The 66,643-nt window shown below is 44.7% G+C and overlaps 6 protein-coding genes across 8 annotated transcripts in view; all 6 read left to right on the plus strand.

Moving 5' to 3' along the window:
* Positions 1 to 1,557, plus strand: part of LOC126638523 (serine protease inhibitor Kazal-type 5-like) — a 16,047-nt gene extending 14,490 nt beyond the window's left edge. Inside the window, exons 11-12 of the mRNA XM_050312479.1 lie at positions 840 to 892; positions 1,319 to 1,557. Coding sequence (XP_050168436.1) covers positions 840 to 845 — 6 coding nt within the window. The 3' untranslated portion in view covers positions 846 to 892; positions 1,319 to 1,557. The remainder of the gene's footprint in view (positions 1 to 839; positions 893 to 1,318) is intronic.
* Positions 1,558 to 7,408: 5,851 nt separating this feature from the next.
* On the plus strand, positions 7,409 to 18,507 carry LOC126638306 (ovoinhibitor-like). 2 transcript variants are annotated; one of them, XM_050312069.1, is made up of 16 exons: positions 7,409 to 7,553; positions 8,327 to 8,346; positions 9,179 to 9,315; positions 9,485 to 9,545; positions 10,055 to 10,188; positions 10,630 to 10,687; positions 11,720 to 11,856; positions 12,286 to 12,346; positions 13,139 to 13,275; positions 13,764 to 13,824; positions 15,222 to 15,355; positions 15,431 to 15,491; positions 16,783 to 16,919; positions 17,263 to 17,323; positions 17,690 to 17,805; positions 18,319 to 18,507. In XM_050312069.1, exons 1-16 carry the CDS (start codon positions 7,499 to 7,501, stop codon positions 18,362 to 18,364), a joined length of 1,416 nt encoding a protein of 471 aa, XP_050168026.1. In that variant the 5' UTR covers positions 7,409 to 7,498; the 3' UTR covers positions 18,365 to 18,507. The 2 variants fall into 2 exon arrangements, with proteins under 2 accessions (XP_050168026.1, XP_050168027.1); XM_050312070.1 differs by lacking the exons at positions 15,431 to 15,491; positions 16,783 to 16,919.
* Positions 18,508 to 22,472: 3,965 nt separating this feature from the next.
* Positions 22,473 to 35,922, plus strand: LOC126638225 (ovomucoid-like). 2 transcript variants are annotated; one of them, XM_050311934.1, is made up of 11 exons: positions 22,473 to 22,517; positions 23,225 to 23,377; positions 26,096 to 26,204; positions 30,608 to 30,730; positions 31,717 to 31,736; positions 32,534 to 32,670; positions 33,167 to 33,224; positions 33,507 to 33,643; positions 34,205 to 34,265; positions 35,278 to 35,387; positions 35,832 to 35,922. In XM_050311934.1, the coding sequence occupies exons 4-11, from the start codon at positions 30,676 to 30,678 to the stop codon at positions 35,875 to 35,877; spliced, it is 624 nt and encodes a 207-aa protein (XP_050167891.1). In that variant the 5' UTR covers positions 22,473 to 22,517; positions 23,225 to 23,377; positions 26,096 to 26,204; positions 30,608 to 30,675; the 3' UTR covers positions 35,878 to 35,922. The 2 variants fall into 2 exon arrangements, with proteins under 2 accessions (XP_050167891.1, XP_050167892.1); XM_050311935.1 differs by lacking the exons at positions 22,473 to 22,517; positions 23,225 to 23,377 and adding an exon at positions 25,872 to 25,967.
* A 1,788-nt stretch (positions 35,923 to 37,710) lies between these two features.
* Positions 37,711 to 39,765, plus strand: LOC126638374 (serine protease inhibitor Kazal-type 6-like). Its single transcript, XM_050312207.1, has 4 exons — positions 37,711 to 37,782; positions 38,629 to 38,645; positions 39,064 to 39,188; positions 39,618 to 39,765. The coding sequence occupies exons 1-4, from the start codon at positions 37,728 to 37,730 to the stop codon at positions 39,661 to 39,663; spliced, it is 243 nt and encodes an 80-aa protein (XP_050168164.1). The 5' UTR covers positions 37,711 to 37,727; the 3' UTR covers positions 39,664 to 39,765.
* Positions 39,766 to 45,414: 5,649 nt separating this feature from the next.
* On the plus strand, positions 45,415 to 49,688 carry LOC126638286 (ovomucoid-like). The gene is given in 8 exon segments (XM_050312041.1): positions 45,415 to 45,589; positions 46,093 to 46,115; positions 46,675 to 46,808; positions 47,065 to 47,110; positions 48,023 to 48,150; positions 48,287 to 48,335; positions 49,037 to 49,158; positions 49,643 to 49,688. Coding segments are annotated over 8 exon segments (723 nt in total).
* A 3,302-nt stretch (positions 49,689 to 52,990) lies between these two features.
* On the plus strand, positions 52,991 to 57,108 carry LOC126638287 (serine protease inhibitor Kazal-type 6-like). Its single transcript, XM_050312042.1, has 4 exons — positions 52,991 to 53,048; positions 55,182 to 55,213; positions 56,167 to 56,279; positions 57,031 to 57,108. Exons 1-4 carry the CDS (start codon positions 52,991 to 52,993, stop codon positions 57,074 to 57,076), a joined length of 249 nt encoding a protein of 82 aa, XP_050167999.1. The 3' UTR covers positions 57,077 to 57,108.
* Positions 57,109 to 66,643: the final 9,535 nt, after the last annotated feature.

Below are 66,643 nucleotides of genomic sequence, written 5' to 3' on the forward strand. Positions count from 1 at the left end.
GTTTCTGACAGCTCTGGTAACCCGATGGCCATCAGGGAAGGATGCTTGTAGGAAGGGGTGGGAACAATGTGGTTTGACAGAGACCCGATACTAAAGGGTGTTTCTGTGCATGGCTGAGGTGGAAAACCTCTCTGCAGAGTCAGCCTGTCCCCACTGGCCAGCATTGGGTCTTGCCACCTTGCCTGGGAGGTCTGTGCTGTAACTGAATTCCTTTGATCCTGTTCTGCTTTACTGATGAGAAATGTAGGTCGGCATCCTGGGTTTAGATATCTTTTTTTTTTTGTAAGTTAACTGGCTGGTATGTCCTGCAGTGCTGTGTCACAGGGATGGATTGATTGTGGGTCTTTCCAGCACATTTGACTTTTAATGCTGCATATCTCGCACTTCCTCTACTTGTTCAAAGAATTTTCCACAGATCACCCAGGCAGTAGTCACCAGTCTGCCCACATCAGGCAATAAGTCATGGGAAAAAGTCCAGTTTCTCCTTTTTTTTTGTTTTTTTCTTAACAAATAGAAAACTCCTAGATGGGCAAGTCCCAGTTTCCTTACAGTGCTCTGTTTTGCCATGCAGCTTTTCGAGGTGGCAAAAGTAAGAAAAGAAGAAAAGCAGGACCTCTCCTAAGTAGAAAATAGGTGTGGAAAGCACCTAGCTTCACGCTGAAATGAATCTTGTTTTCCTCAGCTGGCAGTGGCCCAATCTGCCTGTCCTTGTGCCAGGCTCTGCTGCAGTTGTCTTATGTGGCACTGAGCTGGCCTTGAGGGGCTGTCACAACGATAGCAGTGTCACACAGCAGTGATCAAGGTTGGGGATGGACTTATTTTTTGCTCTCCCTTTCCAGGAGTAATGGAGTTCAGACTGCCAGCAAACACCAGGAATCAGCTGTGACCAAAGGTATGGAGAGAGGGGCAGTGACTTACTCCTGCTTGGCCAGCCTGTCCTTTGGGGGCTCTGTTTCACAAGGATTGGAGTGTCCTACCTTGCTGGACAAGTGGCAGGGCTGGGACAGAGGGCCCTGCAGGATTCCTCCTCTCACTGCAGATATGGGATGGTGGGGCTGAATCTGGAGGAATTTGCAGTAGTGGGCTCTGCCTACTCCTTTTTCCCTGGCTCCGTTTTTCCAGCCAGGCTGTCCCTGCAGAACAGGGAGGATGCTGGCAGAGCAGCGTGCTGCTGTCCCCCATCACAGGAGAGGCAGGCTGGCCCAGAGCCCCTGCAGAGCATGGGGGCATCACAGCTTCAATGTTTCTTCATGATTCTTTCATGTCCCTCTGCCTTCTGGGTCTATAGTAATGAACTGTCTCCCCTGTGTCTCTATAGGACAAGTAAAGGAAGAGTCGATGTTGAGCATCAGGGGAGCTGCCAAGTCCCCAGGACTGCCAGAGTTGCCTTCAACCCCTTCTGCAGCAAATGGGGCCCATCCTTGCTCAGGTGGAGGGCAAAAGGCTGTGGGGACTCAGTGGTGTCTTCCCAGGTCTGCCCCGTGCGTGCCGTTGCAGTCTCTGCCGCCTCGCTGTGTCTTAACGTGCTTCTACAATAAAGATAACTCATCAGCTTCATGTCACTTTTCTTCACTAAGCCTCACGGGAGGGACACACGAGTCCCCACTCCAGCTTTATACCATGTGCTCCTTAGGCAATAAGCGCCCTGAGGTGCACGAGCTGCTGTAAATACCTGGTGAAGATGTTGGACCCGAGGAGGAAGAGCATGGTCTGGGGTTTTGTGAGGAGGGACCAGGGGTCAGGTTCCCTCTGACTCATTATGGGGTCTTGGGTCAATCACTTCACTGCCCTATCAGCCCTTTTCTCCTGCCTGTAAAACAAACATTAAAAGATACTTACCTACCTCAGAGGGTTGTTTGAGATTTAATTGGTTTACATTTGGAAATTTACAAGAAAAAATTGGTTTTAAAGCACCCTGGGCTGGCAGTTTAGATGTCGCAGTAAATGTCCTTTCCAGGCTTCTCATCTGAGGCACTGGGAAATCCAGACCACTTTGTTTTGAGCCATAGTGGGAAGTAGATACATCTCAAGTGGTCATGTCAGATGGTGTGCTGAGCCCTGACCCGCTGGAGCTGGGGGCACATCCAGGAAGAATCTGGAGGTGTGAATTTGGCCAGCAGTATTTCTTGGTGTGAGAGGGCAGAAGTGCTGATTGCACCCTCAAGGCACCACAGAAAGCTCAGACATCGTGGTAGCCCATGGACTGTCGCTGTCTGGGTCACCTTCTGCCTTGACCTGAACTTCCCTGTGGGCTCAAGGGCTCAGCCAGTGCCCATCTTTGGGTCCATCTCCTGCAGGGAGAGGAGGGTCCTTCCTTCAGGGCCCTGGTGCTGGGGCAGATGCACAAGTGAGAATTTCCATGGTATGAAATGGCTTAAGGTTTTTTTAGGAAAGGTTTTGTTGGTTTGAGGTGTAACTGAGTTACAGACGGTTCTGATTAATTTATATTCTGAAACTGTGCTCAGATAAAACCAGACCTTTGAGCTAAGGGTTTCCCTGGCTTTTTGGGGTCAGTGAATCTGGGAATAGGGTGGTATTCAAAGCAGGAGACGTTGATGGTGGGTTAACAGAACTCTGCTGGCGGTTTGCACGTAGTTCCTGTACTTTCTTTTATAGCTGTTACTTAAAGCAAATATGTTCTTTATTTGTATAAACTTTATTTCAGGACATTTCCAGAAGACCTTGAATGAACATGCACAGTGTTTGAGTCCATTTAGACCTGATCTGTAAACACTTTCTCTTGCAGATAAGGCTGGAATGACTTTCTTTCACCGTCACTTGATTTTTCTTTCAATTTTGATAGGATTTTACCTAATACAAATTAATTTCACTCCCACCAAAGACATAGAATTTTTTCAATTAAGTGATCAAATCTTTTTTTCTGCTGCACTTAGTGAGAATTGATTTTAAACTCTCAAAATACTTACATATTTCATCTCATTTTATTATAGCAGATAATAATAAAACCTTACTTTATTATCAACATACTCTGACATAAGTGGTTGTTAGTATTTTTTATGCTGATTTTTAATGTGAACAAGTGCTATGATTTAGAAACAAATTATGACTACCTCTTTCTACATGGAAAACCCCCTCACTAAGTAGAGTCATGTAGGGTGAGAGACACCTCTTTGGGTCTGGTTAGCTGTTTTGGGGGATGCAGAGTTTTGTCTTTGAGCTGTGATGAAACAAGTACATTCTTGAATGTTATTTATGCAGCCTGAGAATGATGAATGTCACACAGTAAAAATGTGCTCTGATGATGCCTGCTCACTGATTCCAGCTAAAATCGTGTGCAGGGACATCTACATGATTTCATAAAAGCAGTGCACAATTTGTGGCTTAAAATAAATTCTTACAAATGAAAATCAGTGCTCTTGAAAGCTACTATGATTTACAGTGATTTCAAGTATTTAAGTTTTCAAATAATGACCCCTAAAACCTGCATTAAATGTGCTTGAAAAGCATTGAGCTGATGAAGCCAGTGCCCCAGTAGCCTCTTCTGTCAGTATTTGAGCACCTTCTAAATTTTTCCTGCTGCCAGGAGAAATTATCATCCACAAAAATCGCAGCTGGTGATAAGGGAGCATTAATCAGATTCCAAGCCTGTCTGCTGAGAAGATGCAGGACAGGGGACTGCTAAAACTATCCATGTTGCTGTGAGCAGCAAGACTGGCTCCATCCTGCTCCTGGCAGCCTTCCTGCTTGCTCTGTTCTTGCTTTCCACCCCTTTTTGCAGGTTGCTCCAAGGGCTGCTAGTGAGGAACAGTCCTGAGTGGCACCATGTGTGGTGGAGCTCCTGTGGGATCTGTCTGATGGAAGCCCTGTGTTGTTACTCCTGGGGAGAAGAAAGAACAGGCTCATGAGGTGCTGGGAATTGGCTACCCTTTCTCTTATGTTTGCTCTCACTTACCCTTTGTGTTGCCCTTTAAACGGTAGCAAGGCCAAACCAGCCCTCTATGAAACTGGAAAGGTACCAGTGCTCTGGGACTCTTCAGTTCGCTGTAAATTACACTTTATTAAGGGTGTCGCTTGCCAATAACCACAGACCCCATGTGGTTCACAGCAGTTTCTGAGGTTTTGCAGAACTGGCATTATGAACTGACAGTTTGGTCTCCAGCCTCTCACTGTGGTTGGGTTTTGGGCTAAAATACTCTCTGCAAGGACCTTAAGTCTCTTACTATTTTTTTTTTTTTTCTTCATAGAAGGTGTCAGGACCTTATGCAATTCTTCAGGGTGTACAAGTACTGCTCTTGTATACTGTGAGGACTGTTGACTCTGGCAGATGCTTCAGCAGACCTTGAACTCACCGTGGTGTTTTTCAGTCCTCTGCAGTCTGTCCATTTGAAGCCTGGAAGCTCTGCCCACCAACTCCGTGCTGCTCTTGCAGCCACAGGGACAGAGAGGCCTGGCATGGCCCCATGGTGTGCTCTGGCAGGGCACCTTCTGCAGCCTGCCACAGCAGTTTAGGGGCATTTGTTCCTTCAAGAACCAAGTGACATGAAGAGACTGATGCTGTTTTTGCAGGCAAGCTCCTCTGGCAGAGCTTTCTTTTCTGGCTGTCCCTACATCCCTGTGATGCTCAATCCCACTACACAACAGCTGTATATGGGTACCTGGGGATTTCAGTGTTATTTGTCTTGATTATCACAATTTCTGCTCCATGACCCATCTGCTTTCACACTGGGGACTGGTGAATGGGCCTCCCTCTTTCCCCTCTTTGGGACTCCTGCTTGGCATCTGTTAGACCATCTGTCTTTTCCTGCAAGAGTCTCCCTACTCCAGGGAACTCTCATCCATGCCATTTCCTTGGGATCTCCCTGCTCCATTCTGCTGCAAGACCCCTCCTGCTGCCCAGCTCTCCCCGTGGAACTGCAAGACAAGCACTTTCAACACTCATTTGCACGAAGGTGTGAGTAACTGCACTCAAGTTGTTCACTGAAAACAAGAAGTAAATGCAACTGTTTGCAACTTACAAATTCAGATCCTTGATGTAGAAGGTCCCAAAACAAACAGTTTAGTGCTTGGTGTAGTAATGAGTGCCCATGTGGTTTGAGGATGGGAAGCATGAACAATACGCATTTATCTCTGACAAACAGGTGAGTTGGCTTTGTTGCCTTCTTGCCTCCTTTCTCAGCCTCTGTCAGTGAAATTCTGCAGAAATGGTGACAGATGATTCACAGCTGGGACTAGAGGTAACCTGAAAGGCAGCAGAAGAAAGGAGAGGAGTGCTCATGTGCAGGGCTGCTTGCCCAGGTGGGATTTGCAGCAAGGGAAAATAAGCAAGTAGATGCCAACACAGCATCACTGCAAGTGGGTTTTGCACAAGCAGAAGGGTGTAAACACAACCAAAGGTCTTCCTGTCCAATATGGGTGGGATGTGCTGCTGCAGCTTCTGCTCTGGTCTTGAAAGGCTCTGTGCTGATGGACCAATGCTTTGCTGAATCACTCTCTCTGAAGCAGGGGCTCTCTTGTAGGGTCACAGCAAGGACCTTCCTTGTGCACAGGGCAGGAGCCCAAAGCTGAGCACTGTGTGCCTTGGCTGGCACGTGGGACTGCAGACACGTGCTGTAGCTCTGGTGATGTTTTCTAAATCCTAGTTCCTTCTTTAGATCCTTGACAGTTTGTTTGCTCTTCTGTCCCTTTACTCTGTCTCATATTGCAAACTGCTCCCCAAAACTAATCTTAGTTGGAAGAGAATTACTTCACTCTTGACAGAACATGCTGAGTCAATCTGCTTTAACTGCAGATTTGGTTTGCAAATAATATCTCCTTTCCTATAAGGTTCAGGTGTCATTCCTGTGGACGTTGGCAGGAATTTGCTTGACCATGACAGCTTTTACAGAGCCTGGCAATTAAGTTGTCAAGATACATTTTCCACTGCCAGGAAGCATTAATGGATGCTGGTCTTGGCTGGAATAAGCCCAGAGAGATGGATAGTGTAATCAGGATGAAAAGAGGTCCTTGTAGCTGAGACTTGGATTGGTCCAAAGGTCTGGAGTCCTTGACACTTGATGGAACTGAGATAAGGGAAAGGGCAGGAAACATTGGGTGGAAGATGAGAGGGAAGGAATGAAATCAAGGTATATGAATAGGCAGATGAACTCATGTCCCTAAAGACTAATGTGGCAGGAAAGGCTGGCATTCGGAGGGACTTCAGCTTTGCAGATGCACACTGCAAACTACTAATAGGAGCAGAGTTCCTGGATATGAAATTAATTATTTTTCCATTAGGCAATCCCCAAAACTGTATTATTGTGGATTTGCTTTTCAAGTGAGAAAGATGTTGGAAATGTCCTTCTCTTAGAAAACAAAATTGTGATGATTCAACACGAGCTTGCTCTGTTTAAATTATGTCAAGAAATAGATCTGCAAGTAAGGATTTTGATTACCAAGTGATTTTGATTACCAATTTGAAAGATTAAAAGTTAGTGAGAAATTTGGAGAATTTGGGATCCCAATTGAGAGGACTACAATTGAGACCAGTCCAAAGAACTGCCAAAAATCTCCTTATACGAAGGACAAAAGGAGTGTTCAGGACCAATCTGAGTTCCATTACCTTAGTAGTGGGCAAACCTTAAGGAGATGTTTGAGGAAAACTAAAGATATAAAGCATAAAGAGATAACATACACAGTGAATTTTCAGGAAGGAAACCATGCGTGGGCTAATACCAATCTTTGCAGAGTTGGCTGACTTCCTAGGTAAAGGAAATACAGTACATCTAGTCTATGCAGACATTAAAGGCATTTGGCCTGCTGCCCTGTGGGATGCTGTCACTTAGACTTTGTGAGGTGGGTCAGGGACTGGCCAAGGGGGAGCTGCTAGCAGATGAGCAGACAGTAACATGGGGAGTTGTCAGTGAACAGCCAAAAAGATGGGGTTTAGGACCAAACTTCATATTTTTGCTCTTTGCTGTTGTACAGAAAAAGTTGGCAAGCAGAGCAGAGCACTGCTGGGTTTTTTAAACAGGAGAAGAGCAGGATTCCTCCCGCAGAGCACAGGGTGACCTTCTGGGCTGAAATTGCCTGGGCTCAAACTGGGATGAAATACAGCAGTGAAGAGTACAAAATCATGCTCTGAGGTTAAATAATGAGGGTTTTGGCTATCAGCTGACAGCTCAGTTGAAACTATGGAGGAGGAGAAAGTTCTAATTGCATTTAACCAGACACAGGGTAGATGTGAGCCTGCAACACGCTGCAGCCATGTGAGGGGCAGCCCAGGGCTGGGCAGATCTGTCCAGGAGAGGGGTCTTGGCACAGTTCCTGCTCGTGAAATCCTCTTCCTGGCATACATGCTTATATCAATCATTAGCTAGACATCTAGAGCTGGGTAAATATGTTTTTGGCTTTGAATGGTGATGACAGGCTTGGAGCATTACCTAATAAGGTGGGACCACTTGAGAGCACGGTGTGCTATATATTCCTGCTCCTACCTTGCAATCTTCCTCGCCCGCACAGAGAGCACGCAGGCTGCACTGGAGCGGTATCCTTGGCTGCCATGAAGATAACAGGCATTTTCCTGAGGGCAGCTTTAGCCCTTTGCTGCTGCTTTGGTGAGTATTCCCTGGGATACTGCAAAGATTGATCTAGCTGAATTGGAGCTGAATTTTCATTTCAGTAAAAGTCTTTGGATCTTGCAACATAGATGAGAACCTTATTCCATGAAGAAATATCCTTCCTGAGAGACTGTAGCAAAAAAGTTGGGTTTCAAGGTTGAGGTTTCTGCAAACATCATGAAGGCAGCTGTTTCCATCTTCTTTGAAAGAGCAGTTACTGAAGGAGCAGCCCTAGTGCAGGGCAGGAACTTGCACATGGGAGTCCTGTGTATAAGGGCTGTTAGAAATGGCATCATTGCCCATGTGAGCAACATTAATGCAAACTTAAAACTCTAGGATTGCTCTGTAAGTTTATCGTGCTGCTCCTGGTAACTGAGAAAGATGTGTTTGGAGATACACAGTGCCAGTGGTCAATAGTCGTCTTAAACACACATGTCCAAAATTTCAAAAGTCAAATACTAAGTCTCTTAGGTTAAAATCCAAGAGTACTGAATTGAAAGTACCTTCCCTGTAACATCTGAGGGATGCATTAATATATATGCTCTCATGTATTTTATCTCCCCTCATAAGTGCAATGAAACTGTATTTAATAACTTTTAATACATCCTATGGCCATTTACTGGCACAATGTACAACTCCATATTTTCCTAAACTAATTAAATTAGTCAACAACATCACTGAATTTAAAAGTTTCATCAAAAGCTTTACATATGTTATTCTTTATATACTAGTAATTCGATTTTTTTTTTGTCTCCATTTTTTTCTTTCAGGTGCTGCCTTTGGAGTTCAGGTAAGCTACAGATCTATTTAGTCTGTTCTATTCAGGTTTCTGGTAAAGCAGAAACAATATGTAATTACCCAGTGAGCACATGGATTAAATCTAATGAAATCTTAGCTGTTCAAATAACATTTTCCAGTGCATGGCTGAACGATATTGCCAATTTCACAAGAAAGTAAAAGATCCCTATTTCTCACAGTATTTTCAGTTCATTAAATAAAAGGAAAAAGCAAGAAGTAATTGTACAATCCTATTATATTAACTCTTAGGCATAATTTAGTTACTCCAAGCCAAAGGCACTAGTTTGCCTCCCCATAAGGAATACTGTCATATGATATGCTTGAACGTATCAAAGACTGTGACTCTGATAATTGTTTCCATACGGTAAGACCCAAAGAACTGTGTTCCTTGCATAAATTTATATACCTATATCACAGAGAGGAAAACAGCAGGGTCTGAGCCATGGATTTATCTGCAGGTTCTTCCCACGCAGCTACGAGACTCCTGCAACTCCCAGAGTGCAGCACGATCTGAGACGATCCGCTGTTGAGCTGAGGGGCTCTGGTGCAGGGCTGGGCTCCCAATTACCAGCTGCCTTCATTAGACAGTGTCTCACCCACAGCAACCCTTACCCTGTGCTGTGCCCCCCCTGGACCCCATCAGGAAAGCATCAGAAACTTCTGTAGGGAAGATTCCCTTCTCCTGACTGCCTGAGCAGACTCCCAATAATGCCTCTAATTTGCCTGTCGGCAGGAGCTGCAGGCACTGTGGCAGTGGGAGGCTGCTGAGGGTTTCATTCCATGAGGGAGCCAAAACTGGGACTAATTCTGTGCTGCTTTCACAGCTTGACTGCAGCCAGTATTCCAGTGGCATTACCAAGGATGGAAGGTCCTGGCTAGCTTGCCCAAGGAACTTGAAACCAGTCTGTGGCACTGATGGCAACACGTACAGCAATGACTGTGGGATCTGCCTGCACAACGAGTGAGTATTGCTGCAACCTCACAGAAACCTCAGGGCAGGGGGTTCCAGGTAAAGGTGGCAGCTTTATTCCCCAAAGATGAGCTGGGATGAGTAGCAGCTGGGAATCAACACCACCAACCTCGAGGTGATGTTGCTCTGAGATCCTTGACACAGGTCTGCTTCCTTCTAGGGAACACAGTGACAGTGTGGAGAAGGCCCACGATGGAGAATGCGAGCCAAAATCTGTCGTGGTAAGATGAAATATGTGATGGGGACAGTTTAAACACCACACAAAAGGAGAATAGAACGTGCACAGCTGGTCTGCACAGCCCAAAAGGGATTAAAATCTGATGATAACCAAAGTAGAGAGGGGTTTTATGGGCTATCTGATACCACATCTTTGTTATTTTCTACTTCAGACTTCTAGTCTCTGTAATTGGGAATAAAATGAAAATAATATGTCGGCTGAGGGTTGAATTTCACCACTTGGATAGCTCCAGCAGGATGTTATGAAGAATCTTGCAAAACCCGAATGACAGTCCTTCTTGCTATGCCATTTCTTTTCAGTGGGAGAGAATTCTCACAGAGAATTCTACTTTTGATAGTGAAATTAGTTTGTTGTTGTATTTGTCCCCAAAGACTGAGAGAGAGAGGAGAGAGAGTAAACAGACTATGTAGGAGTGTTGTATCTTTATATCAAAAATGTGTGTTTTCTGTTTTCTTTTTTTTTTTTTTTTCTCTATCCCTGCTATTTTTACAGATTGATTGCAGTAACTACCGAAGAGCTGTAATAGATGATCACGTTGTGGTAGCATGCCCAAGGATATTGAAACCAGTCTGCGGCTCAGACAGTTTCACTTATGACAACGAATGTGGGATCTGTGCCTATAACACGTAAGTCTTGTGCATGGGATGTCCTTCTGGATAATTAGTGACTTAACGCTCTCAGAAGCACTTCTGTAAAATATTAGTCTTAAGGCAGATGTCTCTGTAGGTCTCCTTGGAACTGGCTGTTTTTAATTCTTCAGCCAGCTTGAGTTTTCTTCCCTGTTTTTTGACTGTGGTCGTGAGGGGAATCACAAAAATACCCAGAGCAGAGCCATGAACAGATCAAAGTGTTACTTATAATACTAGATCACTCCTAACACTTCATTCCCGTGGGGTATGGGAACACTGTGCATTTGCTGTGGCCATCTGCAGGTTGCATTCAGACAAGTTAAGCAGTTGTAGTGTCCCACAAGGCGGGTGGGACTCGGCTTTGTTGTTCCAGTGCCTGGAGTGACATGGGGGAAGTTATTCTCAATACTTCCTAACCAAAGCTTTTCTTTCTTTCAGGGAACATAACACCAATGTTACCAAAATACACGATGGAGAGTGCAAGGAGTCTGTCGCTGTAAGTGCAATAGAAGTCAAAAATCCATTTTTTAGGGCTGCAAATAGAATCCTGAGGACCCCACAGATTTCCCTAGGAAACTACAAGAGATCCATAGCACAAGGCTTAGAGGGGTTCCAGTTCATGCTTTGCTTTTGTGGAGGTGAGGGTGGATTTGGCATCCTCCCTGCTCCAAGGAGAAGGTCACCCCATGCTTGCCACACCAAACTGAGGAAGGAGGAAGGAGAGGGATATGGAATGAGGAGCTGCAGTGATTCAGTGCTTCAGAACTCACTTCCCTACATGCTAAGCTGGCTTGTGTGCCCAGAAGAAGGGGTGGGGGGCAAGATTTCACTTGCCAACATTCTGTGCAGGTTGGCAGTTTTCTCTCTGGAGATCACAAGCATTTCCACCCTCAGCAACAGAGATTCAAAATTCCCATGCTGGTGGTTTTCACAGACTGGTAGTGAGACTCACAAGAGCACTAGGCATACATATTTATAGAGCATGGTGTATTGTATCTTTGTGTGAGGCCAACAGTCTGGTGCTTCAGGAGGAGAGGTTCTGTATTTCAGTGCCAAAATTCTGCGATGTCTGAATCCTGTTCTCCAGCTGATAGATAACCATTTTTTCCTATCCTTTCAAACCCTGTGCTGAACTACAGGGAATCTGAAGTAAGAAGTGATCACAGAACTGGAAAAGTGTGGAGAAAACCAACACAAACCAAAACAGCATTAGTCAGATTTACAGCTGGGGAAAAACGTTTCTTACCAAATTCAAGAACAATTTTTTAATGAGCATAGGCCCAAAATTCTGTACCTGTTCATCTGCCTGAAGAATCCCTTCTCCAAGGTAGTCCTTTTTCTTGACTGCTGGAGAACTAGGATAGCATTAAGAAAGTTCATTTCTGATTGCAACTTTAACTTCAATGTATCAGGTCTCTGTCCTGTTGCAGAAACCCCTGAGGCTCGGGTACAGAGTGAACAGGTTTTGCATCAGCTTTTCTTGCACACCAAGGGCTCCACCAGGGCTATTTGTCCTTATTTTTGACAGGTTGACTGCAGCAGGTACCCAACACAAGTCACTAAAGATGGCAAAGTATTAGTGTCCTGTCCAAGGAACCTGAATCCAGTTTGCGGCACAGATGGCAACACATACGATAACGAATGTGGGATCTGTGCCCACAATGGGTAAGTGCCATACTTAGAGTGCTCCTTCTGAGTAGCCAGCAATGCTGTGCAGTCCTGAGAACCACCCTGCTGCATTTCTGCTTATGCCTGTTTCTTTGAGTCTCTTAGAAACTGGGTTGGTTTGGGATTTACCTTGAGTTTCTTTCTGACACCTTCTTTGTGCTTGTGAGAGGAAACCTTGAAGAGTCATAAGGCAGCTCCTTGGATTAGTCTGTGGGCTGGGCAGTGACTGGGCAGAGGAAGGAACAATTCAGAATATTACTTTAAATTGCATGTTATAGGAAAATGGGGTGAGCTTGTTAATGAGTAAAGTAGCTATTCTGATACACTTTTATAGAGTCTGAAGCCATAGTTTGCTTCACTTTGCACATGACTGTGACCAAGAGGTTAAGCATTTATTTCCTCAATTTTATTGTTTCTCTCTTCCAGAGAACAAAGGACCCATGTTGGCAAAAAGCACAGCGGACAGTGCAGACAGGAGACTTCTGAGGTAAGTGTTCAATATAAGCCTCATTTCTCTTAGCTGTATCAACTGAAAGGTTCCCTGAGGTGACACCTACTCTGAAAGTGAGCTGGCCTGAAGCCTGGCTTTCTACACTTGTCTATTAAGTCTTGTCAAGCTCTTTGTGTCAAGGATGCCTGCAAATCCCATCTGAGGCAGGTGTCCTCTGGGCCTTCCTTGCCCTCACAGCCCTGGCAGATGGGCTGCACAGGAGCTCTGCACAGAGTTTTCATAATGAATTCACGCCTACATCAGCCTTTGGGGTGGGGATATCTTCTGGAATATGGAGCACACCTGAGGTTTTGGTCTGAGTGTATCAGCTGAGAAGTCCCAGAGCTGGTGTCTAGGACATGCCAACACACAAATGAGGGAATTGGTCATTTTGGGCTTTGTGTTTGAAGGGCACCCTCAAAGGAAGATCCAAGTCCAAATTCCTTCACTGTTTTGGTGTTTTGTTTATATCTATACTGCACAATGAAAGAAGACTATAGTTTTCCCTTTTTCTAATTGCTTTTCTGACATATCTTGCATTTGGGATTGACCAAACTACTCGCCCCAGTGATTTGTTATCTCACAAACTATGTATCACCATGCAGTTCCTTCTGTGCATGAGAGGATTCATGCAGAACTGACTCAACCTGGTTTTGCAAGAACTGAGTCGTAGCGCTATTGTCGCCTCAGTATCCTGGTGTAAAAGACATGGAAAGAGGTTATGATGGAATCTTTTTTGGTCAGAAAACAAGGTCTTTTTGTCACTTTTGTCATTGCTGCCTTTTGCAGATCGATTGCAGTCAATACCCATCCAGAAAGGTTAAGGGAGGTAAAGACCTGGTGCGCTGCCCCAGGATCCTGCGCCCGGTCTGCGGCACAGACGGATTTACTTATGACAATGAGTGCAGCATCTGTGCCCATAACGTGTAAGTACTGCACATAGGACTCTCTTTTTGAGTTACTAGCCATGGTTGGTGCTCCAGATGGCTTTTCTTTTGGGGCCAATATATCTATATATCTCTTTCTGTTTCTCTTTCAACCTCCTGAAGCCTCTGTCACCTTCATTTTGTTCCCTGATGCTCTCGTTTTGCTCCTCGGGGGAGCTGTGGGAGAGTCAGTTCTTGACTTGAGCACACTATGAGGGCTGTGATATCTGGGCAGGGAAAAGAGTGATGGGACTGTGGTGTTTGGGCAGAGGGAAGAGCAGATGGGGCTGCTGTGTAGCGCATAGTGAGGAGACCTGATGGGTCTGCACCCGTTACGCTTGATAATGACTGGGAGAAGCTGGTTCATTAGGAAATCAGATGGCTCCTTCATCATATATAGAGGCTGTGGGTTTGGTTTGCTTTCTGTGGTATCTGGGTGTCACAGGGCTCAGCTGGTGTGTGTGCTAACCCCAACCTCTCCTTTTCAGACAATACGAGACTCACGTTAAGAAAAGCCATGAGGGAAGATGCAAGGAGGAAAGCACTCCTGTAAGTGTACCTTTAACTATACAGTAAGCACCATCTGCTCTCTCTCCAGTCTCCAGGAAGACCCTGGCTGGGCTCAGTACACCCTCTGTGCTCCTGGATCATGGACCTTGGTGCACAGGGCTCATTCTGATGCTGTGGTTCTCCCTAGTTTCTCACAGTTGCTGATGTGAATGTGCTGTACATGAGGGCAAGAGAGGACAGGGACAGGTTGGGACTTCAGAAACAAAATGTCCCAGTACTGCAGATCTCTGAACAGAAATCATCAGAGGCAGCCCAAGAACCATGCAGCTCATTTTAGCACAATGGGAGAGAAAGCAGAAGGCTGTGTTAGTTGTCAGTGTATTTATTCAGTGATCAGATTTCCATTGCACTAGACAGGCAGGTTAAAAAATCCTCGTGCTCTGGTCAACCAGGACAAATCTGCTTTCAGGTATGTGTACAGAAATAGCTTTATTATCCTGCACAGTAACAATATGTGCTGATAATATCTCTACACATTTATTCTGCTTATGCAGAGCAGCTCTGAAGCACCAAAAATAATTTCATGCATCCTGAGGGACTGCAATATATTTTCTATACAAAAGACAAGTTGTTAAAATGCTGTCTTTGCTTTAATTTGTTCTTGGACCATGTGGGAAATATGTATAATAAGAGACACTGCATTGGGAAAACTGTGCAAAATGACAGTGAAGTGATGCTTAGCCAGTGTAGACTGATTTCCAATTGGTGTTCATCTACTTATCCTCAAATATTTAGATCAGTAGATTTTATATATTGTAAATATTTTTGTGACAGGAGCTGGTGAAACAGGTCTTGCTGCTGTTTTGGAAAATCTGAAACAAAATCTCAGATATAGTAAACTATGTCAAGCTGGACTTAATATTGAACACTTTCACTCAGATTCCTCGAGTTGTGCTAGGGGACGTTTAGATTAAACATTAGGAAAAAATTCTTCCTTGAAAGTCTGGTCAGTAACTGGAATAGGCTGACCAGAGAATTGTTGGAATCACTGTCCCTGGAAGTGTTCAAAAGCCATGTGGCACTGGGGGATATGGTTGGGTGGTGAACGTGCCAGTGCTGAGTTAACAGTTGGATTTCAGGGGTCTTTTTCAACATTTATGATTCTGTGAAATGCTGGATTTAAAACTTGTATGTACACTACTCTAGGAAAATAATCTTTTTGGCCAGCTGTTCCTTTCTTCCCTCTGCTAACACAAAATACCAAACCCATTTACAATGACTTAACTATTTTCTAATGCAAGACTAAACTTAAAAAACCTTTGATTTTCCCCTGACATAAGCCTTTAAAATCTGGAGGATCAGCGTGGCCAGACTGCAGGTGAGACACTCTTCCATCTCGCAGCAGCTGACCCAGCATTGCTGTTTTGCCTCCCCAGGTTGACTGCAGCACCTACCTGAGCAACACCAAATCGGGCGAAGCCATCATGGCCTGTCCCTTCATCTTGCATGAGCTCTGTGGGACAGACGGTGCCACCTACCCCAACGACTGTGCTCTCTGTGCCCACAACATGTAAGCCCTGGAGGTCACCCCCTGAGAGCCCCACAGTTATTTGCTGAGCATTTTTAACTCTGCTTTCTCTTCCAGCGCCTTTGGAACTGAGGTTGCCAAGAAGCACGATGGAAGGTGTGTAGAGGAAGCTACCCAGGTAAGTGAAACCTGAAGAAAAATAAGAGTTTGGGCAGGTGCCAACTGCATAACTTGAACAAAGGCTGGTTGGTTTGGGTGGCGTAACCTCCACAGGGGTCATGGCTTGTGCTGACCTTCCTTCTGTGGGTGAATATCACCCTCCTGGCAGCAGGAACGTTGTGCACTTCCTGCACACAGTCAGGAAAAGAAAGAGGAGAGGACAGGTGAGGAATGAGTTATGAGACAGGTAACATAAATGATTTAAGGCTTTACACAAAGAAATCCTTTTCCCACAGCAGCCTATCATAGCTACTGTAGCAACTTAGCAGCCCATTTTGGCAATTTGGAAAGGGTACTCAGGGAACCCAGTACCTCCTGGATGCTTGTGTTTTACAAAAGGACATTCTACAAAGATTAGAGAATTGCCTGTGTTTTGAATGCTAATACCTAAGATATCAGGGGATACCTGATATCCTTGATTTTTGGGGCTTTTTTTTTGTAAATGCAATGTAATCTAATGTATACCAACAATGAATCTTGTAAAAATACCAGATTAACTGTGTTTGGCCAGCTCTAAACTGTTTACTCTCATTGGGGAATGGAAGAACAAAGCCACCTCATTAGCATTTGTTTGAAAGAGTCAACATCCCGAGTCAGATATTTCATTTCTATACAAACAAACTATGAAATGTCATTCCTTTGTTTCCCGAGTACACTGTGCTCAGACCGGGTGAGATACATAAATCAGGAAAGAAGAGCTCACACTGGGAGAAACTGGGAGTGCTAAAATGCAAGGTCAGCTCTTCAGCTGGTGTAAATCAGCTTCAATGGCTGTCAGTCCTGCTGGCAGGTTTCAACACTCGGAACCATCCCATTGCAACAAAAGTCCTGTCAGCACATCCCCCCTCCATTATTGTGGGCCATGAAAAACACCTTGGTCACAGTCAGTCCCCTTGCAGGAAGTGCATAAATTGTGTCATTTTGATTTGCAGATTATTTTTGAGCTATGCTTTGTAATATCCTGCTTGGTTCAGCAAGGTATAGGGGCATTGTGATAAATGCAAAGCTGAATGAATAATGTCTACCTTCCAGCCTTGATTCAGTCCTCTCCAGCATAAGGCTGTGAAAGGAAATTACTAGTTTTCCATGAAGAATAAGTTAATATATAACCATAATTTGTCCTCTGGTAGATCCTTTTAGGATCTGGGGTAGTGAGATTTAGGCAGAGGCAAAAGCAGGGGAAGTTGTGTCTGGGCTCCCTTGCAGAGAGCAGAGCCTGTGTCAGAGCTTTTGGTGTCCTTGTTCCCCAGCTCAACTGCAGCCAGTACCGGATGTCCACGCAGAAGGATGGCACTCAGCTGATGGCCTGCACGATGATCTACGATCCTGTCTGCGGTACTGACGGTGTCACTTACGCCAGCGAGTGTACTCTGTGTGCCCACAACATGTAAGTACCTCCCTTGGGGGTGGATGGATCCGTGAGTGCCAAGTAAAATTCAAGGACTCCCTCTGAAACTCTGTGCTGGAGGGGTCCTGTCTGTCTGCCCACATTTTCGTGCTTCCTTTGGTGGTGCTCGATACAGGTGTTCAACCCCAGAGCCCCACAAAGGTGGGTGCATCAACCATGGGCACATGTCTGACCCACAAGGGCACATTCTTGTTAGTGCTGTGCAGGCAGTGCTAAGGTGGTTGATCTGAAAATCCTGTGACTCCATGGGTGTGAGGTTTGTTCTTGCTCTGTTGTTGTGCTGGGGAAGGTCGTGGTTAACGATGGTCTCTCCTTCCTCCAGGGAGCATCGGACCAACCTTGGCAAAAGAAAGAACGGACGCTGTGAAGAGGACATTACAAGGGTGAGTGAGAAAGGATGGGAACAAAGAGTGAAGTCCAGTGTCTGCTACACCCATGGGGGACTGTTTTCACTCTGTTTTACAAACTGGGGGCGTGGTGGCATACAGGCCTGAGGAGATCACACCTCAGGAATTTCACACCAATCATAAAACAGCCAACATCTGTCCCACTGCTGTGTAACGATGCAGGAAAAGGCACAGCAGTGAGCAGAAACAGTAGAAAATCACATCTGCCACCAGGAGGAAACTTTGAGTTGGTTATGATAATGTTACAGCCACTTTCATTTCTCAGTGGGGTGTCATTCCTTATGCTGGGGGGACACAGTTTGCTCTCAGGCAGAGAGACTCATGTCCATCTTCTGTGTACAGGACCTCTGCAAGGACTTCAAAGAAGTGTCTCATATATGCACCATGGAATATGTGCCTCACTGTGGCTCTGATGGCAAAACATACAGCAACAGATGTGCTTTCTGCAATGCCTACCTGTAAGTATGAGTAAAAATTTTTCTTTCATGATCAGTTCCTGTATCTACTATGAATTCAGGGCTGTTCTCATGATTCCTTTTTTTGACTAACTGCTTATGGGCATGTACTGGACATTTCTGGTGCACTGTGAGTTGTGCAAGGAGATGGGCTTTTTGCGTTTTAGGGGAAAATTTAGGGGGAAATCACAGAAAAAAAAATCTGTAATCTGTACCTGGCCTTCTGTTTGTTAACTTTAAAAGTATTTTGTTCATTTCCACCTGCACTCAAGGTGTCCCACAAGCTCATGAGGGCATGTGGAAAGCACTTTACCAAACCAACTGGATAGTATCAAATGTGTGAAACCATTCATCTTTCCTTTAAAGATGATAATGAAAGGGAGTATTTGGATTTTTGAGACAGTTCTTTATCTCCAGTCAACACTAAATGGACACTTGGGTCAGTGAAATGAGGAATGTGACTTCAGCACTTAATATGCTCTGTGTCTAATTCTCCTCTCTCCTTTTCCTCACCAGGGAAAGCAGGACGACTCTCAATCTCATGAGTTTGGCTGAATGCTAAGTCTGTGCTGGAGTTCAGCCCAGGAAGACAAAACTCCCTTAAATGTGACTTGCCATGGGCTGATCGTCCCTAGTAACATTCCTTCAGTTTGCCTTGTTTCCTTAGCTCCTGAAATACTTGTTCAATAAACTGACTTGGCAAAATTTCTCTGTCTTAATGGCATATCGCATCTGTTTTGCCCCATCTCCTCCCTGACATGGTACTCTGTGTATTTTTCTGTTTGTGTTCTCCTCTACCAAACAGTGTGGATAAAATTTTCCTGCCACGTGTCAGTGCCATCCCTGCTCTGATGAGGGCTTGACCTCCCTCTGGAGCTCCCAGTCACTTCTTTACTCCTCAGAGTCTCCTTGTCAGTGTTAATCTTATCTAACTATGTCTCTGTATGACCTGATCACGAGCTCTGTCTTTATAGTCAGTGCAAGGAGACATTTACCTTGAGAGTATGGTCGACCTCCTCCATAGGGAAATGTCTAGGATGTGGGTGGTGATTTTCTCTCAAGAAGAGCACTTTTTTTGCTTGGGCTAGAAAAGGAAATTGGTTGCCTAGCCAAGAGGTGCCCCTGTCCCAGTTCCTACTGCCTGTGCAGCCTGTCCCATGGAAGAGACAGCAGCTGCTGTCAGGAAAGGTGATTCCAGTCTGTCTCCACTGAGTTTGTCCCCAGTGTCAAGTGCTGTTGTAGGATATAATCTACAGGAGGGGTATATTGAGCTCCAATCAGGGTCACAAACAGCAGAAGTGTCCATTCATGAAATATCTTAATTTATTAATGCAACAGAATATCTCCAGGACTGGTGGGCAGTGATGACCCCTGAGATGGGGGACAGCCCTGGTACATCACTGAGCTGCTTTCTAAAGGCTTTTGGGAAGGAAAAGGATTCAGAGGTTCATTTGTGACCAGTTTTAACTGAATATATAGGAAGTCATAGGAAAACAATTCTGTCTCAGAGTTGTTTTGACTACTTTTTTGAGACTAAAGACCTCATGACTTGGTGATACAATTGTTGTCATTTTGGTGGTCTGTATGGATGGCAGGGAGGTAGGGGAACCTTGGGGCTGTCCTTTGTCTGTTGGCAATACAGGTACAGCCACTACCACTACCTCCACATGAGGTCACCAAAGCTATTGCAAGCCCAATATTTTAGGGTTCAGGGTTTCTTCTGGACTACAGCTAGTGCCTCCCCAGTTCAAGGTCCCATTGTAGTTTACCAGAGAATAGCACAATTATTTGGATCAGTTTGGAAAGTCACTCTTTGAATTGTCGGGCCAGAAGAATAGGCTGAAGGCAAATGTTCCTGACTTGGAGATACTGGGGCTATTGTACCAGAGAACGAGACCATAGTACCTCTGTGCCATTAGTGTCCATTTTCAAGATGATTTGTAGCTAACAATAGCTTATTGTACTTTTCTTTGGTCTGTGTCCTAAAGTAAATGATCCTTTGGTTTATATAACCTTTTTGCCATTTTCTGTTCAGGTGCTCTTGCAGAACATGCTGCTTTAGTCTTGTTTAAATGTTACTTGGTTATCCTCAGGGATAAGACCTGCTTTTTTTTTCTTTTTTTTTTTTTTGTGGACTTTGGCAGCCCTTCACTTGGACTGAGCTCTGACTGTTGGCTTTTTCAAGCCTTCTCAAGCCTTTGCAGTAAAGCTGTCAAGAGCCAACTGAATGGCACTGGCTTGGCACAGCCGTGCCAAAGCCTCCTCTGTGGAGCTCATTGTCTGATGACACCAAAAGCAAACTAGAATTCAAGGAGGCAAGAAGTTGAGCATAAGTCAGAGCAATCCAGTGAAGCAGCCAAAGGGGTTATTAGACAGAGGTTTCCATGCAGTATTCACCAGTAGGTTTCATGTAGAAGTACATAATGGGATAAATCACAAGAAACTGGGCCAGGCAATAGGAAAAGCCTGACATCGGAGTTTAAATATGCTCCAGGCTCAGGGGGTGTTTTATGAAGCAATATAACTATAAAAATAGGGCATCCTTCTCAGGGACAGTGTTGTTTTCTGTGCCTTGGATTTGGTTTTCAGCTGTTCCAGGGTTACTCACTGAGTGTTATTTAGATGATTTCTTTCTGCTTTGTGTTGGAAATGGCCTCAAGTTGCATCAGGAGAGCTCTAGATCTGATATTAGGAAAAATTTATTCATGGAAAGGGTTGTCAAGCATTGGAAGAGGCTTCTCAGGGAAGTGGTTGAGTCATTATCCCTGGAGGGATTTAAAAGACGTGAAGATGTGACACTTGAGGACATGGTTTAGTGGTGGCCGTGGCAGTGCTGGGGTCATGTTTGAACTTGATGATCCTGAAAATATTTTCCAATGCAAACATTTCTATGACAAGGAAGCAATGATCAGGCAAAGACAAACGCATTCAAGAGGAAACACTGAATTATTGTGATTTAGGAGAGAGGTAGAACAATACCAAGTTTCAAGTGTCACTGACAGACTCGAAAGGTGTTTCAGGGTACAGTTCACTGAACTGGGTGCTTGCTTGGCCATAGATAGAGGAATGTTGGATAGATGGTTAGATGGAGATTACGTGGTGGGGAACAGCAAGAAATCACAGAATCACAGAACGGGAAGGATCACTGGAGGTCATCTAGTCCAACCTCTCTGCTCAAGCAGGGTCCCCAATCATCTCATGAACTCATTGCTTACCAGACTGCAAATATACTCAGTACCCATCTCCAGGGTGTAGGCAACAGACACTCTGGTGCTGCTCATCCTGCTGCTCCATCACTGCTCAGGAGCACAATGCTGCAGAGCCCTGAGGCTGACTTTCTTACTCACCTTGAGCAAAAGCCCGAGCAGCTTCAAAATGCTCAGGTTTCTTTCAAAAACCACTCAACGGTTATGCTAGGAAAGCTTGGGTTTTAGCCTGGGGAGAGACACTGAAAGAATCGGAAACAAGCATGGTTTTAGTCCTGCTTCAGTGGACTCTCATTTTTGCACTTTTGCCATGAATGGAAGCAGCTTTATATCCTCAGTCAAGGATGCAGCAAAGAAAAAAATGACTTTCCAGTCATTTTTGCATACAGCTGCAACATCAGGCATTTAAAATTTAGTGCTGAAATGCAGCTGGTCCCACTCCACAGGCTGCAGCCCTTGGCTCTGGAGCTGGGGACAGAGTGGCTGAGCTGTGCCAAGGGTTGACAAACTTTGACGTGTTTCACACTGGTGACGGTCCAGCCTCAGGATCTGTGACTTGTAAATGTACCAGTACATATCACAGAGGCAGTATTTTAAAAATATAAATGTCCTCTCCCTTTCCTTGTTTGTCTGACTTATCTTTATAGTGTTATCAATGTTTTCTGAGTCTACAGTAATTTTTCTTACAAAACAAAGAGAGAGAAGAATGAGGTGAATCATTTAAATTTTGATTGATAAGTGGAATGTAGAAAACAATACTTAGTCTTTTCATACTGAACAGAGGTATTTTTTTTCACTTCTTATCAGCACTTACCCATCTGTGACTTGAAAAACAAACCCTGTAACTTTTCCTTGAGTGTGTCTGCACACAAACTTCATTCAAAAACTTTATCAAAATATCTATGCCTTTCAAAATGATGTCTGCTGATAATTTCCCTTGGTTTATCTTTTTTTTTTCATGTGCTGCATTTGCTAGAGGCATGTGGATGGGCCTAGACACTCTGTCATTCTCTTGAGGGATGTGAGAGTGACAAGGCTCATCCCACTGATTTTTAAATATTCATTTTAGAAGAATATTTAAATGATTTTTAAAGCACTTTTATAACCATATGTTCCTCAAAAAAAAAAAAAAAAGAAAATCCAGAAATAATTATTCAAACTCATTGTATCAGTTGCACAGGTCTATTTAACTGGCTGTTAGCAAAGAAAATAATTTAGGAACTGAAAAAATTTCCTCGGACCTCTACGTTTAAAGGGCTATAAGTCTGGTATGAAGCCATTTCATCCATCAGTATGTTCACACTCAGCAATGTTCATTCTCTTGTTGTAATTTAATGTTTGATACAGTTTTATTTGATTCTTTGCCATGCCCTGGGCTCTGGTTGCGTGCTCTCCGCGGATCAGCGAGCAGATAGGAACAAAGCAGAAAGCAGCAGTGGAAGGAGCCTGTCTCCAGCTGGCAGACATCCACACAGCCCAGGAGGGGTTTCCAGATTTTCACCAGCTGAGGTGAGGCCCCGTAAATTTAAACATACTGTGAATCTGCAAAGAAAAAGCGTTTATGCAGTGTATTCCTTCCTGCCCATTTTTCATTCATAGAAGTAGAACACTGATTTTGTACAAGACCCCTGAAGAATAAGGAATGTTTGGATGCACTGCTTTAAGCCCATTTTCACTGTTCCCTTTAAAGTTGAGCTGCAGCCCATGCTCCAAGGCCACTGCTGAGCATGGCCAGTCATGGCCCCCTGACCAAGCACTGGAGCAGATCTGTGGCACAGATGGTTCCACTTACACCAGTGAATGTGGGATCCGTGCCTATAATGTGTCAGTCTGATAGAAAGAACATGCTTTCCAAGTGACAGTCCCCTAGCCCCCAGCCTCTCCCTGTCCTTTTCCAATTTATCCTCCTTTTCTCTCCACTAGCTGTTTGTGCTTGGGGGGTAAATCATGAAGATTTAGCAGAGAAAAGAAAATAGCTGAAGAAAGTATCCAGAGTAGAAATTCAAATGATGTAGCATATTCAGATGGCAGAGGTTTGTTGACTGATAGGTTTATAACAGTCAGAGACAGCAAAACCACTTCACTGTTGGTGGTTAACTCAGATGAACTCTCCTTCACTTGAATCATTTGGGAGTTTTATTTACATTCCCAGCACCCGTTCCCTTTTGGGAAAATGGTCATACTGAGTCTCTAATGGCAGACTTTCCCTTCCTCAGAGAGCTTGGGACACTCAGGGGCTCAGGAACAGCAGCCATCCCAGTGACTAAGAAGGAAAGCAAACCAAGAAGCAGCCTGAACTCCCATTGCTCCCTGTGGCAGCATCCCAAACAGTGTCAGCCGGATGCTGAGCAGGCAGCGCACGATTGGATGTAAGTGATGCATATACCTTCTGTTGACATTTTATTTGGCAGTGATTTAACGCCAGCTTTCTAATATTGCTGTTCTCCACAGGCTGCTTTCAAATGTAGGAAGAGAAGGATGGCAAAGAGATGCAAAATATGAGACAAGTAGCAAAAATATTTCTTTGCTATGGAAGCATTCACAAACAACCTTCGCTGTCAGCAGCAGGAGAGTGTAGCATAACCATTTCAAGACCAGAAAAGGAGACACACAAAACCTTTGCAGATTTCAGTATTCAGCTCTCCTGAGATATGGATTTTTTTGTCAGGTTGCAAATGGGGCAGTGCCCAAGCCAGGGGATGTAGGAGCCATATGATCATGCATAACATAGCAATTGTTATATATAATATTTTGCTAGTGCAATAGTTAGGAGATGGTAGAATACCTGCTGTCTACCTCTGTCTACCGGCTGTCTACTGTGAAAGAGTAAAATCCTGTAATTTGGCAGCATGTTCCTTTCTGTCAGCACCAACTGTGCTTCACCCATGTCCAGCTGCAAAGAATCAGCCAGTGGTCTCATTAGAGCTCAGCTCCGTAGAATAAATGAAATTGTTACCATTTCTTTTGATGTTAATAATGAAGATGAGTTCAGTGGTTATGCTAATAGTCATTCAGCTACAGAAATTCTTTCCATGCAGTTCATCTTATCCCAGCCAAGTGTTCAAGTTACAGCACCATGATGTATCCTGCCTCTCACACTCCTCCCTGCCCTTCTCACTAGGGCGAGCAGTGCATTTTAATTCTTAGCCTCTTGCACCCTATCCCTTGTTGCTGCTTTATTTACAAGATCATTCTTACAAAGCCAAACCACCATTCATCCAAAATCCCGGAGGTTACTGGGTTTCTTCCCATAAATGAAAACAACCACCTTCACTTGTCTCTTCCAAACACTGTTTCTCATACACATTTTTCCTGGTTTGTTTGTTGATAAGGCAAGACCTGGGAGTATGTTTTTGTTTCGTGATCTACTTGCTTCTGTTCTGCATCACCTCCTCCTGTGGTTTTCATTTCACATGGAAAGAAGACTTTGCCTGGGGATATGGTATGTTGATCTTCTTTGGGGCAGTTCCGAGGCAGAGTGATGCCTCCAGGTCACTGTGGCAGCAATGGATTGGCACCTCCAGGAACACCTGCTCTGCACTCCTGGTTTCTTCCTCCCATGTTGGATTTGTGCAGGAGGACATACTGCTGAAGTGTTTATCTAAGTTAAAAAACACTTTACAATAAGTCTTCCCATACATGTCATTATCTGTGTACAAACTTCATCCCTTGGTCTTCTCTCAAGTTGGGCAGAGCCTCAGCTTACCCAGTCCTGAGCTTTCATGAAGCAGGTCTTAGATTCTGGTCCAAAGGGCTGTGGAGCTGCAGACTGAATGATGATTGCAGACCCTGTCTGGTCCAAAATCCCTGTGTCCAAGGCTTTGGCATTTTACCCAGGGAAATTTTCCCTTGGTTACCTACTACTCCAGGTAGAGCTAAGAAAAGTCCAGTCCTCCTGGCCTCTGATCAAGAGCTTAAAAGGAAACCACAACTCATTTACAGCCAGACCTCCCCAAATCCCCAAATTGTCATGTTACTTACTGAGAGGAGGGAGATGTAAACATTGAAGGTTAATTACCCTTTTGTCAAGAACACTTTGTGATCTATAGACATATCTGTCAATCTTACAAAACGGAACTGAGGGGAGCGAGCACTGAAGGCATGTTCCTATGATAAATTAATGAGACTTGGCAGCTCACTGTGAAGAGATGATCCCTGTGCTTCCTGGGAGACAATCACCTGGCTCCTCAGCCAGCCTGACCACAGATTTCATACTGCAGTTGCATCCGGGATGCTTATCCCTCTGTAAACAAACTCTGAAATCCAGCTGTACAGGGATCAAACGATCTTCCTTGAGGCCTTAACTTTCCCCTTTGCTGCTCAGCCAGCAGCAAGGGCTCATCCCACCCATGCTGGATCAGTTTTCCCAGCCCTGCTTGTTAGTCAGTTAAAATACCTTATTTCTGCCTATCAGCCTCTCTCGGCAGTGACACTCCTTGGTGGGTCACGTAGCTGTCTGAAATCCAAGGGACACAGCCACAATCCCCCTGCTGTGTGCTATTCTGATGATGTGTGTGCTGCTACATGACTGGTAGCTTGAAAATGTGTTCAACTATTCCCCTGGTTTATATAACCTCAAAGCAATTTGCTTTCATGGCAGAACATGCTTATTCGTTCTATTTTAACTGCATTGTGCTATAAATACTGTCTCCTTGCAGATAAGAATCTATTGAATTTTATTATCTTTTTTTCCTACCTTTGTAAGATTTTCTCCTGACCCCAGCTCCTGAAGGAGACTTTCTCAGCCCTAGTAGTGAAGTTGCTGGATTAATTTTCTCCTACCAAGCAGCCATGAGTGGTGTCAATCCCAGGTCAGCTGCTACTTCCCTGCAGCCACCTCCTTGTTGTTCCTGCTTGGGCTGTGGCAAAGATGAACTGAGTGCTCAGTGATGCAGAGCTGAGATCACTGAAGTGCCAGGGAAACTGATTAAACCAATGATTTCCTCTGACCAGCTGCAGGTTAATATCTTTGCATTACCTCCAACCCACCCTCCCTGCAGTACATTCACTTCAAAGAGCAATAACTTGGGTCAGTGTCCAGCAAAATTGTGTTGTTTACTGCCTCCTTTTTCTGATGCTCATTCTAGCACTTTCCTGCTTTCCTCTGAGTAACCTCTGCCCTGTGCCATGGAACTCTGACCTGACATCCTCATCATCCAGAAACATCAGAGAGCTGGAGCACAGCACAAGCTGGAGGTATGTCCTCGGAGCTGATGCTGCAGACCCACGCCTGGTCCAGGCTGCAGCACAGCAGTGAAGTGGATGATATTTTGGCAGCTGATTTTTTGTAGTGCAAATAACTTCTTTGCTGTAGGTTTGAATGCTGATGCTCTTCTGGAGAAGGGTTGTAGTGCCAGAATGCTGGGCTGCTGCATAGGTGGAGGGACTTTGAAACCACTGAGAGCTAATAATATCCTCAAATTTGAACAGTTTAGCATGTGGAGTTTTCAAAAATTACTCTAATTCACTCTTTTTGTTGTACATGTTTCTGGTGACCCCCTGTAAAAATGTCCTGGGAGATCTTTGTAGAGCTTACAGGTGATCCTTTAGTAAAGGTTGTAGGAAAACTGAGGCTGCTCTTCTGGGTCATAGAGAAGTATTATGTTTCTGTATTAATAAAACTATTCATAGGAGAGAGCATTATACAAGTACCATATACATAAAATAATTCAGCTTCTAAGAGCTCTCCAGAGGTCTCTAGTTCAACCCCTGCTCAAAGTCAGCTCAGGTGCCCAAGGCTTTCTTGTTCAATTTAGTTTTCAATATCACTGAGGAAGGACATGCACGGCCCCTCTGGTTCCCTGTGCTTAATCATCCTCATGGCAATAAATAATTCCTCACATTCATTCAGAATTTAATCCTTATGCGATACAGCTCTGCTAAGACTCTGAGTCTGCCTTATCTATAGCCCCATCAGGGAGCTGCAGAGAGCAATCTATTAGCAGATAGCCATCAGTTCTCCAGGATGAAGAATCTCAGCTCCTTCAGCTTCCCTGGATTGCCCCGTGCTCCTGTCCCTGGGCAGCCTGCTGGCCTATGTTGGACTCGTTCCTGTGTGTCAACATCTGCCTTTGCAGTGGGGCCAAGTATATTTAATTCATTGCATAAGTAATGTGAAACCATGTTAGCCTTCACCTGCAGGGTACAAAGTTCTGCACAGGTCTTATTAGCTCAGGAAAACATCCACTGGCATTACCTGGATCAAGTTCTATTTAATAAGTTCATAAAACATGGATATGTTTTGATATCGAGATGTTTTAATCATATCAGTGACTTTGTTTGCTCTATTGCTTAGTTCAAATGGGGCCTTCAGGCACTAAGTAAGAGCCAGAGCTTCCATTTGTGCTCCATTGGTTTCTCCAGGTTTGTGGCTCAGTGCAGATGGTTGTTGGCCACACTGTGGCCAAGAGAAAGCCAAAGATGAAAACTACAGTCTGAATTGTGTTCTGCAGGCATTTTGTGGTGATTAGGGGCATTTTCATGAAAGAACTGCAACTAATTATTATTTCCCACTTTTATGAAAGCTTTTTGTTAGTTTGTTAGTTGAATAATGTGACAAAAGCCAGGAGGGTTTGGAAAAGTGCGTTAAATAATTTTTCATTTGTTTATCAATGTATTATTTATGCTGAGAAGTCCCATATCCTCTAAGAAAATTTTCCAGCATCAGTTTTGATTATTTTAGAGAATATGTAATCGATACTGAAAAAAATTATAATGGGAAATGTAAAACAAGAAATTACTTGAATAAGTGAGAGAGGATGTTGTATAGTTGCCAAACCCTGCCCTGCAGTCAGCCCGTAGACCCTGTGGTGCTCAGGACCTTAACAAGTGGTACACTGAGATGTGGCACTACCTTTGCTTACTTGCAGGTCACAGAATCATAGAATTTTTTGGGTGGGAAGAGACCTTAAAGATCATCTTGTTCCAACCCTTCTTCCACGGGCAGGGACATCTTCCACTATCCCAGGTTGCTCCAAGCCCTGTCCAACCGGGCCTGGAACAATTCCAGGGATGGGGTAGTCACAGCTTCTCTGGGCAGCCTGTGCCAGGGCTTCCCCATCCTCACAGGGAAGAATTTCTTCCTTATACCTGATCTAAACTGACCCTCCTTCAGCTTAAAACCATTCCCCCTTGACAAAAGTCCATCTTTAGCTCTCTTGTAGGATCTCTGCCCTTGTGCTGGCTGCTGCACACAGGAGGATTTTCCTTTAGCCAAATGGTCATTAGCCAGATGCTGCATCTGACTTTGAGGATTAGAAGACCGTGATGAAGGGGATTACAGCATGAGATCAGTGGCAGGATTGCAGACCAAATCCTCTTTCTAACTGTTCTTCCAGGAGTAGCTAGGAACTGAGCAACCTGTCCTACAGCATGAGTTTACACAGCTGTGGGATTTTTCCATGCTGTTTTCAGAGATGAGTCAATCTGGAGCTGTAAATCTGGAGGCTGTGGACATTGTCTAGTTGAAGGTTGTGCATGTATCTGAAATCTGGTGACTTTTGTGACTTGCCTGGGGGCTCATGTGGGACTGGTGTTCCCCAGTCACAACTTAATTGTCACACCTAGTCTCTGAATCTCCCTAGATTGTCTGCAGATGAGAGAGTAAAGGAATGGATCTGTTGAACATCTGAGGCACTGTGGTGGTCAGAGGAAATCTGGGCTGCTCAGGGCCAGTAAGTGCCAGACCCAGTGCTGAACCCAGCAGTTGCAGTGGAAAATTTTTCTCTGGTGTATTCAGGCAACACATGCCAACCTTTGGCAGGAAGGTGCTCTCCTCTCACCAGGAGAGAGGCTGGTGCTGCCTAGAGGACAACACTGTCCAGGGCAGGGAGCAGCATGGAGCACCAGGCAGGAGCAAATCTGTCAAAAGCTACCAGGTTGGAGCTGGGAAGGCTGGTGAGAATGATTCACAGAGGTCTTGCTGCCTGGCTGGAGAAGGCAGTGGCCAAGTTCGTATTTAACCCAGGAAGATGTACCCCCCTCCAACTGTGCAGAGCCTGTATGGATGATCTGATAAAGACAGCAAGGTTGGTATGTGACAGCGTGTTCCTGCACACACTCAGGGAAAAGTGTTTGGCTTCCAGACACCATCCACAAGACACATTAGGGCAATACATCTTGAAGATGTGCCAAATCTGTCTGAAATATTCATGCATGCTCCCTGTAATTTATGGAAACAATCACAGCAGCATAATTATTTTGATGCTTCTCTCTGAGAAGAATCTCTTAGGTAAAAATGTAACCTGTATAAAGACACAGCCATGCTGCAGCCTTCTGAGCAAGCCAGTGCCAGGATAGGTGATTCCATAGGCTATACAGTATATCCATTTAAGGATCAAAATATACCCTTTAGACTACTGTGAGGTATTAGACATGAACACATTTGCTTGGGCTGAATTTCAATGATTTCAGCTAAATTTCATTTGTCTAATGGGTGGTGCCTTGTTTGTTCAAGGTAGCACCTGTAAAGCACCTTTTGCTCTGCAGCTTCCATGGTTCTGAAGTCTGCCCTAAGCACAATGCTTAGCTCCCATGACCAGAAAACCCCCCAGGTATTCTTGACATTTTGGACCTGTGAAAGGGATGAGGAACTTAGGCTACAGGCAGAACCCACTCCTGCAAAATTACAGCTACTAAAACAGCAGAGGTGCAGACCTCCTCCTAGGAAGGAGCAATTTGGAGATGGCACAAAGGCTGCTGGTGCGAGACAGGCAGGAAAATTGGGACAGCTCCTGTATTTTAAGTATCATTTTCTAAAATATCTGCAAGAGGAAAGGACCCACTGTACTTTCAAGCTGGTGCTATGTAAATAGGTTCCCAAACTTCGGTGTCTTTTGTTCTTCAGATGGCTTGGCGGAACACTCTGAATCAGTTGGTGTGTTTAACTGGGACTGGGTCTGTAAATAAGTGCTCCCTGCTAGTAAGGTTCAAGTGACATTTTTAGTGACAGATTTTTAACCTGCTTTCAAGTCTTCTACTGAGCTCCTCTATACCCAGGCAGTGAAACTGTCAAAAAGCCTTTGCTTTAGCCACCCCAGTGCTAAATACCATTGGCTTCACAGATTGGACACAGTCCTGCCCAACTTGCCTGACAAAGCTCAACCAGTTCTGTTGATGGCAAAGCCACACCTGACCTGTGTTTGTATCTAGTGGTGAATATGTGGGAATGTGGGAAAAAAACCCCACCCAAAACCAGAAAGGAAAGCAGAGACTTGGCCTGATCTGCAAACAGGATGGTTCTGTGTCCTGCCTAAGCTGCTCCCTGGAGGGAGATGTTGCTCTGCAAGAGACAAATGAAGGGCCTACTGTTTACGCTCCTCAGTATTTTGTGCTCCTTACATTTCCACTAGAATCCTAAAGAGGTTCCTTTTTTCCAAAAGGCTGTTTGTTTGGTTTTGACCATTGGGACCTTGTGATACTTGTCTTGAGCTATTAACCGGGTGTCCAGCCAAAATCAATCGCCTAGCAGACTCAGACCATTACCTGAACAGTCAAGACCTCAATAAATATTACCAGCCTTATTGTGCTAGTGACAGATTCTGTTGTTGTTTTATGTTACAGTTGAACAGTTTAGACATTGCATTTGTATATATTTGCAGTCAGCTCTGGAGAGACCATCTCGTGAGCAGCACAGGAGCTCAGCCTGCAGACTCAAGACGCTTCCACCATGACAGCAGTGGGTGTTTTTGTGCTCCTCTCCTTGGCGCTTTGCTGCATCCCAGGTGAGTAACTCTCAAGGTGCCACAGAAGCTTCATGTCTGAGTCCTGTCTGTCTTTAAAAGCATAAGAGAGTGGCTTCAAAGAGAGAAAAATCTTCTCCTTCAGAGCACTCAGCTGCCTTGGTGCGTTGGTATCGTGCAGGATGCAGGAGCACATTTCGGGACAGTCCTCAATGGCTCATGGCTGTAGCTGGTTGTCTGTCATAAATACAAATAACTGCAAGGAGAGTTCTGTCCTGGCAACGAGTGCTGTTACACTTTGTATACTGATGTTTTAACACCATTACACTGCTTAGACTTATTGTACAATTACAGCAAATGGATCAATACTTGAAATAAGGCCATAAGAAGAGGGTCAGACCTCCAGTAACTAGCTGTGAAAATATTGTAGTGGCACAAGCAAGTTCTTTGTAGGACCCTGGAAAATTTCCTGCAATACTTTTTCTGCTAATGGAACAACAAGATATGAAAACAAGCCAGAGTCTGACGTTCTCATTGCATATTTACAACTGATAAAATTACACAGCCAAAGACATTTTTTTTTCACACTCGGCTTCTTTAAAATGCATATTTCTGACAGCAGATGCTGTATGTATTTGCTTATCCTATAGATGACTATTTGCATTCGTCTATATTGATTCAGGTGTATTTTCAAATACATAACAGCAGCTCTTTAGGGTCGAAACGGATATGTAAAAAGATAAGGAAGGAAAAGCTCTTCCATTTTCAATTAATAAGTCTACGTATCTCAAAACAGAAAAGAACAAAGCTATTCAAAAGTGTGTTTCATCACTACCAACAATAAGCAATGCTATTATACTTATCGGCATAGAGAAAAAAATCATACATAGTTTATTTGGTTCAAAACCCAATCACTGGAAATAACTCAGCTTGTCCCTGTATATAGGAATTTTACACCCATATTTCCAGCTTTAATAGAGGTCTTATCATGTTGGCCTTGTTTCATACTTTCTGCCTCTCTTTTCCAGATGCTGCCTTTGGGATTGAGGTGAGTGGAAGAATTCTTTCTGTCACTTTTCTCAAGTATGTGGCCTGGTAAAGACATAACCAAAGGAATGGGAAAAACCTCCAGCCTGTAGATGTTCAGCTGTTTTTCACCTACTATGACACTGGTGTAATTGTAATCAGATTCTACAGTGTAAAGCATTAAATTGTACTGCTCTTGGCACTACATCTATGCTGTTTGTTAATAATGTTTTAGTAATAATGATACAAAATTTTTTGATTATTTTTTCAGCAACTTTAGACAGCAACTAAGCTTTAATCTGGTCATATCTAACTGGTTTTAAACTGATAACTATACAGTCTATCTGATATCTGTGGTATCAGAACCTATCTGAGGGCAACCTACTGAAAGACTAAAATACTGTGAGCTGTTCCAGCTTCCATGCACCAGGTCATTAGTCTAGGTCCTCTGAAAAAAACATTATCAGGGTACTGAGAATGAATGAGTAAAAACAGAAGGGCACTGGAGGGGCCAAAGGAATAGAAGAACAAGGGACCAGTAGGGAGCCTTTATAAAATGATGCCAAGTGAGCATGAGAGACCACCACTTATTTACCCCATCCAAGGGGCTGCATGGCTATAGCCCTCTCCTCCTCCTCCTCTCCTGCTGTGTGGGAAGGTCCCTGCAGGAAGGATTCACCTGTTCCCAGGCTGACCCACCAGGACAAATTTTTGCTGTGGTGGTGAAAACTGGTTGTACTTGGTCACTGTCTCATACAAAATGAGAGTTGTGAATGTCAAATGACTTCTCCACCCTGTTGCTGTACATTCCCTTGGCAGGTGGACTGCAGTACATATCCCAACACTACAAATGAGGAAGGCAAAGAGGTGTTGGTGTGCAGCGAGGCCGTCAACCCCATCTGCGGTTCCGATGGAGTCACCTACGGCAATGAGTGCCTGCTCTGTGCCTACAACATGTATGTACTGCATGGGAGATCTCAGGCAGCGATGCTTAGGGCTCCTGGCAGCACCACTTTTCAACAATCAGGGATCTATCATGTCAGTTCTGTCAGTTCCTTCAAAACGAGCTTGGGTATCACTTTGTGGTGCTCTGGTGCTTAGACATCGCTTTAGTCACTGTGTTTCTCTTTTGCTTGTGTAATTTATTCAGGTTTTTCTTCTCCAGCTCCAAGGATCAGCCAGATGACAGCTCTGAGAGCACATCTCATCACAGCTGAAGGATGGAGAGATGCTCTGCTCTGAGCTGTCCAAAATGGTCCTAAAGCTCCCAGGGTTTTACATCCCTGCCAGCCACTCAGCTGCTTAGGGAGAATGGCACTACCTTCTCAAAAATACATATATGAGCCTGACTGAGAAAGAGGCAGTTTTCCCTTGTATTAGTTACATATTTCCAACACCTAGGATGTAGTGATGTCTTTGCTGAACTTCTAACATTTGTCTTTCCCTTTCCAGAGAATATGGAACAAATGTCAGCAAAGACCATGATGGAGAATGCAAGGAAGTTGTCCCTGTAAGTGAAACCAAGGGCAAAACAAGGGAAATCCCTGCTTCTGAGTTCCCAAAGCTGCTTATAGAGTTCCCCAAGATGTAACTCAGACTCTAAACAAGAGTACATATGAGAGGTCAGAGCCTTGCAATGGCCATCTGCAAGTGGAGTGTCATAGTGGCACACAAAAAAGCGTTTTTCCTGCTGTGGTGGTATCCTTCATGACCAGACAGGCACACTCACCAGATCTACTTGCTTCCTTTAAGCCAGCCTTCAGCAGTGTGCTGTTGTGTGTTCCCTCAACAGGTGGACTGCAGCAGGTACCCCAACACAACGAGTGAGGAAGGCAAAGCCGTGGTGCTCTGCAACAAAGACCTCAACCCCATCTGTGGTACCGACTGGGTCACCTACGACAATGAGTGCCTGCTGTGTGCCCGTAACCTGTGAGTACTGGCTGTGCTCGGGGACCAGGGCTTAGTTCTCCTGGCAACTGCTCTTCTGAGTATCAGCACTTCCACTAAGGCCTTTTCTGTAAGGTGCTTGGACTTTGACCCTTCTCTTACCCTCATAACAAGACCTTGTTTTCCTTTGTGATTAGAAGGAAAACTGTGCCTTTGATCTAGAAAGAGAAGTAGAGGGCTGGGTGGGGATCAAACACAGGACAGGATGCTTCTCTGAAGTAAGTCATAAGGATCTATGTGGCAGAGGTTGCCTTGCAGAGGACAATAACTAACCTAAGGGGCATCTACACTGCCACCCAACTTCTCTCCTCATTCACTGTAACACTCTGGACTCTCCCTTGTCCTTCACATCATGCCATAAAACAACATTCTGGCAGGCAGTGACACCACCTGAGCTGGTGTCTAGAGCCATATGGGCACAAGATAAGTGGGATGTCTCTGTATCCCATGCATTACACCTCAGACTGAGCAGCATTGCTGGGACATGGGGTTCAGCAGAGCATGCTTGTAGAGCTCCCTAATGCAGGTCTCTTCCCTTCCCAGAGAGGCTGGAACCAATGTTGGCAAGAAGAATGACGGTGAATGTAAGAAGGAAATTATCACAGTAAGTGAATTGCATGATGAGGGACTGAGTTTTGGTCCTGCTACTGTTAGGGGAAGCACTGCCAGTGTCTGCAGCAGCCCCCAGACCAGAAGGGTCCTGCTGGAGTGTAACTGCTGCTGTGCTTCAGCACAGGGAAGATTTCGTTTTCTCCACATATAATACCCATTATTCATGTGAACACCAGAATAGAGAGCAGGTGACTGCTCAGGAAGAGATCAGTGAAAGAGTAGTAGCAGAAATAATCCATTAGGGGAGAACTGAGGATAAGAACAGAGAATGGCTTATGAGGTCAGACCAATGGTCCATTAAGCCTGTCATGACTCGATGCAGAGCCTGCAAGGATTGTGTAGGAAAGAGTGAGAGTAGAATATCTATGGGACTTCTACTCTTCCAGCCTCCAGCTATTTTCAGGTGATGAACCTCAGCTAGGTGTGATTTCTGTGTAGTCAGTAAGCCTCACTAGATTTCTCCTCCATGAAATTCCTGAGCCTCTTTCTGCAGCCATATACATTTTTCACCCTACAGTACTGCCCTGAAAGCACAGCACCCATTGCACTGGAGAACAGAATCACACTCTTGCAGTATTTAGCTGAGTGCTGATCTTCCTGTTTTAAGACTACAGAAGGGATACTGGACCTTTATAGAGGAATCAGCACCTACACTTCTCCAGAAGTCTCACCAGTGTTTTTCCATTTAATTTCCTGGACAGCTTGGGAACACAGTGCAATGTTATTACAGGCACGATGCCTTCACCGAGTGAACTTCTGCTGCTTAGAAATGATGTGATCAGGTTATGATACACATCTCTTCAAACAGGAAATTATGATCTATTTTTATATTATTAAATTCTCCTGGCATAGGAGAAACTGACACCACAGTTTATATCAGATGTGCAAGGAAGTTAATTACTTTTAGTTAGATTGTTATCATTAACACTGCAGCTGTAGCTCAGGGTTCAAGCCCTTCTGCTATTGACTCCTTCACATCAGACTCTTTTCTTTTTGTTTTGCAGGTTGACTGCAGTGAATACCCTAAACCTGCCTGCTCACTTGACTACATGCCTCTCTGTGGCTCGGACAACACAACATACAGCAATAAGTGTAACTTCTGCAACGCAGTCGCGTATGTACAAACATGAACCACATTTTTGTTATCAGTTGCCTCCTATGGGTGAAAGTTTGCACAGCTGCTGCTTTCTTGTTTGCTGGGCAGTGTTGATTAGGGATTTGGGCAGGAGAGAATGCCAGCCACCATGCCAACCGTTCTGGTTTTTTTTTTTTTTTCACTAGAGCATACAAAGAGCTGTGCCTGCTTGCATGAATGGTTTGAAGGCCATTTAACGTTAATGGAATTTTTCTTGCATGTTGCAAAGGAAATTACTGTTGAAATTTCACTATAGTTTCCCCACAAATATTTTCAGTCTTAAGAATGGGTTAAATTGTTTTGCTCATCTCTTAATAATCAAATAGCTAATGGAACTCTGAGTGTGTGAGTTCCTTGGCTCCCATCTGACACCATCTCTAGGAGCCAAGCTGTCTGATTCATTTTTTTTCTCCTCACTTTCAGGGACAGCAATGGGACTATCACTTTAAGCCATTTTGGAAAATGCTGAGTATCAGTGCTGAGAGAATTTACCACAGGATCCCCACTGGCAAATCCCAGCTGAAGATCTCACCTCAGTTCATCTCACCCTCTGGGGAACTCAGCTCACTCCTGATTTTCTTTCTCAATAAACTAAATCAGCAACATTTCTTTGTCCTGTTTCATGTGTTGTCTCATGAAACATTTTCTTCTGATTTGTTGAATGATGATGCCAGGCAGAATAGGTTATGTGCTCATAGCTCTGGGATATAACAAGAATAACATCTTGCTTCCCTCCTTCTCATAAAAGGCAGAAAATTAAATACAGATGCCTAAACCCCAGAGCTGTGTGTCTTTGTGCATGAATGATAGTCGGCCTGCATTAGTGTTCAGACCCTTTAGGCGTTTGAGGTTGTAAAGGGCTGGAGTGGTGACACAGGTATTCCTGGTGCAAGCAGCATCAGCAAAACCTGGTCAGGCTGTGGTGTCTGTGCCCAGAGCTGTTCCCTGGCCTCCTCAGCACCATCCTCACCTGAAGTGTAGCACTCTGCAAGGGTAGTCTGTGGGCAAAGCCCATATTTTTCAGGCACGTGCATGGTCCCAGTCTATTTGTCTAGGTCCTCCAACTGACTTATTAGCAGGTCTTTCTCATCTTGAAATCATCCTTTAGCAACCTCCAAGTGTTTTAAGATAAATGCTTTCCTAGGGATGGTGCCTACTCCTGCCTACTTGTCTTCTCTCTTAGTCTTTAATAACACAGTGCTCTTTGCCAGCCCAAGAAGTATTTCAGCAGTGTTTCACAATCGAAGGACAAAGTATCCTTCTGTTTTTTGAGAGTGTGACCTGTCACTGGCATATTGTCCATGAAATTTATTTTGCTTTTGTCCTCTGTTTGAGTATTGAATTGGTGTTTTTTTGATCCACACAAGAGTAACATAAATAAATTGGGCACAACCCTTCTAAAATATAATATCTCCCACATGCATTTCTTCTGGGAGCCTGCTTGCTTTCCTTGATGGAATGAGGTCGTCCCAAAAAGCAGTGCTTTGGTGGTAAAACAAAGGATTTCTGTTCAGAAGGCCAGATGGATGAAGCAGCGATTTCCAGATTGGGTTCAACTTTTCTAGGATCCATACTAGGGCCTCACATCATTCTGTCATCATTATACTAAAAGCTTATTACTGCATTGCTAATGGATTTTAGGGGAAATAACAATTGTAAATTTGCATAATCCCATAAAAGCTGCTTCATTTCTTGTCCTTTCCAAGTACTCCTTTCAGTGTCTGTGACACACTCTTGCTGGCCTTCCCAGTTCATTGTTTTCCTGGTTTCACTATAACTTAATGATGCTTTACTGTGCTGAAGCACAAAAACAAAAGGAGAGACTTTCTGCTATGGAATCATTCCATTCAATGTTTTTCTCTTGAAAAGACGCCACACATAAATAGGCACTGATAGGTGCACACAGAGAAAATCTGACAGCAGTTGCTGCTCAGGTTTGTACAGTCGCTCTTTTGCCTGCAGGAATTTTTTATGATCCCTCAGAAGGAAACTGACACATATTTCGCTTACAATAATGACACAGAGGGTGTATCTAACACATCTAAACTTCTTGTGACTCCCGTTGATGAAGAAACATCCTCCTTGGCTTGCAGCGTGGCTTTCTTCTATCGAGATTGCCGCTGCAACAAAAGACCAGGAATGTTATTCCAGAATAAGGGTGGATAAGGCAAATATGAACATGCACAAACACGCCAAGCACACACACACCCAGCCGTGCGGGCGGGAATATAAGCGCGGTTACCACCGGAGGGCAGAATCAGGGCTGCGTTTACTGAGCAGAAGCCAAACTCTGCTGCTCACAGACGATCTCCAGCCACCATGAAGGTGACAGCTGTGTTGCTGCTGATCTCTCTGGCCCTTTGCTGCGTCTCAGGTGAGTTACTCCACTGCCTCCCGCTCTGCCTTTGAGTAAGCGCTGGCTGTCTTTAGAACCACAAAAAAAAACATCCCCAGACTGGAAAGAGCTTCATTCTGCAAGGACTTATTTACTCCTAGAAAGATAGTGTTGAAAAGACTTGACATCAAAGACTATCACTTATGGGGTAATATTTTAGCAACAGAACTGAGTGGGTAAGAACAACTGTGGGAACAGCTCTACTCTCAGCGCTAGTTTATGCATAATGAAAGAAGTGACATGTACGTGGTACAACCCAGAGACTCAGACATCCAGTATTTAACCTCTGAAATGTTGCGGAAACACAAACAATTTTACTGAATGAAAGTGAGCATTTCTTGTAGTCATCCTGAACTGAGATGCAATTTGAGAGCCTGAACTGCTGTAGAAGCTTTATAAATTTACATCTCACTAAATACTCCTCTTGTTTAAGAACAACAGTGGCAACGCATGTAAGATGCTGCCTCTGTGTACTTGTCAGGTTTACGACCCTGCTTGCCTCAACAACTCGCTTTGCTTTGAGTACATGTCCTGCTCCATCTTTTGAACCATGGAAACTGTCTTTCTCTTCTTTCATTTTGCATACCTTTTTCCATCTTGACTGTAGCCCTGATTAAAAAACTCAAAACAATACTACAGAATCAACATACAGTGGGGCACAAAATTTTGCCAAAATTGCTTTTGTCTAAGAATTAATTTGCTCATACACAGTGAATTGGAAGTTTTTAGTTTTTAAAAGGGCATTAATTCACAGATTTTAACTCTAAAAGAATCCATGAATTACATTTGTAATGTATTTCATTTTTTCTTCTTTTTTTTTTCCAGCAACTGTTGCAGTGCCGGTAAGGAACAGATTTTTCTACTTTCCATCCTTTCTTTCCTTAAAAGAAATTTCTGTATAAGTCCCTAGTAATCACATTGTGATTGAGCCTTTGAAAATCCTGAGACATCCAGCTATCTGAACAGTATTTGCCATAGATATGGTTGGGTGAAATTGCCATTTTCATCTGATGATAGTTTCAACAAGTAGGGCAGTATCCAGTTCATGTCCCAGTTATTTGTTAAAGTTACTGCAGCATCACTTACAGTGGTTACACAGGCTCTACATGGCAGGAGGCAACATACTCCTGTATCCCACCCTGTCCCTGGGCTTTTTCTCAGCATCAATAAGTTGCAAGCTCAGGGGTGTGTGGGGTCTCCCAATGTCACCTTTCTTGCATATCTTTGGTTGAGAGCTTTTTTTGTTTTTTGTGAATACAGTTTGCATATCAGTACTGCAGTAACCAGCCAGTAGCCAGCAACTTCTGTACCATGGAGTACGCGCCACACTGCGGGTCCAATGGCGTCACATACGGCAACAAATGCTTGTTCTGCAATGCATTCGCGTACGTATGAAACAAATCTCTTCTCTAGCTAAATTAACTGAGCTTAAACTAGCTAATCAGACTTGGAGACTGGTTGGAAAAATAAAGTTCTTTTATTTTGTTTACCTGTTATTTCACTAGCAAGGTTATCTTTTCTTTATTGGGAGAGTCTACCGGGGAGTCCGTCCTTGCAGGTATAAAGAGATAGCATAGAGTTCTCCATTTCCCTCTTAAGTGATTTGCTGAAGAGCCTTCTTCCAGCAAAAAAGTCTATTTCCTACAGACTATTTGTTCTTTTAAATTAAGAATTCGTCTTGCCTTTGTATGTTAATAATAAAAGAAAATAGATAGAATAGAGTTCAGAGGTTCCTCTGCGGTGTAGAGGAGAGACAGACCAACAGTAAAAGCTTGGATGTTCCATCTCTGAGTTACTGATTTCCTTCTCTGCAGGAGGAGCCGTCGGACTCTTGAACTGAAGTCTATGGGTTCCTGTTGAGTTCTCAACAGGCTTCATCTGAGAAATCCCCCTCTCTGGCAATGTTCCCCATGGCAGATGATTTCCTAAAGTCTTCACCTGACCCTTGAAAGCTTCTGATAAATCTTGAAACCTCTGCTTAATAAAAAAAAAAGAGTCATCAGCATTTATGTCTTGCCTTAGTCTCATTCTGGTTTTATCTAAGAGGTTGCATGATTATAACGCTGCAACAGACCTGGGGTGTGGGAATTAATAGGGAAATTATTCCAGGGAGAGGGAGTACAATGTTCTGATCTACCAAAAAATCAACCCCAACTGCAAAGGCAATGGGTAAATCTTGTGGGTATCAGCCTTCATCCAGCTTTCTGAAAGAAAACCAGGGCTAGAGGTGCATCCTGCTGCTCCTGTCAATTTACTCCACTGAGGGTATCACAGACAGACTCTCTGCTTTGGGGAGAGGAGCAGCCTCCCTCCACAGCTGCTTCTGTCAAATACCTGCAGCCTCACCCAGCATTACTGTTTCACAGACTGGCAGCATGAAGGGGCCCCAGGTGAACCTCAGTGTTCACATAATTAGAGGCAGTCCCAAGATTGTTGCAGTTGGGATGTTTTGGGGCTGTTTTGCAAAAGCCATGGTAGCAAAGAGGGTCTTGTTGGCACTGTGAGCTGCTCGTCCTTGTTTTGGTTTCCAGGGTTATCCCCAATTTCTTATACCCACAAGAGAAGAGGCGAAGAAGGTGAGATTCCAAACTGCCTCTCTTCCCCTCGCAGGCAGGACTGGAAACCCACCCTTTTCAATCTGCTTTGCTTCCCAAAGCAATGGCACAGGATGTTTTCTCTGGGCAAGCAGAATACCTTGCTGCCCACGTTCATGTTTGTAAAGTTCATTGCTGTGGAGTATTGCAGAAAACCAATGGGCAGCCAGTCCTAACAGACCTGATGTTCAGATGACTGCTAACCATCCCTGCCGTTCCGGCACCTCACCCATCACTCAGCTGCTGTTTGTGCTTAATTACGTCAACTGTTGCTTGTAGAGGATCCTTTGAGATTCTTCGGCCTCTGGAAATCTCGGCTGATGAAAGGATGGTCTCAGAGTCATAGTGTTAATTTATTATTCATTAACAGTGAGGCGCTGGCAGTGCCTCGTGCTGTACAGGCAGCGAGTCTCACAGTCAAATAGTTAATGATCTTAAGTGACAATGTGTCACTTCCCAGAGAGTGGAGAGAGCAGCTCTCTAAAAGGAGACAATTTATTTCCAAAAGACATGATTCTTTGCAACCATTTAGTGCCAAGTCCCTTCCTGGGGCTGCAATGTCCCTCCTGTGAGAGGGAGGTCTGTGTGCAGGAAGGCATTTCAATGTCAGATGCCTCAATTGAGCTTCTGGGAGGTAGTGCCAGGGGTGTGGGGCTCACGGGCTTCATGCTCCTTCATTTCCCTCTCCACAGGGTGTGGGAGTCAGGATAAGAGAACACCAGCTCCCAGCACTTATTTTCTTTCCTGGGGAGCAGCAGAGAGGATGAGGATGGCCCTCAGGAACCATGATACCTTGGAGACAAGAAGGGCTCCTTATTGTGCTCAAGATCCCCGTGATCCTCAGAGGGTATCTTCCAGGGCCATGTCTGCTAAACAGGAAAATCCATCATGAATTTGAGGGGAAACTGTGAGTAGAAAGGAAGGGGGACAGATCCTCCACTCTGATGCAGAGTTAGCAGTGTTGCTCAGGAGTAACCAAGGCCAGAGCAGGACCACAGTGGCACTCCCAGCCTCCTGCCCCAGTAGGCTCATCCTCCCATCGTGCTCCTTAGGATGGAGAGAAAGGCAGTCCTCTTTTATGGGCTCCTCATTGGAAATAATTTTTTTTATTGCTTCTCAATAAAATCCTGCCACAACAGCACAAAATCCTCTCACCATCACTAATCTAACTCTCCCCCCAGGAAATTCAAAGCAGGAAACATTGTCTGCCTGCCAAAGTATTTTATGGTACAATTCTTTAAGCAGTATCTCTGCACTTCATGTCATTATCTGTTGTTTGTGAATTTAGGAAATGCCATTCAATTACCTCACAACCTGATTAACACATTGCATGTACTTATTTTGTTCTGCTTTATTTTATATTGATCCTTCTGTTTTAGTGCATTGTTCTACTTGTAACTGGCCAAAATATACCTCAGGCCAGTCTAGACCTTTCTATTAATGCAGTTTCCCTCTGAGGCTTCATGCAGGATAAATGGTTTGTTATTATGCTCTTTCTTGATGAGGAGAAAAATAAAATTATATTTTAAAAGGAAATTAATTGCAGATGTTGTTTTGGGGGGCTGTCTGTGTCAGAGGTATTGCAGCGAGGCAGAGCTGAGATTTACTGAGGGACTGGGATCCTCAGCCTTTTGCTGTTAGCATGCAGCTCCCAGACAGTCAAATTATTCCAGACACCCTTGCCTATGATATCATCTATTCTTAAAAGACTGGAGATATGCAGGCAGCAATCAGAGAGCTGAACTACACGGAGAAATATTAGGTGAGTGCGGCTTAGAGCAGGGGCTTTGCTGGCTGTAAATTGAATTTATGTTCTGATAGAAGATCCAGCTCTGCCCCCGTGTGCAGAGTTCTGGGAACAGCAACGTGTCTGGGAGCTCTTGCAATGTTCCACATCGCCAGTGAACCGCAGAGGAACGCGGTGTGCGTCGGTTCCTACAGCAGCACAGGCTCGAGAGTGGTACTGCTTTGTTCTCGATTACGGTGTGACAGCCGGGACCAGAGCAAGGACAGTGATACTGCTGTGGGAATAACAACACGTGGTCTTACATGCACTGCACACATCCACCTTCCCCACCCCCCCACCCCCCCCAAAAAAAAGGGGGTACCATTGCTCTTTGTATCCAGATGAGGCCTGTGACAAGTTTTAAACTAAAGCAGGGAACATCAGTGAAGAATTCTGTAGATCGTGGTAGACTATGGACTTGCTTGAGATGGGGAATTTCAAGACAAGATGAAAAGCTTCCCAGGAGAATATCACTGCTATGGAAAGAAATACTGATGGATTAGGACTTGGGTAGAATTTCCAGAATTATTGGAAATTTGCCTTAATACAAGAGAACCCCTCATATCACTGCTAACATTTACCCCATTCATGTGGCTGTAACCTTCTTGCATGTTTGCCCTCTAAGAACCTAAAACAGTGTTTTAGAGTTTTATTTAAGCTTTTCTATGGATCTCATATCTGCAGAAATGTTAAAATGATCCTATGGTGAAAACCACTTTACTGAGCCCACCATCATGATATTCCTGAATCTCAGAATCACAGAATCTCAGAATCACAGAATAGTTTGGGTTGGAAGGGACCACTGGAGTTTATCCAGTCCAACTCCCCTACCAAGGCAGGGTCATCTGAAGCAGGTGACACAGGAACTCCTCTAGGGGGGTTTGAATATCTCCAGAGAGGGACACTCCACAACCTCCCAGGTATCTGTTTCAGTGCTCTGTCACCATCAGTATAAAGAAGTTCTTCCTCATGTTGAGGTGAAGCTTCTTGTGTTTTAAGTTTAAGGCCATTACTCCTTGTCCTGTAGCTGGGCACCACTGAAAAGAGTCTGGCACCTTCACACATATCACAGAAGGGCTTGGGCAGGTGGATGCACTCTGCCCTTCCCATTTGCAACACATGCATGACATTTCCTGAGGCTCACTGTCTGGGAACAGTTGTTTTTGACTGTTCCTAATGCCTGTTTTCAGCCCATCTGCTTCCCCACAATTATTCCTGTCCTGTTCCCTCTGTTTCCTATTAATGTTGCTCCTTGTGCAATCCCCGTCACACCTGCCCCAGCAGCTCTCACAGCCCTGCCCTGGCTGCTGTCCATTATCTCCCATCCCTTCCCACAGACCCTTCCCACCTGTAGCAGGGCTTCTTTTTTGCTTCTCCTTTTCTCCCTGCTGCCCCGTGAACTGGCAGGAGTTACTGGAGGAGAAGAACTGCTTTTGGATCAGTCCTGACTGGCCACCCAGACCCTCAGAAGTGGCATGGGGATCAGAGGGGATCTTCCCAGGGGATCTTCCCAGCGGATCTAACTAATGAAAGGGCGGGTGTTGGGCAAACATGAGAGCAGTGCCACTCCCTGGTAGATACCTGCCATGCTCAATAACTCTTGTGTGACTTCAGTCTTGCAGGAGAGGCAACAGGAGAAGCATCACAGCTTCTGCTAACTGAGGATCTCTGATCTGGAGGTGGGTATGGAAAAGCTCAGACTGCAGGGCTGAAGAGGAGACAGACTCTGTTCCTGTAGCCTCCCCAGCCACCACAGGGCTGGCAAGCACCACATCCACCAGCGGCTTCTGCAAGTTCTGAGGAAGCTTTGTTTTCAGGTTTTGGCATTCCTGCCCCTGGAAAATAATAATCATTAATGCTTCCGTGACTAATGCTTCCTTTCCAAATATGCTCACAATCAGCTCAAGGAATATGAAAGTCAACTCACTCAGGATGCTAAGAATGCAACAGAAACAACTTTCAAAGGAACCCTTCAACTTGTGATATTTGTGAATGAGATCCAAATAACATTATTCATTTATTTTTCAGGAAAATGATTTCATTGATATAATCAGGCCAAATCCCACAAGCTCTGTTCTGTGACTACAGTTCCCTTACACTTTCAGCTACATTTTTATGATTTATCTGCTCATGCCAAGTGTTGAACATCTCCCAGGATAATAAGAAAACCAATTCTGATTTTCTGTTTAAAACTCAGGCTGCCTTTAAGCCACACGTATGAATCGAGCCTCTTCTAAAGCACAAACAAGTTCCATCCGTCACTTCCTTCCGTGACTACCTTAAATCAAAAATTTATTATTTTATGCAATATCCCTTATTTGTTTTTCCATGCACTTGTGATAGAGTTGAACCACTTAGCAGAGCCTAGCACATTATTTATCACTTATCTTCCCTAAAACACGACTTTCAGCTGACACTCTAAATTTAATGCCATATAATTGTGGGGGAAGGGGGGAGCCTAACGGCTCACCTTCTGTTTGCAGCTACTGGAATTTTTTCTGGAATGTCTGTCGTATTAAGAAGTCCATGTCACCTGCACAGAGTACCACTTGCTTGCCATTAATAGGAAATGTTATCCCAGTACAGATTTAAGGCTACTTATTCTCATAATTTCTTAATCAGACTCATGCCCATTGCCAAAAGATTAATAAATCTTGCTCCTTCATAGCATTGTCTTATAAACTTAAGAGGTTTTAGGTAATGCTTTCCTCTTGTGATGACTGTTTCCTTCCCGTTGGTGAGAAATCCAGTGTACCAGAAAATCACAGGAGAGAGTGTGGAGAGATGCACTGAGCCTTCAGCACCTTTAAAGTACACTGATGTCTGACAAACCCCAGATTTGATGTCTGCAAAAGCTTAGAGTATCCCATGATGCTGTCCCCTCACTCTGCTGTACCATGAAAGCCTCCTGGCAGCCTGTTCCTGTCTAGCATGTGTGATATGGTGCATGCAAGGCAAACACTTCCAGCAAATGGGCTTTAAATGGGTTTTTTTTTCCTTCCCCAACTTCCACACATAATTTCACAACATCCACTATTGAGACAGTGCTCCTGTTTGGAAAGTACAAATCACTCATTGTACAGCAGGGCGCCTTTGTTAACAAGCTGGGTGTAGCTCAAATTTTTGTTTAATTCTTCTGGGCATCTCTCTAACAAGCAAGTATTCTTTAAAGCTCAACTCAATAATCAATACAATTTTCTTAGTTTACAGAGCAAATAATTACTTTCTGTGATGACTTCACAAGGTCGGGGAGATGTGTATATATAGTGGGGACAGAGGAGGCTGAGAACCATCCACGAACTCTCCAGCTACCAACTCTCCAGTAGCAGCCGTTACAGCACCACCAACATGAAGATGGCAAGTAGCATTGCCCTTCTTGGGCTGGTCCTTCTCGGCTGCCTCTCTGGTAAGTCATTTTTGCTACAGACTTTGCTGGCATCTATAGTCCTCCTGATCCTCTGCACGTCTATATGCATCCTTAAGGAGAGTGCAGCCTTTTGGGGATGTGATGGTTTAGGAATACTGTGGGCTCTCTTTTAATGAACATCACCCTTACGCAGATAAGTGCTATAGATTGGTAGGGTCTTGTGTCTGCTTTAAGTTTATGAGCCTTAGTGGAGATAATGGTGCTAAAAAAAAAAAAAAAAAAAAAAAGAAAGGGAGAATATTTGATGTCCTATTTCTTCTTTAGTGAGTCAAAATTTCTAATTTCACAAATAATTGAGTTTTTTAATCTGAGTATATAACTTCTCATTTACTTGGAGAGGATAAATCATTTGGGAAAACAATTACTTCTGAGTAATGAGAAGGTGTATTTGGTTACTCTGTAGGGAGTTTGTTAATTCCAAAGAACTTTAGTCAAGGACATTATGCAATTTTTATATTTTAAAATCTCTGTTTTTATTGCAGATCTTGCTGTTGCTCAACGACGGGTGAGTAGTAAAACTTCTTTGTGATTTAGTCTTGATTTTTAAGCCTAGATCAATAATTCATACTTCACACTGCATTCCAGGGAAGGCTTGAGGAAAAAAAAAGTAAAAATGGAGAGCGAATAAAAAGAAGTGCCCCTAAGTGCACCTCTTTTCTCCAACATAAGAAAATACCTTTGTCAAAGATGATAACTTGCCACGTTGATGACTAAAAAGACAGCAATTAATAATGTAGAGTGCGAGTCAGCACAGCACAGAGTGCCAGCAGAAAATCTATATGACTATTGAATAAGTGCCTAAATATCTTCCCTGTCTTCATTCCCCAAGGAACGATCATTTTTGCCTGTAATTCTCGCCAAAAGTACTTTAAGTCTTAATAGCAAAAAGGTGCTTTTGTAAGCTGTAAGATACGTGGTGTAGTTTGTTCTCTCTCCTCTTCACCTTGGAGGAATCAGAGAAACAAAATAACCATCAGTAGCCTCCCAACGCAGAAAAACATGATTAGCACAAGCCCATCACAGCCTTCTCTTCACTTAGAGACATTACAAATCCTCTTTCTCAGGCCTCCTGCAGCTCTTACCTGTCTGGAATGTCTGGAAAAACCACGACTATTGCCTGTCCCCGCAACTACTCCCCCGTCTGTGGAACCAACGGCAGAACCTACCCCAACGAGTGCTCCCTCTGCAGGGATTTCTTGTGAGTAGAAGGTCTCCCAGTCACCTACAATGCCAGTCAGAGCAGCAGGCGGAAGCCCTTGGTGTTGTGACTAATCGTGGGGTGGACTAGATTTTTCTTAAGTTTCTGTCTTCCCTAATGCTCATGATCTTCCATGTCAAAGCTCCAGAATCTGATTAATTACTGGGGCTTTACGAGTGGAGAGACTTAATGATTGAGATGACTACACGGTGTGAAGAGATTAATCCTTCCTTTCCTTCTCTCTTTCTCCCTCTAGCCTTAACCGTGCCCTTGACAAGAAACACGATGGAAGATGCGTTAAGGTACGGTCTGAGAATGGTTCCTTCTCCTGCTGCTCTGAGCAGTGGTGGGTGAAATTACGGCAGAGAGCTAGACACAAACCTCGCCTAGGATTAATTCTGTGCCGAACCCCCACAATTTCTTACTGTCAGAAATCGAATGAAAATGAAGAACTTCAAATTTGCAAGTTTTTAATTTACATTTTATTTGAACTGTTAGAATCAGTGACTTTTAAAATGCAAAATATCTTCTTTATAACACCTGACTTTAGAAAGGAAACTTTTGATTTCAAGAATATTTCATTCAACGTTATGAAGACACTTCTTTTTAGATTTAGACTTAAAGGCTTGTTGAAGTTAAGAAATTCCCAGAGGAAGTTTGGATTTTGACTAAATCATAATTTTGTAAGGGAAAAAATTATTCTATTGGAATATCTATCATAAAGTTTGTTTATCAATATATGGAGCTACCATGAAGTGGCAAAGTATGACTATTTTTAGTTTAGAGAGAGAGAGAGAGAGAGTAAAGAAACACTCTGGCTGTGCAACTTAACGTAATACAATGACTTCCATTTCAATACACTCAGAGTAACTGCAGAAACAGTGAGCTGAGCATAAACTCCATTTTCAAGAGGCATCGCAACAGAAATTGCTTCTGCATAAGTTACTTTAGGAAAAGATCCTTGATGGTGGCCTTTAGGGTGAAAATCCCCAAGATGACAGAGATGAAGCCCACTTCAGGATAGATAATCCCTGCTACATCCACATGCAGGATTTTTCTTCTATGCTCCTTCAACTCCGCCACACTGGGGCTGGAAGACCCTGTTCCCTTGAAGCTCTGGAGAAAAGGGGAGGTGTCTCTTGCACCATGCTCCGTTACACAGGGCTGATGCCAAGGGGAGCAGAGATTAAAATGCAGTTCTGTGGCTGTTTCAGGTCGACTGTACTGGTCACCTGAAGCCTGGCAGTGGTCTGACCATCCCCTGCACCCAGGAGTACTCTCCCATCTGCGGTACCAATGGCATTACCTACAGAAACAAGTGCCTCTTCTGCAGAGCTGTGGCGTAAGTGAAGGGCCTGGGTTGGGGGATGGCTTTCTGGAGCAGTAACTGCTCCTCTTGGTATTTGGAGCATAACAGGGTAGTTTGACTCACGAAGCAGCTGCACTGTGCTCATTCATTCTCAACTCTCTTTCCAAAGGAGCGGACTGGAAGTGAACCTGCAGAGCTATGGACAGTGCTACCAGACGGTAAAGCGCAGAGATCTGCACTCTTTGCTGCTATCACCTTTTGCAAATTTCTCTGATTTGTAACTGAGTAATAGAAATGTCTGCACTGTCCTGGTGCATTTGGTCTGAAAATAGGATTTGAGGAAAATAGTTAAAGGATGCTGGGGTCAATAGGTATGGAACCAAATCCACAGTTCAGATATGTGGTCCCTGCTCTGACCTTGGACCACAGCAGGCAGTGGGTGTTGAGATCTTCATTTACTGGGAAACTGGATGAGCAAGAGATGCCATATCATCCTATCTGTGGGAGAGCAGGAGGGTCCTGTACTACCAGCACTATTAGTAGTGGTGATTTCCCAGGTTAGAGTGCTTGCTGCAGTGGGGCTTGTGACCACCTCCTTTCTGTTCACTTGCCTCTGCTTGCCTGCTGAACCAGGGCAGAGAGTGGGAGAACCAGCCTGGAAATATCAGCATGGTCATTTCACTACATATAATAGTATTTATTATATTTTTTTGCCTCCAACATCTCCCTACTTCAAGCTGTTCCAGGCTAGAACACTCTCTGCCTCTGAGTTTGCAGAATTGCTGGAACAACAGAGCCATGGTCCTGAAAAGTGCTTTTATGCTTTGCCATATCATGAATATTAAATAAACATGAAGCACTTACGTAGGAAGATACAGGGAACAAAAGCTTTAAAACCTGTTTTTTGCTCCATTATTAGCAACAGTCCATTGACTGCACCCAGCTGAAGGGCAGCAACATCTGCACCTCCGAGTACAACCCCATCTGCGGCTCCGATGGCAGAACCTACGGAAACAAGTGCCAGTTCTGCAACGCATTTAAGTAAGTGCAGAGCTCACAGTGTGGCCATGAAACCAGAGGAGCTGGAGCCCACACACACTGGTGGCAGCTGGTGTGGAAGCCCCAGAGCTCCCATTAGCTCCTTGATAAATCCATTGGGGCCCTGTGTTCCTCTCCCAATGCTCACTCCTATGTCACCCCCCAGGCACTGCAGATCTTAAGTCTGAGTGAGTCTTCTCCTTCCCTTGCAATTAAAATCAGATTCCTGCTTGCAGGCTCATAGCATTGCTGAGTCCCTCCCGGTCAGGGTAATTGAAACTGTGACCGCAGGAGGTGTCCAAAATTATGGGGTTTGTCCCAAATCTCTTTAACATATGAAAGTATGTAACCCAGGGAATCAGAGAAGAGATGAAACATTGAGTGAAGTACTTTATGAGCTGGATAGCACAAGGGCATTTGGCTTATTTGGGTGAAGTTAGACCATGAAAATGAGATCCATGTCCTTAACTTTGGTCTCTCTTTTCAGCCGCAATAGTGGAGCTCTGTTCTTCAGACACCTTGGCGAGTGCTAAGCACTGGAGCTGGACCCTTCACCATGACTTTTCCCTTGCAAATTCTGAAATCAAACACACTTTTCCTTGCTCCCTCAACTGTTATGCATTTGTCTCTGCTTTGATTGATCAATAAACTAAATGCAGCCACAATCTTTGCCATGGATTGCTTGGTTTTGGTTTTTTTGTCATGGTCTTCAGGCTTTTGGGTACCTATCTGTCAGGTAGGAGAAATTGTGGAATAAACCGCAATACAGAGCAAAACTTAATGCTCATCATACACCCACCCAAGCCCTCAGGAGAGTGTCACTCTGTAGCAAACCATCAGAAGAGAAACCAAGTTATAAAATAGTGCCACTTTCCTAATTTTGATGTCTTATAGAGTGCAAATGGATTTGTCTTAGTTACAGGTCTGGGACTTGGAGGAATTCATCCTTTTAAGGGGCCTTGACATAGGGGGATGGCCCTGAGAAAGTGTGAAAGGTGGCCATGGTCAGCCCTAGCTGGTCTCACCTGGGCAAGGGGCGGGTCTGGGGGTGCATTATAAAAAGGAGGATTATGTCAAAGGGAGGATCTATCTCATAGGGAAGAAAATTAGGAACTGCTGCTTCCTTGAAGGGTGTGTCCACCGAGACTGTGCTCATCAGCAGAAAATTGCAGCAAGCTACGCAAGGCTGTAATGAGCCTAATGACAACCTGAGGAGAAATTAGACTGGTCTCAGGCTTTCAGCTTCTTGAAGAAGAGAACTGAAAAGCTGTACTGGGGGTATTTGAGGCAGAAATAAGGCAGGGGACCCTTCGGGAAAAGATCTTGGATTTTCTCACTCCAGGAAAGAAGGGCCAGCAGATGTGTTAGTAGCTCCAACATGTTTTCTATCTTGGGGAAAAAAGGTATGGAGATAACATCTTTGTGGGAGCCTCAAGAATGCACTGGAGGAGCAGTGATATATATGAATGTTCACGATGATGTGCCATATTTTTGGGTGAGTCAAGGAGTTAATATGCAAACAGCACAGGCAAAAATTCCCAAGTGTCATGGCTCACACATTCCCTTCCTCATCCTTTCTCTACCTCCTATTCTCATGTTATGTAAAAGAGCAGCTCTTGCTAAGGCTGATATTTAGGACAAAATCTGTGACTTCCAAGCCTTTTCTTTGGGTCTTGCTTCCTGAAGTAGATAATTTCTTGAAAAGGTTATAAAGAAATCACATCATGGTTTTGTGTGTGCTCTTAAGAAAAGATGGACTGGAGAGTCATGAGAGTCCTCACTGTTTACCTGCTTGTGTGTCTGGAGAATAGTTAAGGAACAATAGCTGGTGGATGTGAACAGAGACCTGTCAGCACAGGACAGAGCTGGGCTATGATTTGTTGTTGGACAAGAAGGTTTGTGGAGTGACCACAGACTGGTGCAGTTTTGGCCGTAGAAAGAAATTGTTTTCAATGGCGAGGTCTTACAGTGAAGCTCCTCTGTCATGGTAGGTTCTGCCTGAGGATTCCAGATACTTTCTTAGGAGCTCAGAAGTCTTTGGAAAAGCCCAAAGAGTAGGTCACCTGCAGGAAAAGGGAGGGAAAATGGTGTACATGTGATTGTATCCCAAATGCCTCATGAGCCTATAAGCGAGGACTCTTTAGAAGATCAAAGTTTTGTAGTATTTAAGTCTAAAGACTGGCCCAGTACAGGCTAATACTCAGATTGACACCAGCAAGACTTTGCCCAGCTAATCCTTAGGCTGCAAAACAAGGTCCAGGTGCCCTTCTTCTATCCCAGATTGTCAGAGGAACAGAATTCCCTCACCTACACCAGCAAGTGGACTGCTCAGATGTTATAAAGAAGTGGAAATGCTTAATAACAATAATCATCTGTGTGGTAATTTAGTCTTTTCCCCTCCTCAGCCCGGAAGGGATTGGTCCCTGCAGTGCGTTTGCTGAGGCTTTAGCTAGTGAGTTGTGCTGCAGCAACCGAAATGTTTGGGCAGATAAGGGACTGAGGCACCAAGGCTGTGGTCATGAACAGTGACGTAGGAAACTGGGAAAGGCAAACAAGTAGTGCTGCGAGTGGCAGATCTGAGCGTGGTTTTGAACGGCGCTGTGGCTGACGGACTTGATACCTAAATTATATGAGAGGCTGTGTTGTGAGCTCACCCCTAATAGACATCTGAGGATTCACCTGTCAGTCATGGTTTTTCTGACATCTGTGGATTTTCAGATGTCTAACAGGCTGCAAACTGTAATGCTTCCCCAGATGAAGGGTATCCATAACATTGCTTTCTCACAGAGACTCCCTCCCTTGATGGCTTGGGATGTTAGTAGCATCTTCCCTCTGTTGCTTAAAAAATGTATAAAAATGTCTTTATTATTTTTATTTCTTTTTTTCACTCCTATGTAAAATTTGGTTGGAGCTAGTTGTGGATCAAAAATTTACTGGGGAAACCAACAAAGAGATATATCTATACACATTGCCTTCCTAAGCCTTGTCTCCTTAGGAAAGCATACTAACATCTGAGCTTATTCTTATCTGAAGAGGTGTTTAGTGAATGGTGCAGCTGAACACAAATCCTTGTGCAGCCTCAGCTGGAAATAGAGCTCAGATCTCCCTATTCCCCATCAAATTCCCTTCATTGCCACTTGCTGGGGGAGCAGAGCCCCAACATATGTTTGGGAATGTGAAAAACTGGAAAACATTGACAGCTAGAGTTTAAATAGTTCAGGGAGGAGAGTCAGCAGTCCTATCTCTGGGACTGTGCACACAGCGATGAGAGCATGTCACATCTGAGCACTTCTCCACCCCAACTCAACAAATTTAGAACCATCCTCAAAAATAGCCAGGGAACAACGTATAATTGGTTTCACAGACAACACATTCTCATGCTGTGATTTATTTCGTAACGTCTAGTGAGTGTCATCACGCCGCACTCAAAGGCTCGGAACTGGCATTCAGCAAGGGCCCAGAGAATGAAAATTACCAGCTTCCCCGATGAATCACCGCTTTGAAAATTCACCCTTGTGAGAATCCTGTGACTATTTGGAAAAAAAAAATAAATAATTATATTACAAGCCTGTCTATCACTCATATAATTAGCCCTTTCTAGGTTTGATGTGGACAGGGCAGCATTCCTTAAAGCACAATAAACCGGCCAGGACCAATAATGGCTTTAGAAACCAAGTGGAGAAGTTCTCACAATTAAGGTGGGGAATGAGGACAGTAATGGACAGGCACATAAATACACAGAAAGGCAGGTCTGTGTGCACACTGTTGGGCTCCGGGGCTGAGACGACACCTCCTGCTCTGATCACTGGGCTTGGACTAAAGAGCTACCTGCAGCATGAAGGCAACAGGTGCCTTAGTGCTTCTCAGCCTGCTGCTGCTCTCTTTCTTCTCGGGTAAGTGAGATTTTCCCTAGCCTAGGAAAAAAAAAACCACCCAAAACCTCTCCTGACAACAAACTTCAGAGAGCCTTGATCACTGGCTGACAGGCTTGAAGATAAAGCTGAGCAAGTAGAAAATATCTGCGGAACTTGCTCGCTCGTATGACGTATTTCCACTCCTTGTGTGCCTCCACAGTGAATAACGCAGCAGAGGTGTCACTGGGAGACAGAACAAGCAAATTCTGAGCGTCTCTTCAGCAAATGTACCAAAGCAGAGTGTAATTATGAGTTTTTGGTACGAATGTTCACTGGAGAGTTTTGCTGAACCAGTTAGAGAAGAACTCACTCACCTCAGGGTCATCTGCTCTTGTTTTGATCCTAAGCATCTTGGTATTTGGTGTTTTCCTTGGAGATGTGGAAACGTAATTAGATGAAAGTTTCAGCATTCGTTGATGTTGCAGAGAAAAGCTTGAAAATTAAATTCAAATGGCCTCAAGGAGTCAGAACAAAGAGGGTAAATTAAAAGGATTCAGCAACTATTTATCTGGAGATTTACACATCTCTCTGATGATGTGGGGAAGCTGAGTGATGATTTTTGAACATATAGATCATGTCAGTGTTATCACTTGCTTGAGTCCAGCTGACCCAGCTCTGCAAGGTTTGTGGCAACAGTTATTGAAGAATGCGTGGAACAAGAATTATTTATACTTGTTTTTCTGCAAATAATTTGAATAAAGAATTCACTTGAGAAAATGGCAAGCTGTGCATGGAGAAAAGAGGTGAATTGCTTTGTACACATTATTCATTATGAAATATTCATCTGTCTCTAATTGAGTCTTAATTGGGACAGGGTTCTGTCAGAAGACTTAAGCTTCCTTCCAAGGCCGGGCAGAATAGCAGCAAACTCTGTGATCTCCTGTAAAATAAACAGATGTCAAGAGGCATCATCACAAAGTCTTCTGTAGCTGCATGTAATATTTATAAGACCTATCTAATGAGCTGTTTTATAAATAATATGCAGATGGTCATACCAGTGCCTTTACAATTAAGGCAGCCTGGCCAAATCTGAGGGCAGTACCAGAGATAAAACACCAAAGGGCAAAAATAGTAGGGGAGGCTGATGGATGATGTTTGAGCTGACTGAGGGCTGAGTGGGATTTCCACTGGGGAGGGCAGAGTGTAGGACAAAGCCCTCCCATTTCCTGTCCCAATCTCCCTCCTGCCCAGAGTCACCCAAGCAGCATCACAGCTGGCAGTGACCCCGCTGGCCAAGCAGGTACAGCCTCAAATCCAAACCTCCACTGCTGTGTGAGATGCTGGGAATTTGTCCCACAGTGCTGTGACCCAGATTCTGCAAATCTGCATTCAAGCCACCCTCGAGTGTCAGGCTCCCCCTTAGAAACATGGCAGGGTCACCGCATTTCACATCTCTGACTCAACCTACACACCTGACTGCAGGCTTTGCTGGGAAGAAATATAGAGAGGATGGACTGATCAGCTCCAAGCTCAGAGCCTGTGGTTACAGAGGGTATTTCTGTGCTCATACTGACCGGCACTGCCTGTTCTGCTCTGTATCACCCCATGACGTCTCTCTGTATCTCACCCAGGATGAGCCTGTTCTGGGAGAGCCTCTGGGCTGTAAAGTCCCCTTCTCCATGGCATGCTCCTGTTGACAGTACTGGCCATTTGCACTGTTCAGAGGTGCAGGAGCCTAAAAGCCTTAAAAGCCAATATAGCTTTAAAATCTCTGGGAACACGGCTCCAGATCTGATATGGCAGCTTGCTTCCCTGGGAGTGGCTGCCTTCCAGGAGACTGGGTTATGTGCCTGAGGTGTAGTTAGCAGCTGAACGGCTGATTGCATGGTATTTTAGTAACATTTTTTCAAAATACAAAAATACTAAAAAGCAATTAAGGTAATGTATTTCCTGCCCCCTCTTCTGCTGTGCAGGATGATGGAGTAAGAAAAACCTGGAGTATGTTTCACTGTGATTTGCATAAAGGGTTTGTGACTTTAGTTCAGACTGTATCAGAAAGAAGTGCTGATGCATAAAACCTCTATTTTTTGGTTTGGTTTGGTTTGGGTTTTTTTTGTTTGTTTGCTTGTTTTTGGTTTTTGGGTGTTTTTTTAATTTCTTCTCTTTTTTTAGTTCCAGATGTGGCAGGTCAAGACATTGAAGAGGTTAGTGCTGCTGTTTCTGCTTGCTGAATCTGCACTTCACAGAATTATGGAATCATTCAGGTTGGAAAAGGCCTCCAAGATCATCGAGTCCAACCTTTAACCAATCACACCTTGTCAACTAGACTATAGCTCTGAGTGCCACGTCCAGTCATGGCATTCCACTGTAGAGGAATTTTTTTTAACCCAAAATCTTGGTGCTGGGTAAAGAGTTTTTAATGTCTACTGGTAACAGGTGGGCCCTTCCAAGAATTCCCAACACTGGGGACTTCATCACTGCAGAGGGGATACTATGTGTGGTCATGTTAGGAGGTAGACTATGGAAAAAGATGGTTGGTTTAGCAAATGTTTCCCATGGCTACATCTGGGGTGTTTGCACAGGGGCAATGTTTACACACTGCACCGCTTTTGACCTGGCTCCACTGTCCAAGCTTCTCATGAAACAAATGGACTCCTCGGTGTTCTATTCCCCAAAATTGAGTCCATTGCTGGGACTTGTACAGAGACAAGATACCTGTACACTTCCTGGGCACCATTTTTAATTCACCACAGACTACAGTTTTCTTCTCCTTCCTCTGGGAAGGCAGAGGCTCAGCAAGCACCAAGCTGAGTGCAGAGTTTCGCAAGATGCATGAAGCCGTGCAGCAGGGAGGTAACTTGGCTCCAAATGCCTGACAGAGCATCAGTGCTGACTCTTGTCCTGCATGCCTAGGCTAATCTACTCCTGTCACTGGGAGATCAAGAGTTTTCCAAGGTGACTACAGTTTCCCTCCACAAACAAGGAGCAAAAATTCCCCTGAAACGCGGCTTCTGCTCATTTCTGAGAGGGCGTTTTCTGTCTGTGTCATCACTTGTCAGAAAAAGCATTACTTCAATGACCTTGTGTCCAATTTGGAAAGTGAAACAAAAAGTATGGGAGTCCTGAAAGATTTGGTTTTTTTCAATTTCTTGTGCAGATTTGTAGAGAGTTCGTAAACAGAAGCGTGTACTGCACGAGGGAGTCCAACCCTCACTGCGGCACTGATGGCATCACGTACGGGAACAAGTGCGCCTTCTGCAAGGCAGTGCTGTAAGTGACACAGAGGGAGTGGAAATAAGAGAGAGTTGGCTTAATTTCCATGTATCTAATGATGTTTTTCATGGAGGGGAGGCCCTGCATCCAGGCTGCTCCTGTTACATGGACTAGGTCCTGAATTGTGCTAAGCAGAATATTTCCTCCTTGGGGCGAGTTAATTTTATTTCATTTCTGGGCGTTGCAGGCTGCTGGTTGCCATGATGAGAGGCAGCACGGGGCCTGGGAGGCAATTGCATCTTGCCTGTACCTTCCACACGCACTAAATTGATGCACAATTCCCAGTATATGCCACAGGCTGCAGCTCTCACTGCCCACACTCCTGGGTACTGAGAAGTGCCTGGAGGAATGTGGGAGCTGAGCCATGCCAAGCTATTCCTGAAAAGTCTGAATGAACTTTGTGGAACAAGACACAAGATCTCAGAGGAGGAACATGATGTTTCTCCTTTTTCTGAACTCTGTCACCTTTTAAAGGAGATGCAATAGGAGCCAGTCCCTCTGACTGGAATGTGCTTGCAAAACATAATTTTTTCCCTAACAATCCTTACATTTAGTGTGCATTCAAGGCTGTCTTATTCCAGGGAAAATTTGAGAAGAAAGAGGAGAGGGGAAAATGGTGTGATGTTCCCTGCAAGGCACCAGGTTAAGCTGGCACAAGCCAGGCCTGTATAGGATGGATGAGCGCTCTGTCCCACACTGCTGTGTGTTACTTTGTGCTTGGCCTAAGTCTCTCTCACTCTTTTTACAGGAGAAGTGGAGGAAAAATAAGATTGAAGCACCTGGGGAAATGCTGAGTCCTCATTGTCACGGAGCAGCAAGAGCTGAGCCCCTCTCGGTGGCGGCCGCAGACAGCTGTGCATGGACACAGGAGCAGCCTGCCCTCACCTCTGCTGTCTCTGCTCAATAAAATAAACCTCAGCACGATGCCTTGGCTGGACTCCTTTTTCTATAATACCCAGAAAAACGCTTTGATCCAGCCGTGCTGGAACCTAATGCATGGCTTTGCTACCCCGCACTATTGCATCACCCTCCTCCCGGGAAGAAAGGTGCTCCCTGTGCCGGAGCGGTGATTCCCACGGTGAATCCTGTGTCCTCCTGTCCCCAGCAGCCACAGCTCTTCTGTCCCATCCTGCCTGGAAAATTGGCACACACTTGCTGGGCAGCCAAGCAGCTCCTGCCCAACTCTCCCCATCCCAGGGGGTGGGTGACAGCGGGTGCCCCGATTCTCTTCCCAGCCTCCCTAGACGTGTTCCTTCCTCTCTCAGAGGTTATTGTGGGAGGGTGACGGGAGAGCTGGTGAACAGTGTGACTGCATATGCCTCATCTCCTTTGGAAAGCAGAGACAAGCAAGCTTGAGGGTAGGGAATATTGCTCCATTTAAGCCTGCACCAAGATGATGGCAGGTGGAGGCTGATTTTAGGCAGAAGCTGCAAGGCTTTTCCCAAATCAGTTGTTTTTCCTCTTCCTTATAAGAGAACACTTTGTCTTGAAAACTGGGAACTCACCAGCATTGGTTTCCTGCTGCCAAGTGGTTTCTCATGTTAATAAAATTATATTTAGAAGAGCACCAGATTGTATAAAGTGTTAATAATTAAAAAAAAAAAATCCCTGGAGGAGAAGAGCTGTGGGCTTCTTCCTCCCTCCTCTAGGATAAATCTGCCCTGAATCATACACAGACCTTGATTTTCTAGGCATAAATATTTGCATTTACTTAACATTTTAATGCACATAGACTTAGTCCTTTCTTTACTTTTCACACTGCTGCCCTGTCTCTTCTTCATGCTGGCTGGAAAATCCTTCTTTGGGCAAACACAAGAAGCATAATTCTCTCCCCATTCATTGTGAAAAATTCTCACAGGGAAATACTTGTGGCATCCTCTTGTTAAAACATTGGCAGCAGATCAGTGGGACACCAGCTCCTTCATGTTAAATACTTAATTTTCAAAGGGAGCATTAGATTTTATCATGAGCCTCAGGGGTCAACATCTTTTGCAAGCACCTAAATGCTGAGCACCTAAACCTCTGGACCTTGTTTGGACAGAGCTTGAGTGTTTGCCTCTCATGCCACAATCCCCGCTTTGAACTCAATTGGGGCACAATGCCTAAAAAGAGAGGCCTCAGCACACCTAATGCCAGCTTCTCCTCTGATAATCCACATAACCCAATTCTGGCAAGTCCTTTGTCATTTGGTAACTTCACAGGCAGCCAGCCAGTGGTTGAACTGCACAGGCAAAGCTCCGAGTTGGCTGGTTTGGAGCTTCTTTTGGACCAGCTGTCTTTGATCCTGACATTTTTCCCATCCCAGCCTACTGGATTCTTACAAAATCTGTCATCTCTTCTTTGAAGCAAACCAACCCTCTCTGTGGCCCAGTAGTGCAGCCTGGGCACTTGTTTCATTTTAAATTCAAATGTTACATTAATAAACTCAACAGCAGGACACTCAGACCATGGGCAAGATTGAGGTAAAATGCTGAAGTGGTCACAAAGGACACATTGGGAAAGTGGGAAGATCTTCCTCATCATTCTCCCTGCTTGGAGCAGGATGACCTCCACATGTCCTCTCCAACCTGAGTTATCCTATGGTGTTCCTATTACATTGTGTGGCTCTGGACCAGCACCATTTTTAGAGCACAGGAGCAAAAATACTCCATTTTTAAGACAGAAATTAGAGAGGGGGTATGGAACATCTTTATACCTGAGATGGCCCTCAGTGACTCCAAAAATCTTACAGCATATTCTGTACTTAATCTTAATTTTTAATCTGGATGCTGAGATTCAGAGCTCACTGTTTAGTAACCATCCTGTATTTTGCTTTTTCAGGGCAAACAGCAACTAAAAACATCTCTGTACCTCAAAGACCCAACTACCATGTCCTCCACCTGTGCTGGGAAAGTGGAGAGTGGGAGTCATCTGCTTGGAGGACATTGTTTCCCTCACTTGGAGAAACTTTGTCTCTAGGAGAGGCCAAGAGAGGCAGCACTGCAGAACCATTTCTGTCACGGTCCATCCTTCCAGCAGAGTGGGCATGTGGCTCCTGTTAGCCAAGGTGACAGAGATGCTTTGTTGGTGCTGGTTTCTGTTCACTTTTGGTTTCAAAGTGCAGGGATCACCTTCCCAGTGGAGCTGATGGATCCCCAGGACAGCACAGGAGTGCAGCAGTGGCCACAGGCTGTCCAGCCTGAACTTCCATCTGTGTCTGGCTGCCTTCCCTGACACACAGCAAGCCAGAAAACAAACTTTCAGCCACTATTTTTTCCTTGATTTCCCTCTCCCATATTCTAAGTTGTGTTGGGCTTGGGTTGTTTTTGTGGTGTTGGTTTTTGGGTTTTTTTTGACAGCTTTGAAAGGTGAGTGAGTCATAGTACATTTGAGATCTCTCTTCTATTAGATAACATGAGCATCTTCACAGTTTTTTCTCTCTCTGGGGAAAAAGGGGCAGAGGCTGGGGTGGGAGCTGTCCCAGCAGCTGGGTTGCTGCCAAGACCTGCCCCTTGCAGCAGAACGAGGGCCTGGTGCTCCCCCATCTCACTCATCCCCCTCAGCAGTTAAAATACAGTAAGAATTAAATCTGTGCCTGGTTGCTCTTACTGCAAGGAAGCCATTGCTCACATCTGAGCACCCTCCTGTGACCAGGCCATGCACTTGGCAGGGGAAGGATGTATTTACACCTCAGCTTCACTCTGCTGGTGATGCAGCTGATACATTGTTGTGTCCAGCCTCTTGGCCCATTTAACTTGTGTGCTCAACTGCTTCCTCCTCCTCCCCCAGCACAGACACGTGTCACTGTCACAACTCAGTTCAATCCTTTGTCCTACTTTTTTCCCTTGACATTCACAGTGTTTGACAAGGCTTTTCAAGCTGCCATGGGATGATCCCAGGGTGGTGGTGCTGATGGAAGGGATCCCACAACCCGGCTGGGGAGGAAGCTTTGGACTTGGTTATCATTCCGGTTCACCCTCTTTTCCTTAAGACGAGCAGGCTGAGTCAGCTTGGAAGGGACTTTGGTCCAACCTGCTGCTCATGGCAGGGTCAGTGCTGAGGTCTTATCAGATTGGTCAGGGCTTTATCCAGCCTAGCACTGAACACCCCCAAGGGTAGATGTACAATCTCCCTAGGCTGCCTGTCCCAGGCTTTGACTGTCACTGTGGTAAAGAAGTTTTTCCTTATACCCAATTTCAACCTCTTTTCTTTCAACTGTCTCATTTCCAAACCATGCACCACCATGAGGAGTAAGGTGGTTGTTAACCAGCAGGATGCTGTTACGCCCCCCTGAAGTTTTCTTCTCACCAGGCTGAACAAGCCCACCTCCTCTCTCTGAGGAAATGCTCCAGCCCCTCACTCCCTTGGTGGCTCTTCACTTAACTTAGTCCAGTTTTCCATTGCCTTTTTTGTATTGGGGCAGGACCCAAAACTGAATAGGGGAGAGGAGGTTGAGCTATAGGGATAGGGAAAATGATTGTTGAGGGAGCAGGTGGGAGAGCTGTAGGAGCATTGCAGGGGACTGAAAAGATACAGATGGTGACAACTGCAGGGAGGATGTCAGCCTGTATTGGGTTTTTTAAGGATTAGAGAGTAGCTGAGCCTGTTCTGGGGTGAAAGGGCCCACAGATGTTGGGAATCAGCCAACAGTTCTCTCCATCCCCAGCACAGCTGAAGGACTTAAATAGGAGCCCAGGGAAAGTAGTTGTCTCTTTTCACAGGCTACAGAGTAAAAATGAGGTGAGGGGTTTGCTTTGTGGTGTGAGAGTGTTAGTGTTTTTGTTTGTATTTGGTTGTTTTCTGGGAGTTGGTGGTGGGTGTTGTTGCTTGCTTTTGTAGGTGGGTTGTTTGTTTGTTTTTTCTCCTGAAATAAGCAGTGTAGTTTAGGAGATTCTCGTAGGAGCAGCTGCAGTAATTGTGTCTGGTGTAGGTGTCTTATAAAGCTGCTCTACAAATAGTGGGGAAGACTTACAAAATGTAGTAGACAAGAGTTACCCTAACACATAAAGGAAGAACAGGAGAGGCGTAAGATTTACCCCTATAAAAAGGCAGATATCACGGCAAGAGATGCTTATTTCAAAGCTGCAGTGATGAGATGGTACTTCAAGGCACATATTTGCTTTTGGCACCCACGGGGCAGTGAGGAAAGGTCAGCTCCTCAGGACTCTGCAGAAAGCAGGGCTTTGGCAGAGCCTCAATCAGGAGTTGAAGGATAAGGTCAAAACTGGGCTTGTGCTGAGGCTGGCTCCAGAAAGCTTCAGTGGCTTTAGCAGGGTTGGACTTTGTACCCAGTTTGTGGAATAAGGGTTTCCCTGGGATGTGGAAAAGAGCTGGTGCTCTGTAAAACAATGCTTCCCTTTCTAAGCTAAAATTACTAAATTAATTTGGAGTGAACAGAAATGTTGGTTTCATGACAAGGGCTGGCCCTTCTGACACTCCTGGCCTTCTTCTCAAATGATTTAGTGCTTTTCTTTGAGAGGATAATTTTGGAGAATCACCTGTTATAAAGCCATCAGCTGCCTGGGAGCTGCCCTGCAAGCACGTCCTCAGTTTCTCGACGTACCCTAAATCCTTATGCACTGTTACACCAGACCAGCGGGGGCTCCAATTTTGTCCGATGAGGGCTCACTAGAAAGGAGCCAGGAGAGCTGCAGAAGGTCACCTGCGCCCCTCCCCTGTCCCCGCAGTCCGTCCCTGCCCGGAGGATGCTCCGTTCCCGGGCATCGGGCTCCCTCTGGTGACCGCCGGGAGCGGCTCCGCTCCGGCCTCGGGAACGGGGAACAGGTTCTGGTCCTGTTGGTCAGGCTCATTTTGGAGAGGAGCCCTAATGTGTCCTGTTTGTGCCGACCTCTGGGAGCAGGTCAGCCCTTCGAAACTGAGCACAGTGCGATTCTAGCGGGCCTGATGCTCTGCCAGAGGCGTGATCAGGGTCCAGAGCTGCTTTAAACTATTGAGGTCCCCAGCACAGGAAGGACGTGGACCTGTTGGAGCAAGTCCACAGGAGGCCACCAAGATGATTAGAGGGATGAAGCACTTCTCCCATAAGGAAAGGCTGAGAGAATTGGGACTGTTCAGCTTGGAGAAGAGAAGGCTCTGGGGTGACCCAATTGTGCCCTACAGTATCTGACGGGAGCCTGCAAGGAAGATGGAGAGAGACTATCTACAAGGGCCTGGAGTGATGGGAGAGGGGGAATGGCTTCACACTGATAGAGAATAGTTTTAGATGGGGTATTAGGAAGACTTTGAAAACGTGAGGGTGGTGAAACACTGGCACAGGTTGCCCAGGGAAACTGTGGCTGCCCCATCCCTGGAAGTGTTCGAGGCCAGGCTGGATGGAGCTTTGAGCAACCTGACCTGGTGAAAGGTGTTCCTGCCCATGGCAGAGGAGTTATAACAAGATAACCTTTAAGGTCCCTACTGGCTCAAACCATTCTATGATTCTATGAAATACTGTTTAAATGCAGAGGGGCCCACAGCAGAGCTGTGCACAAATGGGGACAAAGCTGTTCACCCTCACACCCTCAAATGTTCCTCAGATTGCACTAGCCATCCTCTTTTCAGGATAGGTGTCTCTATTAGCCTGTTTTTGCTGAGCTCACCAGCTGTTCTTGCAATGGATCACATTGACAGATGTAGACAGGGAGGCACCGGTGCTGTGAGCTGACCTAGTAAATTCACTCTGTGTCTTGGCTCTCCCCCTCAGCAGCTGGTCTTCCTGTGCTCCTGAGACAGCTGTTGGGTCAGGATGCTCCTGCAGGGCCCATCAAAGAGCTCAGGCACAGGATGCAGTCTCAGCATGTACCTTTCATGTAAAAGGCAATGACTTCCTTGGCCTGAAACTACTCAATCCCCTGTCTTTCCCAGGGTGTTGCTCACATTTCCTGGAGACACTGGAGGAAGAAGTTGGGAGATAGAGAAATGCAGCTGAAATGAGTTGGGTTTTGTACCTCTAGGAACTGGGGGAATGCTTTTTGGTTACTCTTCCTAATGCAAATATTGACACTTAGCCTCAGTGTTGTGACTCCAGGCTTGACACACTTGCTCCACTTTTCACTGAACCCAGCTGAGACTTGGACTCTGCCTCTGTGAAGCTCTTCCCCGCTGTTAAAGTTGGGAGAAAGGAGAAAACCATTGCCTGCCCTTGTATCTGAACAGCTGTGGGACAGCACAGCCACAGAGCTGGTGCAGCCCCCTCCACCCCAAGAAAGTCTCAGAGGACCTTCTGCTGTTTGCTGTTTTGTCTTGGTGGCCTTTCCAGGTTCTGCTAATCCCTTGGAATGCTCCAGGCCATGGTGGTGTCTCTCCAAGGCCTGGCAGGATGATGATGCTTCTCCTCTAGTGAGCACATTGTGGAGTGCTGGAGGGGGCAGAGTGCAGTACTGGAGATGGACACTGGATGCTCCCACAGGCCAGGCAGTTTTATCTTGTCTGCTCAGTGCAATTCAGCTTTGAACCCTTCTGCCACCAGGCTGTGATCCTTGTGATGAGGTTTATGTAAAGCCCCAGCCCCTGGACTGTAGTTATTAGGTGAGACCTAAACCTCTACCTCTCTAAATATATATGTGTATTTCTATATACATTTTATATAGTTTAAGCCCCTCTAACATGAGGTCAAATCATGATTCAAGAAGTAGGCTGACAAAACTCAAAGACAGAAAAGCAAGCTTGTTTGAAACATCAGCACTATGTTGTACTGTAGGGGGGAAATGATTCCGGTGGACTAAATTCCAGGTCCTGTTTTGTTTGTAACTCTGATTAGCCCTGGGTCATGTCATGCAAGTGTTCTGGTAGCTCCAGGAGTCTGGTAGATGCCGCAGATGCTGAGACAAAAATATGATCCTCCTTGCCAAGCCATCATAACAGCCCTTACTCCTGCCTCCACAGGAGAGGAGGAGATGAATGTGGGGAGGTGAATGTCCAGTGCACTCTGCTCTTGGACATGAGTGTGGGTATGAACACCTCTGCCCAGCATGATCAGGGGCCGGGGGGGGATGGCAGGACCTGCAGATGTCACTTCAACCTTGCTCTGTTGCTTTTGGGGCACATATGTGTTGTCTTGAGAAAATCCTGTTGTGTCCATGCTTCACTGAGACTTAGGAATAGGGAAAATGCACTGATCCAGGGGGCCAGGAATGGTCTGAGTGACTACACTTGCTGCTAGGTCCTTACAGAGCTAGAGAGACTGACACTGGCTGCAGGAACACCCTGCCCTGTCTCTTCAGGTAAGATCAGGTCACTCTGTGCTGTCTCCTGCCCCTGTAAAGCTGCTGCCATCCAGCCATCGCCGGCTAATTGGCTCTGGCAGAAGCTTCAGCTCAAAAGCTCCTGTCTGGTTTCCTTCCCAGACTTTAGTACAGTGCTTGTCCCATGCCTGTCCCAAGGCTTCTGCTCAACCCTCTGGAAAGGAGAGACAGGAAAGGGGGTGTAAAGCTCAACTGACTGTTGTGAAATATTGATCAGTGCTGGAAGCTCTTCCCATGGCTCTCCATTTGCCCTGGTTACTGCTGAAATTGCCTGATAACTTAGTAATGTTGCTGTTCCCTGGCTTGATTGAAGTCTCTTTAGAGGTAAAAACGTGACTTATTTTCCCTCCATAGTTTCTGGAATTGTGCCCTCTACTTGACTGAGTCATGCACTGTGGGTCTGTAATTATCTGTGCTACCTACATATCCATTAAGGGATTTTATGTGTTAATCTCAAAAGAGCTACTGCTCGTTCTGATGTTTTCATTTTGCAGGCTGCCCATAACCTCTGCAAGCAGCGTGCTGGGTTAACTGCAGGGTGAGCAGAGATGCAGGCAAGCATTTCTCCTTGCCTGTCTCTCTCTAACTCACTTTTATCCCTGATCCCAGCTGTGCAGGTAGGATCCCAGCACCCATCTGAGGCTCCTGGACCAGCACTGAGCTCTGGGGCTCTTGGCATACGGGCTTCAACGTGTCTTCCCAAGCATCAGAGGGTGATGACTGGCTCTGCATCAGTGATGTAAGTGCAACTGGACAACTATTTTGTAGCATTTCTAAGTTTAAAACCAGCACATAACTTGGTCAGGGATTGCTAGAATGAGTGAAGGACAAGCCATGAACTCAGTTTTATCAGTGAGAACAGTGTCATCTCATTTCCATAAAACTGAATCTTACATGCTTTGCTAGTTGCAGAACTAAATCTACCTAATTTTGCTCAATTTTTGTCTGTCTAAAGTAATGATTTTTATAATGTGTTGTTTGATGTATATTACTGAACCAACCAAACCAATAATATCAGATTAAGGAAAAGAATTCACTGTAGGTTACTTAAATTCTTAAAATTTAGAACCACTTGAAATGCACATAACAAAATGCAAATTTTTGATTCTGTTTAAGGAAGTCAGAGGTTTCAAGTCATTTGCCTGTTTTCTTCCCGCTGTAGCTACTCACTAAATCCAAAACAAAGTAGCTTAACAGCTTCTGAATGTGTTTATCTCAACTAATTTACTGTTTGTGGGGGTGTGGATCTTGCCGAGGTGTGAATACAACCCACTGTATCTGAAGCTCAGAATTTCCTTCGAGTGTTAGACACAAATTACTTGGTTTTTAATACCATTTGTCATAGAAATAGACTTCACAACATACCTGTTATGTCTAGTCACATCTGTAAGGCATTAATCAGATTTTTAAAAATCCCACATCACTTTATCATTTTCATCTCCAAGGCAGTTTAATACACTTAACTTTTCCAAAAATGTGCTCATTTTGGTCCTGATTCAAGGAATATCCATCATTAGGACAGCAGAGGGACCCAAAAGTGCATCAGTTGCAGTTTAAGTGACTGCTTGAAATTCTACTCATGCTACCCCACCAAAATGATGCAGCTTTCACTGCTCACAAATGTCACACGCCTGTGTATGTCATGAAATGTGAGCTGCAAATAGAAAATCGGGTAAACAATCGTAAGTTTTGCAAAATACAATTCTAGAGCCATCTCAGCTTGCCCTAGAAAGCAGGGTGTCTTAGAAAGTTTTACTAGAATTTGTTAAATAATTTACATTACTCTTCCTGTGTCGCCATTTTTTCTTCCAGTATGACCCAAACTAGGGGAAAACACCTGAGGGACAAAGTTTGATGTTTACCAATGGATCTCTTGGCTTTTAACACACCCATAATGTACAAAAGCCATCCAACCACTCAGTTATTCCAATGCCACAACACATTGCCTGCCATGGAGCAGGAGCCCACTGGGCAAAGGTAACAGAACCTTTCAAAAAATAAGGAAAATATTATAGTGTTGAAGAAAACAGAGAAAAGATGGTTTTTACCAGCAATATTACTATGAGAGAAAGCTCAGATACAGAGCTCTTGAACAAGCTCAGCTTTGACACCCATTTTTGTAGTCATCTGTGGACATTT

This window comes from Myiozetetes cayanensis, unplaced genomic scaffold (genome assembly GCF_022539395.1).
Source record: "Myiozetetes cayanensis isolate MyiCay16 unplaced genomic scaffold, myiCay2020 scf17, whole genome shotgun sequence".
Lineage (NCBI taxonomy): Eukaryota > Metazoa > Chordata > Aves > Passeriformes > Tyrannidae > Myiozetetes > Myiozetetes cayanensis.

What these genes read in the sequence shown, in the direction of transcription:
- LOC126638306 (XM_050312069.1), top strand. Translation starts at nt 7,499, where the DNA reads ATGAAGATAACAGGCATTTTCCTGAGGGCAGCTTTAGCCCTTTGCTGC. An exon ending in AGCATCTGTGCCCATAACGT is followed by an intron (nt 13,276 to 13,763) that starts GTAAGTACTGCA and finishes TCTCCTTTTCAG; the next exon opens with ACAATACGAGACTCACGTTA. An exon ending in GCTCTCTGTGCCCACAACAT is followed by an intron (nt 15,356 to 15,430) that starts GTAAGCCCTGGA and finishes TTTCTCTTCCAG; the next exon opens with CGCCTTTGGAACTGAGGTTG.
- LOC126638225 (XM_050311934.1), top strand. Translation starts at nt 30,676, where the DNA reads ATGACAGCAGTGGGTGTTTTTGTGCTCCTCTCCTTGGCGCTTTGCTGC. An exon ending in GGCGCTTTGCTGCATCCCAG is followed by an intron (nt 30,731 to 31,716) that starts GTGAGTAACTCT and finishes TCTCTTTTCCAG; the next exon opens with ATGCTGCCTTTGGGATTGAG. An exon ending in CTGCTCTGTGCCTACAACAT is followed by an intron (nt 32,671 to 33,166) that starts GTATGTACTGCA and finishes TTCCCTTTCCAG; the next exon opens with AGAATATGGAACAAATGTCA.
- LOC126638374 (XM_050312207.1), top strand. Translation starts at nt 37,728, where the DNA reads ATGAAGGTGACAGCTGTGTTGCTGCTGATCTCTCTGGCCCTTTGCTGC. An exon ending in TTGTTCTGCAATGCATTCGC is followed by an intron (nt 39,189 to 39,617) that starts GTACGTATGAAA and finishes CCTTCTCTGCAG; the next exon opens with GAGGAGCCGTCGGACTCTTG.
- LOC126638287 (XM_050312042.1), top strand. Translation starts at nt 52,991, where the DNA reads ATGAAGGCAACAGGTGCCTTAGTGCTTCTCAGCCTGCTGCTGCTCTCT. An exon ending in GCTGCTCTCTTTCTTCTCGG is followed by an intron (nt 53,049 to 55,181) that starts GTAAGTGAGATT and finishes CTCTTTTTTTAG; the next exon opens with TTCCAGATGTGGCAGGTCAA. An exon ending in CAGGTCAAGACATTGAAGAG is followed by an intron (nt 55,214 to 56,166) that starts GTTAGTGCTGCT and finishes TTTCTTGTGCAG; the next exon opens with ATTTGTAGAGAGTTCGTAAA.